Here is a 67,918-nt window from a genome sequence, read left to right on the forward strand (position 1 = left end):
CTGGAGATGCGCACCCGGCAATATAACCGCCAGGGGCACACGCCGCAGTATGCCATCCAAGGACTAAGTTCGGAGGACCTTCAAGAGACCATCAGGGCCATTGTGCGCGAAGAACTGCGCAAGGTCCTGCCTTCGTCGCAGCCTCAAGTAGCTTCGATCGCTGACATCGTGAAAGATGAGGTTCAGCGATCGCTTGGGGTTCCTGAGGTGCAACCTCAATTACTGCAGCCCCAGCCAGAAGCGATGACCTACGCCACCGTCGCACGCCGTCAAGGTCCCCCTCCGCGACCACGCCAGGGCCCTGCAACGACGCAATTCCGTCGTCCGCCGCCGCCGCCGCCAGCACGCCCACCCGTCGCCCAGCGCACCTACGCGAGGAAGACTGACATCTGGCGTGCTCCTGACCACCGCCCGCTCTGCTACCACTGCGGAGAAGCGGGTCACGTCTACCGACGATGTCCGTACCGGGAGATGGGACTGCGAGGGTTCGCCGTCAACGCACCGCGTCCACAGCTTGGCGAGCGCCCAGGTGACATCGCCGATTACCTCGCCGCTACTCAGTGGAGCCCTCGACGGCCGTCCCGTTCGCCATCACCAGGCCGCTACCTGTCGCCGCAGCGCCGACCATACACTGGCCCAGCCCGGGGCCGGTCAGCGAGCCCATATCCGGAAAACTAAAAGCAGCAACCGATGGAGGTGCGGTTGCTGTTCGTCGAACTGACGAAGATCCTCCGCCGCCGACGAAGACGACGACGAAACGATCTCGACGACATAACAACGACACGCCGCCGTCCCGACGAAGTCAGGAAGGCAAGACTACACCGACGAACGACGACTTGACGACGCGACGTTCCAACTTCAGTGCAACACGACGCAGCCGTGATCCGACGCCATGACCTAACTGCAACGCCAGACAAAGAACCACCGACCTCTACGTGCTTCTCGACGGCCACGCAGTCACTGCCTTAGTCGACACAGGGGCTGATTACTCCGTCATGAGTGGACACATGGCCGCCCAGTTGAAGAAAGTTAAGACTACGTGGGAAGGCCCTCAAATTCGAACCGCTGGAGGACACCTCATCACGCCGTCTGGAGTCTGCACGGCAAGAATTGCCGTTCATGACCGGACTTACCCTGCCACCTTCGTTATCCTCCAACAGTGTTCACGAGACGTCATTCTCGGCATGGACTTTCTGAACCAACACGGCCCAATCATCGACCTGAAGACGAAGTCAATAACGCTGTCGGAAGATCAAGCGATACCGCCGGAGAGCCCTCGTAGTCACCAAGCCTTGAGGGTGCTCGAAGATCAAGTGAGCATCCCGCCTCGCTCCAGCATTGTCATTTCGGTCGGCCCCGAATCACCCGTTGACGTAGAAGGCGTCATCGAAGGCGACCAACGTCTACTACTCGACCGTGAAATTTGCGTCGCAAGAGGGATCGCTCGACTGCACGGAGGAAACACGAAGGTGTTGCTGACAAACTTCAGCCAGGAGTTCAAGCACATCAACAAGGGCACGACGATCGCATACATCGAGGAATTTCAGGAAGCCAGCGATGCGTTTGTCCTCTCGGATTCTGTTGCATCTACCCCGACGACCGTAGTTCCCGAGCCAGACTTAGACATAAATCCAAGTCTCCCCGTGATTAAGAAGCAACAGCTCAGAAGTCTGCTTCGACGATACAAAGACTGCTTTTCGACGTCATCGAGGATTCGACAAACCCCAGTCGCAAAGCATCGCATAATAACCGAAGAGTGCGCTCGACCACTCCGCCAGAGCCCTTACCGAGTTTCGACGCGAGAACGCGAAGCTATAAGACACCAAGTCGATGAAATGCTGCGCGACGACATCATCCAGCCGTCGAAAAGCCCGTGGGCGTCTCCAGTTGTTTTAGTGAAGAAAAAGGACGGAACCCTACGTTTCTGCGTCGATTATCGTCGATTGAACAAAATCACGAAGAAAGACGTATACCCCCTCCCACGGATAGACGACGCATTGGATCGGCTCTGCAATGCTAAATACTTCTCATCGATGGACCTCAAGTCTGGCTACTGGCAAATAGAGGTCGACGAAACGGATCGCGAAAAGACCGCCTTCATCACGCCAGACGGCCTCTACGAGTTCAAGGTTATGCCATTCGGACTGTGTTCGGCGCCTGCAACGTTCCAGCGCGTCATGGACACAGTATTAGCAGGACTGAAGTGGCAGACCTGTCTCGTTTACTTGGATGACGTCGTCGTCTTCGCCGGGAATTTCGACGATCACCTCAAGCGGCTTGCGACAGTACTAGAAGCCATCAAGTCGTCAGGGCTTACTCTGAAGCCGGAAAAATGCCGCTTCGCTTACGATGAGCTTCTGTTCCTAGGCCACGTAATCAGCAAATCTGGTGTCCGTCCAGACCCGCAAAAGACAGCTGCAATCGCACAGTTCCCGCAACCCATCAACAAGAAGGCAGTGCGTAGGTTCCTTGGCATGTGTGCCTACTATAGGCGCTTTGTCAAGGACTTTTCACGCATCGCGGAGCCGCTAACACATCTAACGAAATGTGATGTCGAGTTCAAGTGGGAACCACCGCAGGCCGACGCATTTGAAGAACTCAAACGACGCATGCAGTCGCCGCCGGTACTTGCGCACTTCGACGAGTACGCCGATGCAGAAATCCATACTGACGCCAGTAGCCTAGGCCTCGGTGCCATTCTAGTCCAGAGGAGAAACGGAGTCGAACAGGTGATAGCTTACGCTAGCCGGTCGCTGTCAAAAGCGGAAGGCAACTATTCTACGACCGAAAAGGAATGCCTCGCCATCGTTTGGGCTACAGCTAAATTTCGCCCTTATCTTTATGGCAGGCCATTCAAAGTCGTCAGTGACCATCACGCGTTGTGTTGGCTAGCGAATATAAAGGATCCTTCAGGACGACTCGCGCGGTGGAGCCTCAGACTACAAGAATACGACATCACTGTCACCTACAAGTCCGGACGAAAACAGTCCGATGCCGATTGCCAATCACGCGCCCCCATTGACCCGCCGCCGCAAGACGACGAAAATGACGACGCCTTCCTCGGAATGATAAGCGCGGAAGACTTCGCTGCACAGCAACGGGCAGACGCGGAGCTAAAAGGCCTCGTCGAATATTTGGAAGGGCACACCGTCGTTGTCCCCAGGGCATTTAAGCGCGGATTATCTTCCTTCACGCTTCAAAACAATCTACTCGTGAAGAACTTCTCCCCAGTCCGCGCCAACTACCTTCTTGTTGTCCCGTCAGGACTTCATCCAGAAGTATTGCACGCCCTACATGACGCTCCGACCGCTGGACACCTAGGATTTTCCCGGACACTATCAAGGATACAAGAAAAGTATTATTGGCCGCACCTGACCGCCGACGTCGCCCGTTATGTCAGAACATGCCGAGACTGTCAGCGACGCAAGACACCGCCGACAAGGCCAGCCGGATTACTACAGCCAATCGAGCCTCCTTGCCGACCATTCCAGCAGATCGGGATGGACTTGTTGGGACCCTTTCCGACGTCAACAACCGGAAATAAGTGGATCGTCGTGGCGACGGACTACCTCACCCGCTTCGCTGAAACTAAAGCACTGCCGAAAGGTAGCGCAGCCGAAGTGGCGAAATTCTTTGTCGAAAACATCCTGCTGCGACATGGTGCCCCAGAAGTCCTCATCACCGACAGAGGAACCGCCTTTACAGCGGAGCTCACCCAAGCCATTCTGAACTACAGTCAGACAAGGCACAGGAGGACAACGGCCTACCACCCGCAGACGAATGGTCTTACGGAGCGGCTGAATAAGACCCTCGCCGACATGCTAGCGATGTACGTGGACGTCGAACAAAAGACGTGGGATGCCGTCCTGCCGTACGTAACATTCGCTTACAACACGGCGGTGCAAGAAACAACACAGATCACGCCGTTCAAGTTGCTTTACGGCAGGAACCCGACGACGACACTCGACGCCATGCTGACGAAGAGAATCTCACCGACGAAGAGAATCTTGACGTCGCGACCTATCTCCAGCGCGCCGAAGAAGCCCGACAGCTCGCCCGCCTGCGAATCAAGAACCAGCAGAGGACCGACAGCCGACACTACAACCTCCGACGACGCTTCGTCGAGTACCAGCCCGACGACCGTGTTTGGGTATGGACCCCGATACGCCGACGAGGACTGAGTGAGAAACTATTGCGACGCTATTTCGGACCCTACAAGGTCATCCGACGTATTGGCGCACTGGACTATGAGGTCATGCCAGACGGCATTTCGCATTTACAGCGACGTCGCGCACGACCTGAAGTGGTCCACGTGGTGCGTCTTAAACCATTTTACGGACGCTAACGAACTTTCCTTATTTTGCTTTTTTCTTTGCTATGAGTGCTTACTTATTACTTTCGTTTGTTTGCAGCATCGGGTCGATGCTTTTTAAGAGGGGGGTATTGACACGTGTACTTGTCTTTATCGGGCGACAAGTTTTGCAGCCGAACAAATGTTATCACACAGCGCGGGACGCGCCTGCATGTATCCGAAGTTTCTGGAAAGTTATCGATGCTTCTATCCGCTGTCTATTGTCGCCGAACGTTGTGTTATCTGATTTCATCGCTTGACACGAATGGTGTAGAACATTTTAGAAGGCATGCGGGTCCCAACGTTTAATCTGGAACATTCGATGATTGCTGTATAAAAGCCGACGGGCTTGACCCGCTGATCAGATTTTCGACGATCGCCGACCGTGTTCGCCGCTATCGTTGTGCTATAAGTGTAGCCTGTTTTGTGGGCACAGGTTCGCCCAATAAAAGTTAGTTTTGTCTATCACAGTATTGCTACTGTGTTCTTAACGTCACCACCACGTGACACTATAGTGATACATGTCATGGTCGCTTGCTCATTTGCAATCCCAAATTATTGCTATGCCATCTGTTAACTTTCCGGCGGCTCGACAGCATAAAAGTACATATGGTATTGATATTTCTTTGCACAACTACATGAAAAGCAACAACAAAAAACAGATACAATGGTGCAGACAGACAACAACATAGAAAGTGTTTGTCCTTGTCCCCATAACTGATGAACATATGGTAATCTGAATGAGCATACATGCAGTTGAACGCCTTTATACCTAAAGTGCTTGGGACCACCAAAATCATCCGTTTTACAGCTCACTTTGTAAACATTGTGCACAGCACGCCTCACACTAGGAACCGACCGAACATAATTACTCTTTCGTTATGCAGGTCACTTTGCTGTAGAGGTGCTTGACCGATTGTGCGGGAATGGATGCTGATGTAGTGATTGCTTTCTCGCTCCTTCGTGGTATCCGCCAGGGCGTAGACCGGCTGGCTGCAGCTACTGAGCGGCTCGTGGCTGCTGTGGAGCGGCAGGCTGACCAAGTAGCGGAGGCACTGCGGCCAGTGGGGCAGCTTTCGCAGCTCTTGGGCCAGCTAATGCAGGAGGCAGTGGCTGCAAGGAGGGAATAGACAATTTGAAGTTTTATTATTTATTACTTGAATTTTTTTGTATTATTCATTATTATTCGTTCATTATAACTTTGATCTTGTTTTGTACATTTAAATATTTTTTAGTGATCTCTAAACTTTGAGATGTTACTCGAAGGTAGCAGAAATTAAAGTTTTTTATTTACCTTATTTCCGTTATGTGCACAAGAAATTGCATACTATTTTTGTAACTTTATCGTTAGTATGTTTTAGTATTTTTAGCAAGTATCATTAATATGTTTAGGGTGTTTCAGTCATATGAGTTAGGTGGCAGTCATGCTAGCGTTGCTCTTACTGTACTCTGTGTTGTTGCACTGAGGTCCAATTTTTTTTCTTGCAAGGTTCCATATCCAGTGTCTACCTGAAATCACTAGATGGCTGCTTTAGAATTGTGTTACACATTACATATAGTGAAGCTAACTCTTTATTTGGCGCCTGACGGGGATTCTCCAGCTAACAGCTGATGCCTTGTACGCGGAGAAAAACAGTATTAGTCATATTGTTTTCAACTAGATCATGTTATTCCTGCCATTTATATCGAAGTACAGAATGCTAGTCAGGCTTGCATGATGCTTTTTATTTGTATGCTTACCACTTTTATAATGAGAGGGTAATAAGTGTTACATGAAGTACTTCTTGCTAGGCACATAGGCTCCTGCTGTGATATTTTTTTACTACTACTTCCATGTAACTTTATCTATGCTAAGCTACAGCTATGGAGTGCATTACTGTACCTGATACTGAAGAGTAGATCAAGGTGCTGTGATATGTGACATACACACGTCCTGCAGGCTTCCTGCTACAGCAGCACGTTAGTCCAGCTCATTCTGACATATTTCGTCACTGTTACTACTTCAGATATGTTGTATTATATGGGGTGTATTATATGGGGTGTAGCAGAACATGTAGCGGCTGACATTTATCTGTATTTTTTTGTGACACGAGGATGTTTAAAAAGTTGAAACCATTGAGTACACTAAAGTAATACCATTTCCTTGAGCTACACCATGTCTTGGCTTTACTCCATGCTAGCTGAATATACTACATGAACAATGTGCCCGTTGCAGTATGAAATGAAATGTTCTTGTGACGTTTCAATCTAACTACCCAGCTGGCTACAGGGGTGGACAAAAATGTCGAAATGGCACATGTCTTCGTGCAAAACCTACCTCTGTCGTTTTGTTTTCAAAATTCCCTGTTATAACAGAGTGTCATTTTGTATTTTGTGTTTCTAGTTATTTAAGAATAAAATTACAAAAGAAAAAAGAACCAGGAAAAGAGATGCAGCAGCACACCCGCTCAGGTGCTTGTGCTGTTTTTTGTATTCTCCTTGAATTTGCGTTACCGTCAGGAACTAAGTTGCCCAGCAACACTTTTTTAACGTCTCTCTTCCACTGTTTCTAAACCTTTAGTTACTGTGACACACCCTGTGAAAATCCGCAATGGAGATTTCAGTATTAATCAAAACAAATATTTTTTGAAAATTCCTTGCGTCCTTTTTATCAAGGGCGACCATTTCAATTTTTCAATGGCATTATGAGGTTTGCCTTTTCACGCCTATGTTGGAGAACTCACCTGGTTTTACGGTTGAGCCGTGCGACGAGCCTGCTGTTGTTGCCTCAGCCGACGATGCAGCACATGCAGGTGAGTGGTACGCCAACTAGGGGCCGCAGAGAACAGGTTGACAACCTGGCTCCTCATCTACTTTGCCCTCATCAGCAGCTCTCTGGGCGTTTCCTGCCGGCAGGTGTGGTGCCCATGAGACACAGGCAAGCCCTGATGCAGCGGTGGCTGGTTGTCATCGGCCTCCTCATCACTGTCCTGCAGCTCCGGCTCCCCTGCCTTCAAAGCAATGTTGTGGAGAGCGGCGCAGGCTGCCACGATTGTGGCTGCATCCTTGGGCTCATAAAGGAGTGTCCGGTACCTTTGAAGGCACCTGAACCTTGCCTTCAAGACGCCAATACCCCTCTCCACAAGGTTCCTCATGGAGGCATGGGCCTGGTTGTAGCGCCCATCCGGAGTGTCAATGCCTGGATGGCCCGGCACAGGTGTCAGCAGCCATGGCTCAAGAGGGTAGCCTGAGTCTCCTGCATGTTGGAAACATAACTGTGTAATATACTTCACTGATTGCAACATGTCTGCAGCACTCACCAAGCACCCATTCTCCACGTCGCAGGTTACGTGTGAGGCGGCCTAACAGTGGTGAGCGCCTCCACACGTAGGAGTCATGGCACGATCCGGGGAAACGGGGATCGATGTCCACGATGCGCATGTCGGCATCACACACCTGGAGGGCAGAACAAACGGGCGGAAAATGGTTCAGAATAAGCAATTTGAGCTGGAATATTTTCATATTTCACGTCATGCTGACAGATAAATAGTCTGAATGAAATGTTTTTGCACCAACATGATTTCATAATTCTTTCCCAGACACAGCTGCATTCCTTCTCACATTAGTAAAAAGCAATCTCCGAAATAGTCTTCTTTAATTATTGCAAGAAATGTGCAAAAAGCTACATTCACAAGACATTTGTGAATTAACGCTCATCATAGCCGCCTTGACTGTTCAATGCGTACTCTTATACCCGTACCGCAAGGGCACTATCGATCGATTTGATTCGGTTCGAAATTATCAACCGCGATTACCTGCCTCCCGCAGCTTCAGCAAATGAGTCAAGCTGGACCGAGAAATTAAATTCCGATCGGGCTCGATCACGATCGATATTGCTTTACGTGGTACCCGTATTGTACACACTACGACGGCATTACATAAAACCGATAACCTAATAAAAGATGACAGCGTGCAAAAAAATGTCAGATCGTGAGTACTTACGATCATGGTATTCAAGGCGTAGAAGCCTTTTCTTGACATAAAGCCCGCGGTCTCGCCCGGGCTGAGTCCTTCGGGCTGTTTGATCGCTATGAGTGTCCCGTCGACACAGGCCACTACACCGGGAATGCAGCCCCGATCCGCAAAGGCCGCCTTTGCAGTAGCCGAGCCGGCCGTTGTCAACGGGAAGCTCACCCAGCCCTGTTGCCGGCCCACCACGGTTATTGCTTCCGCAACTGCGTGAATGCTTTCGCTCACGGAAGCTTGCCCCATGGATACGAATTCTTCGCTGCCGATGGATCTTTGGAAGCTCTCCGTCGCGAAGAAACGGAGAGCACAAAGCACCCTGTCTTGCGTCGTGATGCGACCGGTCCGAAGGCCACCGATGGCGTCTTCCAGTTGCTCGCAGAGCCAGCGCACAGTGCTCTTGGAGAGCCTGAAGTGGTCGCGGAACTCTTCCTCGGTAAGCTCGTCAAATGCGCCCCGAAAGATGCGTTGCCAAGGCTGCCCAAGCGACTCCAAAAGCGCGACGATAGGAGCAGCCATCGCGACTCGTGAGCACCAAACAAACCGCCGAACAATGAACACGATTCTCTGAGCACAACGTGAAACGGCGAGCATTCTCGACAAATGCACTCGGATCAATCAAAATTAAAACAGCACTATTTATAATTATCACAGCGCAGGCGCAACATTTAATTTCACTGTGATCACAGTTGTTTTCAATAATTAACATCGCTAACGATCGGCGATGGCGGATCACGTTTTAATCTCGAAAAACTCGGCCCCCGCCTGGGCCAGCCTTGTTCGGCGAGCGACGACATTATGAGCAGACGACAGGCGCATCGTCTGCTACTAGCGCTGCTATGGCAACGGCCATTCATTCTTCGAAACGAATGCCCTTGTCGACCGTTCCACGAAAGCGGCCGTTTCCCCTCGCTTTTGGAATGATTGACAGGAGTGTGACGTAAGCGCATTTTGTGGTCCCGCCCCGGCGCAATAGCCACCGTGACGAAACGCGCGGGCGCCAACGAATAACGAGAGGGCAAGCGAGAGAACGGAACAGCGAGCTGTTTGCGCGCCCGCACCCCAGGGAAGCGGAAAGAAAGTGGCAGCCGCGACTGGCCACGTTACCGGGTACCAAGGCGAGGGAACCACAAAGAAAGTGACAGCAGTGAGTTGCCGCGTCACCGGGTACCAAGACGAGGGAAGAGGAAAGGAAGCGGCAGCAGTGAGTGGCCGCGTCACTGAGTACCAATGCGAGGGATACGGAGAGAAAGCGGCCGCAGCGAGTGGCCGCGTCACCGGGCACGAAGGCCATGGATGCTGAAAGTGCGCGGCAGCAGCGAGTGGCCGCCTCACCGGGCACTAAGGCCAGGGAAGTGAAAAGAAAGCGGCTGCAGCGTGTGGTCGCGTCATCGGGCAAAAGGCGATAGAAACGGAAAGAAAGTGGCAGCAGCGAGTTGCCGCGTCACCGGGCACTAGGCAAAAGAAGTGGAAAGAAACCGGCAGCAGCGAGTGGTCGCTTCACCGGGTCACCAAGGCCAGGGAACGCAAACAAAGTGGCAGCAGCGAGTTGCCAAGTCAGCGCATACCAAGTCGAGGGAAGCCGAACGAAAGCGGCAGCAGGGAGTGGCCTCGTCACCGGGTACCAAGTTGTGGGGCTCTTAAAGAGAGCGGCAGAAACGAGTGGCCGCACAACCGGGCACCAAGGCCAGGAAATCATAAAGCAAGTGGCAGCGGCGAGTGTCCGCGTCACCGGGTTCCAAGGTGAGGGAAGCCGAAATAAAGCGACTGCAGCGACTGGCCGCGTTACCGGGTACCAAGACGAGTGAAACAGAAAGAAAACGGCATCAGCGGGTTGCCGCGTCACTTGGTACTAAGGAGAGGGAAGCGGAAAGAAAGCAGCAGTAGCGAGTGGCCAAGTTACCGGCTACCACGGCAAGGGAAGCGAAAAGAAAGCTTCAGCAGCAAATGGCCGCGTCACCGGGCACCAAGGCGAGGGAAGCGGAGAGAAACGGCAGCAGCGAGTGGCCGCGTCACCAGGAACGATGGCCAGGGATGCGGAAGAAAGCGGCAGCAGCGAGCTGCCGCGTCACTGTGTACCAAGGAGAGGAAAGCGGAAAGAAAGCGGCAGCAGCAAATGGTCGCGTCACCAGGCACCAGGGACCCTGAAATAAAGTGGCAGCAGTGAGTCGCCGCGTCACCGGGTACCAAGGCCAGAGAAGCGAAAAGAAACTGGCGCCAGCGAGTGACCGCGTCACCGGGCACCAAGGCCAGAGAAGCGCAAAGAAAGCGGCAGCAGCGAGTGGCCGCGTTACTGGGTACCATGCCCAGGGAAATGGAAAGAATGCGGCACCAGCGAGTGGCCGCGTCGCCGGGTACCAAGGCGATGGAAGTGGAACGAAAGTGGCAGCAGCGAGTGGCCGCTTCACCCGGCACTAATTCCAGGGAAACGAAAAGAAAGCGGCAGCAGCGAGTTGGCACGTCACTGAGTACCAAGGTGAGGTAAGTTGAAAGAAACCGGCAGCAACAAATGGCCGCGTCACCGGGCACTAGGCCAGGGAAGCAAAAAGAAAGCGGCAGCAGCATGTGGTCGTGTCATCGCCGACAAGGCGATGGAACCGGAAAGAAAGTGGCAGCAGCGAGTTGTCGCGTCACCGGGTACCAAGACGAGGGAAACAAAAAAAAACGGCATCAGTGAGTTGCCGCGTCACTCGGTACCAAGACGAGGGAGGCGGAAACAATGCTGCAGCAGCTAGTGGCCGCATCACCGGGCACGAATGCTAGGGATGTGGAAAGAAAGCGGCAGCAGCAACTGGCCGCGTCACCAAGAACTAAGGCCAGGGAAGCGAAATGAAAGCGGCAGCAGCGAGTGGCGAGTTGGCAGCGAGTTGCCGCGTCACCGGGCACCAAGGCCAGGTAATCGGAAAGAAAGTGGCAGCAGAAAATGGCCGCGTCACTGGGCACAAGGTGATGGAAGCGGAAAGTAAGCGGCACCAGCGAGTGGCCGCGTCACCGGGTACCAAGGCGATGGAAGTGGAAACAAAGTGGCTGCAACGGGTGGTCGCGTCAACGGGCACCAAGGCGAAGGAAGCGCAAGGAAAGTGGCAGCAGTGATTTGCCGCGTCATCGCACACTAAGGCGAGTGAAGCACAAAGAAAGTGGCAGCAGTGAGTTGCCGCGTCACGGCGTACCAAGACGAAGGAAAAGGAAAGAAAGCGGCAGCAGCAAGTGGCCGCGTCACCAGGCACTATGGCCAGTGAAGCGAAAAGAAAGCGGCAGCAGCGAGCGGTCGCGTTATAGGGCACAAGGCGATGGAAGCAGAAAGAAAACGGCAGCAGCGAGTGGCCGCGTCACCGGGCACGAATTCCAGGGATGCGGAAAGAAAGCGGCAGCAGCGAGTGGCCGGGTCACCGGGCAGGAAGGCCAGGGAAGCGAAAAGAAAGCGGCAGCAGCGAGTGGTCGCTTCACCTGGTTCCTAGGCGATGGAACCGGAAAGAAAGTGGGAGCAGCGTGTGGCCGCGTCCCGGAGCACCAAGGCCAGGGAAACGGAAGGAAACTGGAAGCAGCGAGTTGCCACGTCAACGGATACCAAGGCGAGAGAAGCCGAAAGAAAGCGCCAGCAGGGAGTGGCCGCGTCGCCGGGTACCAAAGCGTCGGAATCGGAAAGAAAGTGGCAGCAGCGAGTGGCCGCGTCTCCGGGCACCAATGCCAGGTAATCGGAAAAATAGCGGCAACAGCGAGTTGCCGCCTCACTGAGTACCAAAGCGAGGGAAGCGGAGAGAAATCGGCAGCAGTGAGTTGCCGCGTCACCGCGTACCAAGACGAACGAAAAGGAAAGAAAGCGGCAGCAGCGAGTGGCCGCGTCATCCGGGGAACAAGACGAGAGGAACGGAAGGAAAGCGGCAGCAGCGAGTTGCCGCGTCACTGGGAACCAGGGCGACCGAAGCGGAAAGAAAGCGGCAGCAGCAAATGGCCGCGTCACCGGGCACCAAGGCGGGGGATGCTGAAAGGAAGCGGCAGCAGTGAGTGGTCGAGCCACCGGGTACCAAGACGAGGGAAGAGGAAAGGAAGCGGCAGCAGCGAGTGGTCGCGTCACCGGGCACAAGGCGATGGATGCGCAATGCGGCAGCAGGGAGTGGCCGCATCACCGGGCACCAACGCCAGGGAAACCGAAAGAAAGCGGCAGCAGCGAGTGGCCGCCTTATTGGATACCAAGGCGAGGGAAATGGAAAGAAAGCGGTACCAGCGAGTGGCCAAGTCACCGCGTACCAAGGCGATGGAATTCGAAACAATGTGGCAGCAACGAGTGGCCGCGTCACCGGGCACCATGACGAGAAAAGCGCAAGGAAAGTGGCAGCAGCGATTTGCCGCATCACCGCGTACCAAGACGAAGGAAAAGGAAAGAAAGCGGCAGCAGCGAGTGGCCGCGTCACCAGGCACCAAGGCCAGGGATGCGGAAAGAAAGCGGCAGCAGCGACTGGCCGCGTTACCGTGAACCAAGGCGAGGGAAGCACAAAGAAAGTGGCAGCAGTGAGTTGCCACGTCACCGGGTACCAAGACGAGGGAAGAGGAAAGAAAGCGGCAGCAGCAAGTGCTCGTGTCACCCGGCACCAAGGCCAGGAAATCGGAAAGAAAGCGGCAGCGGCGAGTTGCCGCGTCACCGGGTTCCAAGGTGAGGGAAGCGGAAAAGAAGCGGCAGCAGCGAGTTGCCGCGTCACCGCGTACCAAGACAAGGGAGGCGGAAAGAAAGCGGCAGGAGCGAGTTGCCGCCTCGCCCAGTGCCAATGCGAGGGAGGTGGAAACAAGGCTGCAGCAGCGAGTGCCCGCGTCAACGGGTAATAGGCGAGGGAAGCTCAAACGAAGCGGCTGCAGTGAGTGGCCGCATCACTGAGTACCAAGGCGAGGGAAGCCGAAAGAAAGCGGCAGCAGCGAGTGGCCGCATCAACGGGCACGAATGCTAGGGATGCGGAAAGAAAGCGGCAGCGGCGAGTGGCAGCGTCACCAGGCACCAAGGCCAGGAAATCATAAAGCGAGCGGCAGCGGCGAGTGTCCGCGTCACCGGGTTCCAAGGTGAGCGAAGCCGAAATAAAGCGACTGCAGCGACTGGCCGCGTTACCGGGTACCAAGACGAGTGAAGCAGAAAGAAAACGGCATCAGCGGGTTGCCGCGTCACTTGGTACTAAGGAGAGGGACGCGGAAAGAAAGCAGCAGTAGCGAGTGGCCAAGTTACCGGGTACCACGGCAAGGGAAGCGAAAAGAAAGCGGCAGCAGCAAATGGCCGCGTCACCGGGCACCAAGGCGAGGGAAGCGGAGAGAAACGGCAGCAGCGAGTGGCCGCGTCACCGGGCACGATGGCCATGGATGCGGAAGAAAGCGGCAGCAGCAAGCTGCCGCGTCACTGTGTACCAAGGAGAGGAAAGCGGAAAGAAAGCGGCAGCAGCAAATGGTCGCGTCACCAGGCACAAAGGCGAGGGACGCTGAAATGAAGTGGCAGCAGTGAGTCGCCGCGTCACCGGGTACCAAGGCCAGAGAAGCGAAAAGAAACTGGCACCAGCGAGTGGCCGCGTCACCGGGCACCAAGGCCAGAGAAGCGCAAAGAAAGCGGCAGCAGCGAGTGGCCGCGTTACTGGGTACCATGCCCAGGGAAATGGAAAGAAAGCGGCCCCAGCGAGTGGCCAAGTCACCGCGTACCAAGGCGATGGAATTGGAAACAATGTGGCAGCAACGAGTGGCCGCGTCACCGGGCACCATGACGAGAAAAGCGCAAGGAAAGTGGCAGCAGTGATTTGCCGCATCACCGCGTACCAAGACGAAGGAAAAGGAAAGAAAGCGGCAGCAGCGAGTGGCCGTGTCACCAGGCACCAAGGCCAGGGATGCGGAAAGAAAGCGGCAGCAGCGACTGGCCGCGTTACCGTGAACCAAGGCGAGGGAAGCACAAAGAAAGTGGCACCAGTGAGTTGCCACGTCACTGGGTACCAAGACGAGGGAAGAAGAAAGGAAGCGGCAGCAGTGAGTCACGACGTCTCTGAGTACCATGGCGAGGGAAACGGAGAGAAAGCAGCAGCAGCGGGTGGCCGCATCACCGGGCAGCAAGGCCAGGGAAGCGGAAAGAAAGTGGCAGCAGCGAGTGGCCGCGTCACTGGGTACCAAGGCGAGAGAAATGGAAAGAAACCGGCACCAGCGAGTGGCCTTTTACCGCGTACCAAGGCGATGGAAGTGCAAAGAAAGTGGCAGCAGTGATTTGCCGCGTCACCGCGTACCAAGACGAAGGAAAAGGAAAGAAAGCGGCAGCAGCGAGTGGCCGCGTCACCGGGCACAAGGCGAGGGAAACGGAGAGAATGTGGGAGCAGCGAATGGCCACGTCACAGGGCACGAAGGCCAGCGATGCGGAAGGATTGCGGCAGCAGCGAGTTGCCGTGTCACCAGGCACTAAGGCCAGGGAAGCGAAAAGAAAACGGCAGCAGCGTGTGGTCACGTCATCGGGCCCAAGGCGATGGAAGCGGAAAAAAAAGTGGCAGCAGCGAGTTGCCGCGTCACCGGGCACAAGGCGTTGGAAGCGGAAAGAAAGCGGCAGCTGCGAGTTGCCGCGTCACCGGGTACCAAGACGAGAAACCGGAAAGAAAGCGGCATCAGCGAGTTGCCGCGTTACCGGGCACCAAGGCAAGGGAAGCGCTATCGAAAGCATAAGTAAATATAAATATAAACCAGAAAGCGCCATCGAAATCCTAAGTAAATATAAATCTCTTGGCGTAATATTTAACGAACATCCTAAATGGGCTGACCACTTCCGTTATCTTTCTTTAGGCTTGTCGAAATCTGCAGGACCTCTCTCACGACGTCGCGACTTGTTTCCCGTGAAAGTTAAAAAAATAATATATCATTCATTGTTTCACTTTCAAATAAGCTACTGCCATCTTGTGTGGGGAACTGCTGCTCGCGTGCATCTAAACCACCTACTACTTATGCAAAAAAAAAACTATCCGCATAATGTCTGGCTTAGATTACCTAGCTCATACCAGACCACTGTTTACTAAACACGGAATATCTCCTATTCGTCATCTAGTGTCATTTACCATTCTTCGCGCCTTGAATAACTTCAGCTTGCCTCGGGCTAAGTTCATAATCCAACTCTCATCGGTGACACAAACGCAAACTCATACAAGAACGAGACGCAAAGCGAAATGGCATCTAACTCAATTTCGCACAACATACGGCTCCCAAATTTTGCATTTCATGCTTCCGAACACCCTTAACACAAAAAAATGGTGCACAGAATATATGAACCTAAACAGAAAAACAATTGTTCAGCAATTTTTTGAGCATGTGGTGTGTTCAAACCCAAATTAGGCTATTATCGTTTTTTTTCCATTGTATAAAAAGAAATGCTGCTATGTATTGTTTGAACTTGATATATTATATCGTAATGTTGAAATACAATTGCGTTTTACTCTTTCTGTTTCTGCTATACCGCTGTATAATGCTTTTTTGTTACTTCTCAGTGCATTGTACATTCGAATTTTTACTTTGTATTGCATTAAGCCTAATTGAAAGTCTGCATTGCGTATGGTACCTTGATTCATGATCCCCGCAGGGGCGTCTGCGTCAGCAGGCGTTTGGTGCGTTGCGACACCACGTACCCGAGCACACGAGGGTTGGACCCTCCCGCGTGTAGCCATGTGCGGCTTAACCGTGTCCGGGGAAAAGGGGATCCTGGAGGTTTATTTATTTATTTATTTATTTATTTATTTATTATACATACTTTCAAGGCCCTAAGGCACTACAGAAAGGAGTGGTACATACAAAGCAATGTAATATGCAGACAATGGTATGCAGGCAACGTTAAGCGATAGCGTGGTAGACTGCTGTTTTGAATGAAGTTGCATCTGTGATCTGAACGATGGAAGCAGGGAGGTGGTTCCAGTCGACACTTGTACGGGGTAAAAAAGAATCATGATACTTGTTCGTTAGGGAGGATGGGACGGCAACTTTATATCTGTGGTCCGATGCCGGGTGCCGATGCCGGGTGCTCGGACCTTTAAGGCCCCTCGGCGGAGGCAACACACCTCTTTGGCCTCTGCTTCACGTAGACGGCACCCCCGGACTGACCCACCCGGGGGAAATCGGCAGTCGCCTCTTCCTATCTCTTCCTCTCGAATCTTCGTCTTTATCTCTTACTTTTTGACCTTTCCTGTCTGCTCCTCTCTTCCATTTACTTCATTCTCCTCGGCGGCAATTGTTAACCTTGTGTGGGATAGCCAACCTTGATTATAACAGATTTGGTTATAGTAGTGTCGTACAGCTGGCGCATGCAGGCCGTCTTTTCACGGTCCGGCAGCGTTCCCTTGATGGGCTTCATGGTGGGTGGCTGGAGGCGCTGCCGAATTTTCACACATATCTATGGCAAGTTCTTTTCGAACACTTCCTGATCGCCCTCACAAACGAGGGCGCACCGAAGAAGTTTTCAAGTTTTTTGGCCGAAATAATGACAATTTTCCAAGATTTCATGTTATGCATTCAGAGAAAAAAAAATGCAGCGAGAATGATCTCACCTTTTCTTGTTGCATAGACACTTAGTGAAGCTTTTGGCCCAGGTTATAAAGTCTCTTATTTGGCAAGTGGCGACCTCCTCTTAGAACTGCGTCATAAGACACAGTACGAGAAACTCTCTAATCTAGTATCCTTTGGGAATCTTCCAGTGACGGTCACACCGCACCGCTCAATGAACACCACTCGCGGAGTCGTTTCCGATGCCGATCTCATGGAACTGATTGAACAAGTCGAACTACTGGAGGGCTGGAGCGATAAGAATGTGACCAATGTCAAGAGAATAAAGATCAGGCGCGATGGCAAGAAGATTGAGACAAAGCACCTAATTCTAACTTTTGCATCAAGTATGCTACCTGGGACCATTGAGGCCGGCTACATAAAGTACATACGAGTCAGACCGTACATCCCCAATCCTCTCCGATGCTTTAAGTGTCAAAGATTTGGCCACAGTTCACAGAACTGCCGAGGCCGCCAGACTTGCGCGAAATGTAGTGCCCAAGAACACCCATCTGACAATTGCGAGAATGCTCCACACTGCGTGAACTGTGATGGGGAACACGCCGCGTACTCGCGGTCCTGTCCATCATGGAAAAAAGAAAAAGAAATTGTTACAATTAAAGTTAAGGAAAATAAATCGTTCAAAGAGGCACGCAGGCGGGTAACATACCTGCCAAAGAAAAGCTTTGCAAAAGTGGCGCGCCAGGGGGCAGCGCCATAACGGTCTCCGGCGGCCTTCAGACCCACACGAAGTGAGTCGGCAGTTACGCCCCCACATTGGTTGCAGCTAGCGCTGCTCCGCCAACCGAGCAGAAGGGACCATCGACCCCGAAGGTCGGCGCAGCCGAGGCTGCCCCAACCTCCCCGGCCCCTTCCAGCGCTGGCAACAGCCTGCGCAGCCAAATCCCTCAGGGAGCCCCACCTACCTCCTGGGTGGTGGGCGCAGGGGTCTTGCCCTCCAAGGCGGAACTCCCTCTGAAAACTTCTCGCTCGCAAGAGCACGTGTCCGGAGCCTCACTAGAGGCAATGGACACAACACCTGTCCTCAAGGCGCAACTAGCGCCTAAGGAGCGGCGAGGCTCCCTCGAACGCTCCAGAAAGGGTAAAACTCCCGTTACAGGGCCTCGAAAGGGCTCTGTAATTTAATCTCTGTAAGTTTCATAATCACTAGTTCTGTTTCTGTACACACAGCACTTATTGACCTCCAATATGGATACGCAGATAATTCAGTGGAACGTCAGAGGTCTCCTTAGAAACCTTGATGATGTTCAAGAACTAATCCACAAACACAATCCCAAAGTGCTGTGTTTACAAGAAACAAACTTAAAACCCAAACACACAAACTTTCTCCGACAGTATATAACTTTTCGCAAAGATCGCGATGGTGCTGTCGCATCATCGGGCGGTGTTGGCATTGCTATCAATAAGAGCATTGCATGTCAACTTTTACAGCTACAAACGCCTCTCGAAGCAGTGGCGGTTCGAGCTGTACTCCTAAACAAACTCATCACCATTAGCTCTCTTTACATACCCCCACATTACAAATTAACGAAGCATGAATTCCAATCCTTTATTGATCAATTGCCAGAACCTTACGTTGTTCTTGGCGATTTCAATGCGCACAGCTCTCTGTGGGGCGACTCTCGTATAGATGCGCGACGTCGTCTTGTTGAACAGTTACTTTTCTCTTCTGGTGCGTGCCTTCTGAATAAGAAGAAACCCACATATTACTGTCTTGCAAACAATACCTTTTCTTCAATTGATCTGAGCATAGTTTCTCCGTCCATACTGCCTGAACCAGAATGGGAAGTTACGAACGATCCTTACGGAAGCGACCACTTCCCCGTACTATTAAGAACACTTAAGGAAGACGAATATCCACCACAGGCTCCTAGGTGAAAGACTGAGACAGCAGACTGGGAGAAATTCCGTAACTTAGCTAGTATATCATGGGATAGCATGTCCTCGTTAGGAATTGATGCTGCCGTGGAATATTTTACAGCCTTTATAATAGAAGCTGCAACTAAATGTATATCACAAGTAAATGGATTGGCATGCAAACGGCGCGTCCCGTGGTGGAACGACGATTGTAGGATCGCTCGTAAGAAACAAAACAAAGCGTGAGGGATGCTACGCGCCTCCCCCACTGCGGAGAATCTTATCAATTTTAAAAAAGCAAAACCGCAAGGCAGGCGAACCCGCCGACAAGCCAGAAGAGAGAGTTGGCAGAAGTTTTTATCTGGTATCAACTCCTATACAGATGAGACCAAAGTCTGGAACAGGGTTAATAGGATAAAAGGGCGAAAAACATATTCACTTCCTTTGGTGAACACACAAGGTGAAACACTGAAAGATCAGGCAGACACACTTGGAGAACACTTTGAGAGTGTGTCGAGTTCAAACCACTATTCGCAATCATTTTTGAAATACAAACAAATAGAAGAATGCAAGCCAATAATACAAAAATCCAGACAGAATGAACCTTATAACCGGCCGTTCAGTATTGCAGAGTTGAGAGCTGCTTTGACATCATGCAAAAGCTCTGCACCGGGACCTCATAGAGTCATGTACGAAATGATCAGAAACTTACACACTGACACCAAACTTACACTCACGCTTTTCAACGCTATTTGGGCTACGGGATACCTCCCATCCGCATGGAAAGAAGCGATTGTGGTCCCTGTTCTTAAGCAGGGTAATGACCCTTCCTTGGCGGTAAGCTACCGTCCGATAGCTCTTACAAACTGTCTTTGTAAGCTTTTTTAAAAAAATGGTTAACTGCAGACTTGTACATTTCCTTGAACTCAACAATATCCTCGATCCCTTTCAGTGTGGCTTCAGAGAAGGGCGGTCCACAACCGATCACCTTGTGCGCATTGAGGGAAACATTCGCGACGCCTTTCTACATAAACAATATTTCCTATCCGTATTCCTCGATATGGAGAAGGCGTACGACACTACGTGGGGCTATGGAATCTTGAGAGACTTGTCGGGAATTGGCATCCGTGGCAATATGCTCGTCCTAATAGAAAGCTATTTGTCCAACCGTACATTCCGCGTGAAAGTCGGCAATGTATTGTCGCGACCTTTTATACAGGAAACTGGTGTACCTCAAGGAGGTGTACTTAGCTGCACGCTCTTCATCGTGAAAATGAACGCCCTTCGTGCTTCATTACCGCCAGCCATTTTTTATTCTGTTTACGTAGACGACATACAGATGGGTTTCAAATCCTGCAACCTTACTGTATGTGAGAGGCAAGTTCAACAGGGCTTGAACAAAGTGTCCAGATGGGCAGAAGAAAACGGATTTAAAGTTAACCCCAACAAGAGTTCTTGTGTGCTTTTCACAAGAAAGAGAGGGCTCATTTCAGAACCCAGTATCGAAATGTATGGTCAGCGAATTCCTGTGAACAAAGAACACAAGTTCCTAGGCATCATACTTGATTCGAAATTAACGTTTATTCCACACATAAAGTACCTCAAGGTCAAATGCTTAAAAACAATGAACTTACTTAAAGTATTATCCCACACAACATGGGGCAGCGACAGGAAATGTTTAATGAATCTTTACAAGAGCCTCATCCGATCACGGTTGGACTATGGTGCCGTGATCTATCATTCTGCAGCCCCGAGCACGCTAAAGATGCTAGATCCGGTCCACCATCTAGGAATCCGACTAGCCACTGGAGCTTTCAGAACAAGTCCCATTGAAAGTTTATATGAAGAATAAAATGAGTGGTCACTTCATCTGCAGAGAACATACATCAGCCAAACATATTTTCTTAAAGTCCACTCTAATCCTCAACATCCGTGTTTTAATACCATTAACGACATGACATATGCTACACTCTTCCATAATCGTCCCTCCATTAGACAGCCTTTCTCGCTGCGTGTGAGGGAGCTTAGTGATCAAATGCATGTCCCACTCCTCGAGCTCCGCCTAATGCATCCAGCCAAGCTGCTACCTCCTTGGGAGTGGCAGCTCATACAATGCGATATATCATTCATGCAGGTTACAAAACCCGCTTCAGACATTGAAATCCAAATGCATTTCCGGGAACTCCAGCACAAACACTCCTGCACCGAGTTCTACACAGACGCATCGAAGTCACACGACGGGGTGTCCTATGCAGCCGTCGGTCCTACCTTCTCGGAATCCGACGTACTGCATCCGGAAACTAGTATCTTCACGGCTGAGGCCTACGCAATATTGTCGACCGTGAAGCATATAAGGAAATCTAAACTCAAAAAATCAGTGTTGTGAAGGCCTTGATATCGTTCTGTAAGCACAAAAATCCCGTTATAATTGAGTTCTATTCCGTCTTATGTAAAGCTTATGTATCTAACCATCATGTGATTATGTGCTGGGCGCCAGGTCATAGGGCCATCGAAGGTAATGTTCCGGCGGACGAGATGGCCACGTCAGTTGCATGGCATTCTGCTAATCCAACCGCTGCAGTTCCTGTCACAGATCTGAAGCCCTTCTTACGGAGGAAACTACGGAACCACTGGCAACGCCTGTGGGACGCGGAAACAAATAATAAGCTCCACGTGATAAAGCCACAGTTAGGATTCTGGCCCTCTGTAACAAAATCACGCCGAACAGATGTCCTATTCTGTCGTCTCAGAATAGGACACACATTTGGCACGCATAACTATTTACTCACTGAAAATGATCCTCCAGCCTGTGGTAGATGCGGGGAGAGCCTGACCATCCTCCACGTCCTCCTGGAGTGTCGGGAAGCCGAATATGAAACAAAGAAACATTTTCCTTTAGCATACCGGCAGCGCATCCCCCTTCATCCTGTTATGTTACTCGGCCCAGAACCTTTATTTGACACCAACGCAGTCCTATGTTTTCTGAGAGATGTTGTCTTGCATGTTTTTAGCCCTACATGTTCGTAGCGGGTCCTCTCTTCAGAGGATGCCGCTGCGATAGCTCTTTAGTATAGCACATGCCTCTAGGCCCCTTTTGTTTCAAGGGCTCTGGAGGGGCAGCAGTGCTCCAAGTAATTTTACCATCCTATATATTTTTATTCTGCATTATTCTTCTACGATGGATTTTAATGTTCATAGCATTCGTCATTAGTCATCGCCATATTTTTATAGTACATAGATTTTACGCACTCTACAGCGACTATTTTTTGGCCAATTTACAGCCAAGTTACATTTTCCACAATACATCGTCAACATCACCACTTGTCATGGCACTCTTTGGCCAAGCCTGGCCCTTGCACCCCAAAACACCACACATCATCATCATCATCATTGATTCATGATGTATGTCAAATTGTACTTTTTCCCTTCACTGCTGCCATTTGGTAAATGGGCACCGGACCCAGTCAAGCTGCTTCAAGGCAGCTTTTTTTCCCCGGCCTTTTTCTCTTGGAGAAATAAATGAATCTTGAATCTTGAACAAAAGTAAGCCGCAGCAGCGAGTGGCCGCGTTACCGGGTACCAAGACGAGGGATGCTGAAAGGAAGCGGCAGCAGTGAGTGGCGGCGTCACCGAATACCAAGGCGAGGAAAGCGGACAGAAAGCGGCAGCAGGGAGTGGCCGCGTAACCGCGCACCAGGGCCAGGGAATCGGAAAGAAAACGGCAGTACCGAGATGCCGCGTCAGCGGATACAAAGGCGAGGGAAGCCGAAAGAAAGTGGCAGCAGCGAGTGGCCGCGTCACCGCGCAGGGCCAGGGAATCGGAAAGAAAGCGGCAGCAGCGATTGGCCGCGTCAGCGGATACCAAGGCGAGGGAAGCCGAAAGAAAGTGGCAGCAGGGAGTGGCCGCCTCACCGCGCACCAAGGCCAGGTAATCGAAAAGAATGTGGCAGCAGCGAGTTCCCGCGTCACCAGGTACCAAGACGAGGGAAGCGGAAAGAAAGCGGCAGCAGCGAGTTGCCGCATCACCGGGCACGAATGCCAGGGATGTGGAAAGCAAGTGGCAGAAGCGAGCGGCTGCGTCAGCGGCACTAAGGTAAGGGAATCGCAAAGAAAGCCGCAGCAGCGAGTGGCCACGTCACCGGGCGCCAAGGCCAGGTAATCGGAAAGAAAGCGGCAGCAGCGAGTTGCCACGTCCCCGGGTATCAAGACGAGGGATGAGGAAAGGAAGTGGCAATGTTGGGTGGCCGCCTCACTGAGTACCAAGGCGAGGGAAACAGAGAGAAAGCGGCAGCACCGAGTGGCCGCGTCACCGGGCACGAAGGCCAGGGAAGAGGAAAAGAAGCGGCAGTAGTGAGTGGCTGCGTCACTGAGTACCAAGGCGAGGGAAACGGAGAGAAAGCGGCAGCAGCGAGTGGCCGCGTCACCGGGTCTCAAGGCGAGGGAAGGCTAAAGAAAGCGGCAGCAGCGAGTGGCCACCTCACCAGGCACCAAGGCCAGGCATGCGGAAAGAAACCGGCAGCAGCGAGTGCCTGCATCACCCGGCACTAAGGCCAGGGAAATGAAAACAAAGCGACAACAGCGAGTGGTCGCTTCACTGCGTTCCAAGGCGAGGAAAGCGGAAGAAATTGGGAGCAGCGTGTGGCCGCGTCCCCGGGCACCAAGGCCAGGTAATCGGAAAGATAGCGGCAGGAGCGAGTTGCCGCGTCACCGGGTACCAAGACGAGGGAAGCCGAAAGAAAGTGACAGCAGCGAGTTGCCGCGTCGCCGGGTAACAAGACGAGGAAGCGGAAAGAAATCTGCGGAAGCGAGTGGCAGCTTCACCAGGTACCGAGGCGAGGGAAGAGGAAAGGAAGCGGCAACAGTGAGTGGCCGCGTCCCTGAGTACCAAAACGAGGGATACGGAGAGAAAGCCGCAGCAGCGAGCGGTCGCGTCGCCGCGCACGAAGGCCAGGGATGCGGAAAGTAAGCGGCAGCAATGGGTGGCCGCGTCACCGGGCACTAAGGCCAGGGAAGCGAAAAGAAAGCGCCACCAGCGTGTGGTCGCGTCATCGGGCACAAGGTGATGGAAGCGGAAAGAAAGTGGCAGCTGCGAGTAGCCGCGTCACCGGGAAGAAGGCGATGGGAGCGGAAAGAAGCGGCAGCAGCTAGTTGCCGCGTCATCGGGAACCAAGACGAGGGAAAGGGAAAGCAAGCGGCATCAGCGAGTTGCCGCTTCACCCGGTACCAAGGCGAGGGATGCGGAAAGATAGCGGCAGCAGCGAGTGGCCGCATTACCGGGTACCAAGGCAAGGGAAACGAAAAATAAGCGGCAGCAGCGAGTGACCGCGCCACTGGGTACCAAGGCCAATGAAGTCAAAAGAATGCGGCTGCAGCGAGTGGCCGCGTTACTGGGTACCAAGGCGACGGAATTGGAAACAAAATGGCAGCAACACGTGGCTTTGTCACCGGGCACCATGGCGAGGGAAGCACAAAGAAAGTGGCAGCAGTGATTTGCCGCGCCACCGCGTACCAAGATGAAGGAAAAGGAAAGAAAGCGGCAGCAGCGAGTGGCTGCGTCACCCGGCACTAAGGCCAGGCAAGCGAAAAGAAAGCGCCAGCAGCGTGTGGTCGCGTCATCCGGCACAAGGCAAGGCGATGGAAGCGGAAAGAAAGTGGCAGCAGCGAGTTGCCGCGTCACCGGGAACAAGGCGATGGGAGCGGAAAGAAAGCGGCAGCAGCGAGTTGCCGCGTCACCGGGCACCAAGGCCAGGGAAGCCGAAAGAAAGCGGCAGCAGCGAGTTGCCGCATCACCGTGTACCAAGACGAGGGAAACACAAAGAAAGCGCCAGCAGCGAGTTGCCGCGTCACTGGGTACCAAAGCGAGAGAAACGCAGAGAAAAACGGCAGCAGCGAGTGGCCGCGTCACCGTCCACGAAGGCCAGCGAAGCGGAAAGAAAGCGGCAGCAGCGAGTGGTCGCTTCACCGGGTTTCAAGGAGAGGAAACCGGAAAGAAAGTGGGAGCGTGTGGCCGCGTCCATGGGCACAAAGTTCAGGTAATCGGAAAGATAGCGGCAGCAGCGAGTTGCCGCGTCACCGGGTACCAAGACAAGGGAGGCGGAAAAAAAGCGACAGCCGCGAGTTGCCGCGTCGGCGGGTACCAAGACGAGGGAGGCGGAAAGGAAGCTGCAGAAGCGAGTGGCCACTTCACCAAGTACCGAGGCGAGGGAAGCTGAAAGGAAGCGGCAGCAGTGAGTGGCCGCGTGACTGAGTACTAAGGCAAGGGAAGCGGAGAGAAAGAGGCAGCAGCAAGTGGGTGATTCACCGGGCACGAATGCCAGGGATACGGAAAGAAAGCGGCAGCGGCAAGTGGCCGCGTCACGTCACCAGTCACAAAGGCCAGGGAATCGCAAAGAAAGCGGCAGCAGCGAATGGCCGCGTCATCGGGCACCAAGGCCAGGTAATCGGAAAGAAAGCGGCAGCAGCGAATTGCCGCGTCTCCGGGTACAAAGACGACGGAAGAGGAAAGGAAGCCGCAGCAGTGAGTGGCCGCGTCACTGAGTACCCAGGCGAGGGAAATGGAGAGAAAGCGGCAGCAACGAGTGGCCGCGTCACCGGGCACCATGGCGAGGGAAGTGCAAGGAAAGTGGCAGCAGTGATTTGCCACATATCCGCCCACGAAGACGAAGGAAAAGGAAATAAAGCGGCAGCAGCGAGTGGCCGCGTCACCGGGCACTATGGCCAGGGAAGCGGAAAGGATGCGACAGCAGCGAGTTGCCGCGTCACCGCGTACCAAGACGAGCTAAAGGGAATGCAAGCGGCATCAGCGAGATGCCGCGTCACACGGTACCAAGGCGAGGGAAGCGGGAAAAAAGCGGCAGCAGCGAGTGACCGCGTCACCAGGTACCAAGGCCAGGGAAGCCGAAATAAAGCGGGAGCAGCGCGTGGCCGCCTCACGGGGCCCCAAGGCCAGAGAAACGGAAAGACATTGGCAGCAGCGAGTTGCCGCGTCAGCGGATACCAAGGCGAGGGAAGCCGAAAGAAAACGGCAGCAGGGAGTGGCCGTGTCACCGGGCACCAAGGCGTTGGAATCGTATAGAGAGTGGCAGCACTGAGTGGCCGCGTCACCGTTCACTAAGGCCAGGTAATCGGAAAGAGAGCGCCAGCAGAAAGTTGCTGCGTCACCGGGTACCAAGATGAGGGAGGCGGAAAGAAATGGGCAGCAGCGAGTGGCCGCGTCACCGGATGCCAAGGCCTCTTGAGAAGCTGAAAGGAAGCGGCAGCAGTGAGTGGCGTCGTCACTGAGTACCAAGGCGAGGGAAGCAGAGAGAAAGCGCCAGCAGCGAGTGGCCGCGTTACCGGGCATGAAGGCCAGGCATACGGAAAGAAAGCAGCAGCAGCGAGTGGCCGCTTCAACCGGAACCAAGGCCAGGAAATCGGAAAGAAACTGGCTGCGGCGAGTTGTCGCGTCATCGGGTTCCAAGGCGAGGGAAGCAGCTACTGGCTGCGTTACCGGGTACCTAGGCGAGGGAAGTGCAATGAAAGCGGCACCAGCGAGTTGGCGCCTCACTGGGAACCAAGGCGAGGAACGCGGAAAGAAATCGGCAGCAGTGAGTTGCCGCGTCACCGGGTACCAAGACGAGGGAAGAGGAAAGGAAGCGGTAGCAGTGAGTGGCCGCGTCACTGAGTACCAAGGCGAGGGAAGCGGAGAGAAAGCGGGGAGCAGCGAGTGGCCGTGTCACCGGGCACTAAGGCCTGGGAAGGGAAAAGAATGCGGTAGCAGTGAGTGGCGGCGCCACCGGGTTCTAAGGCGAGCGAAGCACAAAGAAAGTGGCAGCAGTGAGTTGCCGCGTCACTGGGTACCAAGGCGAGGGAATCGTAAAGAGAGTGTGAGCAGCGAGTGGGCGCGTCACTGGGCACCAAGGCCAGGTATTCGGAAAGAGAGCGCCAGCATAAAGTTGCGCGTCACCGGGTACCAAGACCAGGGAAGCGGAAAAAAAGCTGAAGCAGCAAGTGGCCGCGTCACCGGGTTCCAAGACGAGGGAAGCGGAGAGAAAGCGGCAGCAGCGAGTGGCCGCTTCACCCAGCACTAATTCCAGGGAAGCGAAAAGAAAGCGGCAGCAGCGAGTTGGCGCGTCAATGAGTACCAAGGCGAGGTAAGTTGAAAGAAACCGGCAGCAGCAAATGGCCGCGTCACCGGGCACTAAGGGCAGGGAAGCGAAACGAAAGCAGCAGCAGCATGTGGTCGCGTCATCGCCGACAAGGCGATGGAACCGGAAAGAAAGTGGCAGCAGCGAGTTGTCGCGTCACCGGGTACCAAGACGAGGGAAACAAAAAAAAACGGCATCAGTGAGTTGCCGCGTCACTCGGTACCAAGACGAGGGAGGCGGAAAGAATGCTGCAGCAGCGAGTGGCCGCATCACCGGGCACGAATGCTAGGGATGTGGAAAGAAAGCGGCAGCAGCAAGTTGCCGCCTCACCGGGCACCAAGGCCAGGTAATCGGAAAGAAAGTGGCAGCAGCAAATGGCCGCGTCACTTGGCACAAGGTGATGGAAGCGGAAAGGAAGCTGCAGCAGCGAGTGTCCACGTCACCGGGTACCAAGACGAAGGAAGCCGAAAGAAAGCGGCTGCAGCGTGTTGTCGCGTCATCGGGCAAAAGACGATGGAAACGGAAAGAAAGTGGCAGCAGCGAGTTGCCGCGTCACCGGGCACTAGGCGATGGAAGCTGAAAGAAAGCGGCAGCAGGGAGTGGCCTCGTCACCGGGCACCAAGTCGTGGGACTCGTAAAGAGAGCGGCACCAACGAGTGGCCGCGCAACCGGGCACCAAGGCCAGGTTATCGGAAAGAGAGCGGCAGCAGCAAGTATCCGCGTCAGCTGGTATCAAGACGAGGGAGGCGGAAAGAATGCTGCAGCAGTGAGTGGAGGCGTCACCGGGTGCCAAGGCTAGGGATTCTGAAATGAAGTGGCAGCAGTGAGTCGCCGCCTCACCGGGCACCAAGGCCAGAGAAGCGAAAAGAAACTGGCACCAGCGAGTGGCCGCATCGCCTCGTACCAAGGCGATGGAAGCGGAAAGAAAGTGGCAGCAGCCAGTGGTCGCGTCACGGGTACCAAGGCGAGGCAAGCGCAAAGTGGCAGCGGCGATTTGCCGTCTCACCAGGTACCAAGACGAGGGAAGAGGACAGGAAACGGCAGCAGTGAGTGGCCGTGTAGCTGAGTACCAAGGCGAGGCAAACGGAGAGAAAGCGGCAGCAGCGCGTTGCCGCGTCACCGGGTACCAAGACGAGGGAAGAGGAAAGGAAGCGGCAGTAGTGAATGGCCGTGTCACTGAGTACCAAGGCGAGGGAAGCAGAGAGAAATTGGCAGCAGCCAGTGGCCACGTCACCGGGCACCAAGGAGAGAGAAGCGCAATGAAAGTTGCAGCAGCGATTTGCCGCGTCACTGGGTGCCAAGATGACAGAAGAGGAAAGGAAGCGTCAGCAGTGAGTGGCCGCGTCACTGAGTAAGAATGCCAGGCAATCGGAAAAAGAGCTGCAGCAGCGAGCTGCCGCCTCACCGGGTACCAAGGCGAGGGAAACGGAGAGAAGCGGCAACAGCGAGTGGCCGCGTCACTGGGCACCAAGGCCAGGAAATCGGGAAGAAAGCAGCAGCGGCGAGTGGTCGCGTCACCGGGTTCCAAGGCGAGGGAACCCTAAAGAAATGGAAATACCGAATGGCCGTATCACCGGGCACCAAGGCCAGGAAAGCGGACAGAAAGCGGCAAGAGCGACTGGCGGGGTTACCGGGAACCAAGGCGAGGCAAATGGAAAGAAACGGCACCAGCGAGTTGGCGCGTCGCGCAGTACCAAGGCGAGGGAAGCCGAAAGAAAGCGTCAGCAGTAAATGGTCGCGTCACCGGGCCCAGAGGCGAGGGAAGCATTGAGGATGTGGCAGAAGTTAGTTGCCGCGTCACCGGGTACCAAGGCGAAGGAACTCTAAAGAAAGCGGCAGCAGCGAGTGGCCGCGTCACCGGGCACGAAGGCCAGGGAAGCGGAAAGAAAGCGGCAGCAGCGACTGGCCGCGTCCCCGGGCACGAATGCCATGGATGCTGAAAGTAAGCGGCAGCAGCGAGTGGCCGTGTCACCGGGCACTAAGGCCAGGGAAGCGAAAAGAAAGCGGCCGCAGCCTGTGGTCGCGTCTTCGAGCAAAAGCCAATGGAAACGGAAAGAAAGTGGCAGCAACGAGTTGCCGCGTCACCGGGCACTAGGCGATGGAAGCGTAAAGAAAGCGGCAGCAGCGAGTGGTCGCTTCACCGGGTCACCAAGGCCAGGGGACGGAAACAAAGTGGCAGCAATGAGTTGCCACGCCAGCGGATACCAAGTCGAGGGAAAGCCGAAAGAAAGCGGCAGCAGGGAGTGGCCTCGTCACCGGGCACCAAGTCGTGGGACTCGTAAAGAGAGCGGCAGCAACGAGTGGCCGCGCAACCGGGCACCAAGGCCAGGTTATCGGAAAGAGAGCGGCAGCAGGAAGTTGCCGCGTCAGCGGCACCAAGACGAGGGAGGCGGAAAGAATGCTGCAGCAGTGAGTGGCGGCGTCACCGGGTGCCAAGGCGAGGGACGCGGAAAGAAAGCGGCAGCAGCGAGTTGCCGCGTCAGCGCACAAAAGGCGAGGGAAGCCGAAAGAAAGCGGCAGCAGCGAGTGGTCGCATCCCCTGGCCTGAAGGCCAGGGATGCGGAAAGAAAGCGGTAGCAGCTAGTGGACGCCTCACCCAGCACTAAGGCCAGGGAAGCGAAAAGAAAGCGGCAGCAGCGTGTTGCCGCGTCACCGGGCACCAAGGCCAGTTAATCGGAAAGAAAGCGGCAGCAGCAAATGGCCGCGTCACTTGGCACAAGGTGATGGAAGCGGAAAGAAAGCTGCAGCAGTGAGTGTCCGCGTCACCGGGTACCAAGACGATGCAACCGGAAAGAAAGCGGCAGTAGCGAGTGTCTGCGTCACTCGGCACCAAGGCCAGGAAATCGGAAAGAAAGCGGCAGCGGCGAGTTGCCGCGTCACCGGGTTCCACGGCGAGGGAAGCGGAAAGGAAGCGGCAGCAGCGAGTTGCCGCGTCACCGCGTACCAAGACAAGGGAGGCGGAAAGAAAGCGGCAGGAGCGAGTGCCCGCGTCAACGGGTAATAGGCGAGGGAAGCTCAAAGGAAGCGGCTGGAGTGAGTGGCCGCATCACTGAGTACCAAGGCGAGGGAAGCCGAGAGAAAGCGGCAGCAGCGAGTGGCCGCATCACCGGGCACGAATGCTAGGGATGCCGAAAGAAAGCGGCAGCGGCGAGTTGCCGTGTCACCGGGTTCCAAGGTGAGGGAAGCCGAAAGAAAGCGACTGCAGTGAGTTGCCGCGTCACCGCGTACCACGACGAGTGAAACGGAAAGAAAGCGGCATCAGCGGGTTGCCGCGTCACTCGGTACTAAGGAGAGGGAAGCGGAAAGAAAGCAGCAGTAGCGAGTCGCCAAGTTACCGGGTACCACGGCAAGGGAAGCGAAAAGAAAGCGGCAGCAGCAAACGGCTGTGTCACCGGGCACCAAGGCGAGGGAAGCGGAGAGAAAGCGGCAGCAGCGAGTGGCCGCGTCACCGGGCACGATGGCCAGGGATGCGGAAGAAAGCGGCAGCAGCGAGCTGCCGCGTCACTGTGTACCAAGGTGAGGGAAGCGCAAAGAACGCGGCAGCCGCGAATGGCCGCGAATGGCCGCGTCATTAGGCACCAAGACGAGGCATGCTAAAATGAAGTGGCAGCAGTGAGTCGCCGCGTCTCCGGGCAAGAAGGACAGAGAAGCGAAAAGAAAGTGGCAGCAGCGAGTGGCCGCGTTACAGGATACCATGCCCAGGGAAAAGGAACGAAAGCGGCACCAGCGAGTGGCCGTGCCGCCTAGTACCAAGGCGATGGAAGTGGAAAGAAAGTGGCAGCAGCGAGTGGCCGCGTCACGGGCACCAAGGTGAAGGAAAGCGCAAAGTGGCAGCAGCGATTTGCCGCCTCGCCGGGTACCAAGACGAGCGAAGAGGAAAGGAAGCAGGAGCAGTGAGTGGCCGTGTCACTGAGTACCAGGGCGAGGGCAACGGAGAGAAAGCGGCAGCAGCGCGTTGCCGCGTCACCGGGTACCAAGACGAGGGAAGAGGAAAGGAAGCGGCCGTAGTGAGTGGCCGCGTCACTGAGTACCAAAGCGAGGGAAACAGAGAGAAAGCGGCAGCAGCGAGTGACCGCGTCACTGGGTACCAAGGCGATGGAAGTGGAAAGAAAGTGGCAGCAGCGAATGGCCACGGCACCGGGCACCAAGGCGAGAGAAGCGCAATGAAAGTGGCTGCAGCCATTTGCCGCGTCACCGTGTACCAAGATGAGAGAAGAGTAAAGGAAGCGTCCGCAGTGAGTGGCCGCGTCACTGAGTACCAATGCCAGGCAATAGGAAAGAAAGCGGCAGCAGCGAGTTGCCGCCTCACCGGGTACCAAGACGAGGGAAGAGGAAAGGAAGCGGCAGTTGTGAGTGGCCGTGTCACTGAGTACTAAGGCGAGGGAAAAGGAGAGAAAGTGGCAGCAGCGAGTGGCCGCTTCACCGGGCACGAAGGCATGGGATGCGGAACGAAAGCGGCAACAGCGAGTGGCCGCGTCACTGGGCACCAAGGCCAGGAAATCGGGAAGAAAGCAGCAGCGGCGAGTTGTCGTGTCACCGGGTTCCAAGGCGAGGGAACCCTAAAGAAACGGAAATGCCGAGTGGCCGCGTCACCGGGCACCAAGGCCAGGAAAGCGGACAGAAAGCGGCAAGAGCGACTGGCCGGACTACCGGGTACCAAGGCGAGGCAAATGGAAAGAATGCGGCACCAGCGAGTTGGCGCGTCAGCCAATACCAAGGCGAGGGATGCGTAAAGAAAGCGGCAGCAGGAAATGCTCGCGTCACCGGGCCCCAAGGCGAGGGAAGCATTTAGGAAGTGGCAGAAGTTAGTTGCCGCGTCACCGGGTACGAAGGCGAGGGAACCCTAAAGAAAGCGGTAGCAGCGAGTGGCCGCGTCACCGGGCACCATGGCCAGGGGTGCGATCGCGCAAACAGCTTGCTTTTCCGTTCGTTCGGTCTGGCTGCGACGTCACAAATTAGGCCGTCCGCAAGATTTGTGAGAACAGGAGGTAGAGCACAGCTAATAAACGAGCGAGCCCAGCCCCGGAAGTTTGCGTCACCAGTTTGAGCTACGATCGGGGACGATACATTATTTGCAGAATGTTTGTGATGCTTTAATATTTAAACACGTAATATAAGAAAAAAATTCTTACTGTTGCAGCATATAATCTGCCTCGGAAATCTCATGCGCGAGCAGAAAACTAATTTAAGCGGCATATATTTTGGTTTAGTCCGCTAGGTGGTATCGCACACGCCAAAACAAATTGGCGGGAGCGCACAGTTCAATTGCAAAATCGCTGTTCGTCGGTCCTCACGTGTCCTCACGTGTCGCCACACCAACGTGAACTGTTGGTGGCGTTCATGGAGGGCCATCCGTACATTGTGCGGACATCGTGCGCACTCACACAGGAGTGCACGGTGGAGCGGAGGCGGCAGCTTTGGAGTGAGCTCGCCGCACTGCTGAACACAGAGGGCCTGGCCGCCAAGACAGCCCAACAGTGGCAGGTCTTTTGGCGGAAGGATGTATTTCTTTCCCGCCGAGATGCCGCCACAGCTTCCGCAAGTCAAAGGTGAGTGCGAGGAGCGGTTCTGTTGCTCGCGATATTTACAATGCTGTCCGTAATTGCAGCGGCACGGGTGGAGGCCGTCTGCCCGGCCTTCATGGCCGTGTCATCGCCTTAATGGGCACCTCCATGGTGACCGGAGTGTGCGAGCCCTTCTACCAACCGCTCGACGAGGTAAGCCATTGACAAATGCACCAAAAAACGGGAGGACGCGGCAGTAATTTACAGTAGTTGCGCCGTGTATACTGCATCGCGTAAGCAGTGTTATACCCCAGTCACGCAGGCCGCTTCATTCGCGATCGCGCCCAGTTTAGATAGAATTTCTCGACAGCCACTGACTCCTTTCTTCATTCCGCGAAGGGAGGCAATAGAAATAGAGAAATTTTGCCCCGATCGGGATCGATTCAGATCAAAAGTGCCTGAGTGACACTGGTATAACAGATATAGTTTTTCTTCCTTCATGTGCATGTGTTTGCTGCTGGCATGCACAAGATGGTTTACTACTGGGATTTCAAGAGATTTTTTTCTGCTGTCGTATCTCTACGTTAGTTGCATATTGGGAGGAGCAGATTACGCAAACTTGACAAAACTGCTTCTTCGCATCTTATACATAATGCAGCCCGCCATGGAGGTGACCGTGCAAATGCAATCTGTGGGCACCACCGCTGGAACAAGCGGCCTTTCACGTGAAGGTAAGCTTCTGCTCTTCCCTGTTGCCTTCCTCTTTGTGGAATCTGTTTCGTATATAAGGAACGCAAACTACTTCTACTCTAACCGTTGAGTGAATGTACCGTCTATAACCAATATAGGAGCACAGCAGCAGCCAGGAGTGGTCCCTGTTGAGCCACTGCCCCGAAGCGCTCCAGCCACTGCACAGCCTGCAGCTGGCCCTGGCGGAGTGAGAACCAGTAAGTGAAAAGGAAATATCCTGCAATGTCACAGCTTGAATGCACTGGACGTAATGTAGGTGTGCTTTTAGTTCATTAAAAAGTGGTACTTTTTCCAGGCTACCAACCCCGGGTGCAGCGCTGGTCTCGAGGCCCTCGTCGGGTATCCCACCGGGACGCCTTGGTTCAACGGCTCGCGGACGACTACGCCAGAACCGTCGTACAGAACGACGAGACAAACGAAGTGCGTGTGCCCTTGCCAGCTTTATATGGTGGAGCGTAATAGAATGACAGTAGACAGATGTAACAATTTTTTAGCAATTTGATGAGCTGCACAGGTCACTAACTCACATACATGGCTAACACGTGTTTCAATAGCTGAACTGAAAAAAAAAGACTAAGGGAGACGGACGAACTAAGGGAGACGGACGAGAACACCATCATACATTACGTTCATGGTCATAAACACGGTCACTTGCAATCATTAACACAATGTAACAGCTTCAAACACAGTAATCACTGCCATTAGCATTTCTGCAACAGGCAATAACTGGGTGGACTAGACAACAGGGACACTTGCAATCAATCACACAATAACAGCTTCATACCTTCCTATTTCCACTAAAGCTCTTTCTTTTGAGCAGTTTCATAAACATGGCAAGTTGCCTGTAATTAAATCACTCGTTTTAAAACACTGCCTCATATGACTTACTCGTTTCAAACCTTGGCCGCCCACTTTCAAGTATTAGCTAATGAATTTTTCCGCATATATATGCTGTAATTGCACCACACACATCGGATTGCGCATGCTGATTGTGATAGTTCTCCCCCATCACACAAAAATATTCATGTCTGAAACATTTTTCCTAAGGCAGCGGGGTAAATTGAGTGGCACATGTAAAACAGCTAAAATGCTCTGGGCCCTTCATCTTCATAATTATTTGCAAAGGCGGTAGCTAACTCACAGTTCAAATTTAGCCTGCACATCGCCGTAAAGTTTCCTTTATTTTGATGCACTTAGAAACACTATAGCTTGCATAGTTCATTGAGGACGATGGAGAACACAAACCTCAATAAACTATTGAAACATAAAAAAGGAGAACACTGTTGATTAATGAGTTGCAATGGTTGTAATTAAGGCAGTAAGAGGAAAACTTTGCCACACAATACACTCAGGACTGTGGCTATTTCCACAAAGTTTGAAGTTGCTAACTTGTTCTGGAAGGCTGGGAAACATCACATATAATGGCAGTGCGACAGCTTGCAATGCTTGAATAACAATTTATATACAGGGTCATATACATGCTTTTGCAACAGAATGCAACATATGCCTAGCATTCTTTCCTATAGTGATACATGTCATGGTCGCTTGCTCATTTGAAATCCCAAACTTATTGCTATGCCATCTGTTAACTTTCCGGCGGCTCGACAGCATAAAAGTACATATGGTATTGATATTTCTTTGCACAGCTACATGCAAAGCAACAACAAAAAACAGGTACAATGGTGCAGAGAGACAACAACATAGAAAGTGTTTGTCCTTGTCCTCATAACTGATGAACATATGGTAATCTGAATGAGCATACATGCAGTTGAACGCCTTTATACCTAAAGTGCTTGGGACCACCAAAATCATCCGTTTTACAGCTCAGTTTGTAAACATTGTGCACAGCACACCTCACAATAGGAACCGACCGAACATAATTACTCTTTCGTTATGCAGGTCACTTTGCTGTAGAGGTGCTTGACCGATTTTGCGGGAATGGATGCTGATGTAGTGATTTCTTTCTCGCTCCTTCGTGGTATCCGCCAGGGCGTAGATCGGCTGGCTGCAGCTACTGAGCGGGTCGTGGCTGCTGTGGAGCGGCAGGCTGACCAAGTAGCGGAGGCACTGCGGCCAGTGGGGCAGCTTTCGCAGCTCTTGGGCCAGCTAATGCAGGAGGCAGTGGCTGCAAGGAGGGAATAGACAATTTGAAGTTTTATTATTTATTACTTGTATTTTTTGTATTATTCATTATTATTCGTTCATTATAACTTTGACCTTGTTTTGTACATTTATATATTTTTTAGTCCTCTCTAAACTTTGAGATGTTACTCGAAGGTAGCAGAAATTAAAGTTTTTTATTTACCTTATTTCCGTTATGTGCACAAGAAATTGTATACTATTTTTGTAACTTTATCGTTAGTATGTTTTAGTATTTTTTAGCAAGTATCATTAATATGTTTAGGGTGTTTCAGTCATATGAGTTAGGTGGCAGTCATGCTAGCGTTGCTCTTTCTGTACTCTGTGTTGTTGCACTGAGGTCCAATTTTTTTTCTTGCAATGTTCCATATCCAGTGTCTACCTGAAATCACTAGATGGCTGCTTTAGAATTGTGTTACACATAACATATACTGAAGCTAACTCTTGATTTGGCGCCTGACGGGGATTCTCCAGCTAACAGCTGATGCCTTGTACGCGGAGAAAAACAGTATTAGTGATATTGTTTTCAACTAGGTCATGTTATTCCTGCCATTTATATCGAAGTACAGAATGCTAGTCAGGCTTGCATGATGCTTTTTATTTGTATGCTTACCACTTTTATAATGAGAGGGTAATAAGTGTTACATGAAGTACTTCTTGCTAGGCACATAGGCTCCTGCTGTGATATTTTTTTACTACTACTTCCATGTAACTTTATCTATGCTAAGCTACAGCTATGGAGTGCATTACTGTACCTGATACTGAAGAGTAGATCAAGGTGCTGTGATATGTGACATACACACGTCCTGCAGGCTTCCTGCTACAGCAGCACGTTAGTCCAGCTCATTTTAACATATTTCCTCACTGTTACTACTGCAGATATGTTGTATTATATGGGGTGTACCAGAACATGTAGCGGCTGACATTTATCTGTATTTTTTTGTGACACGAGGATGTTTACAAAGTTAAAACCATGGAGTACATTAAAGAATTACCATTTCCTTGAGCTACACCATGTCTTGGCTTTACTCCATGCTGGCTGAATATACTACATGAACAATGTGCCCGTTGTAGTGTGAAATGAAATGTTCTTGTGACATTTCAATCTAGCTACCCAGCTGGCTACAGGGGTGGACAAAAATGTCGAAATGGCACGACATGTCTTCGTGCAAAACCTACCTCTGTCGTTTTGTTTTCAAAATTCCCTGTTATAACAGAGTGTCATTTTGTATTTTGTGTTTCTAGTTATTTAAGAATAAAATTACAAAAGAAAAAAGAACCCGAGAAAGAGATGCAGCAGCACACCCGCTCAGGTGCTTGTGCTGTTTTTTGTATTCTCCTTGAATTTGCGTTCCCATCAGGAACTAAGTTCCCCAGCAACACTTTTTTAACGTCTCTCTTCCACTGTTTCTAAACCTTTTGTTACTGTGACACACCCTGTGAAAATCCGCAATGGAGATTTCAGTATTAATCAAAACAAATATTTTTGAAAATGCCTTGCATCCTTTTTATCAAGGGCGACCATTTCAATTTTTCAATGGCATTATGAGGTTTGCCTTTTCACGCCTATGTTGGAGAACTCACCTGGCTTTACGGTTGAGCCGCGCGACGAGCCTGCTGTTGTTGCCTCAGCCGACGATGCAGCATATGCAGGTGAGTGGTACGCCAGCTAGGGGCCGCAGAGAACAGGTTGACAACCTGGCTCCTCATCTGCTTTGCCCTCATCAGCAGCTCTCTGGGCGTTCCTTGCCGGCAGGTGTGGTACCCTTGAGACACAGGCAAGCCCTGATGCAGCGGTGGCTGGTTGTCATCGGCCTCCTCATCACTGTCCTGCAGCTCCGGCTCCCCTGCCTTCAAAGCAATGTTGTGGAGAGCGGCGCAGGCTGCCACGATTGTGGCTGCATCCTTGGGCTCATAAAGGAGTGTCCGGTACCTTTGAAGGCACCGGAACCTTGCCTTCAAGACGCCAATACCCCTCTCCACAACGTTACCCCTCTCCACAACCAGGCCCATGCCTCTCCACAAGGCATGGGCCTGGTTGTAGCGCCCATCCGAAGTGTCAATGCCTGGATGTCCTGGCACAGGTGTCAGCAGCCATGGCTCAAGAGGGTAGCCTGAGTCTCCTGCATGTTGGAAACATAACTGTGTAATATACTTCACTGATTGTAACATGTGTGCAACACTCACCAAGCACCCATTCTCCACGTCGCAGGTTACGTGTGAGGCGGCCTAACAGTGGTGAGCGCCTCCACACGTAGGAGTCATGGCACGATCCGGGGAAACGGGGATCGATGTCCACGATGCGCATGTGGGCATCACACACCTGGAGGGCAGAACAAACGGGCGGAAAATGGTTCAGAATAAGCAATTTGAGCTGGAATATTTTCATGTTTCACGTAATGCTGACAGATAAATAGTCTGAGTGAAATGTTTTTGCACCAACATGACTTCATAATTCTTTCCCAGACACAGCTGCATTCTTTCTCACATTAGTAAAAAGCAATCTCCGAAATAGTCTTCTTTATAAATTGCAAGAAATGAGCAAAAAGCTACATTCACGAGACATTTGTGAATTAACGCTCATCATAGCCGCCTTGGTTGTTCAATGCGTACTCTTATACCCGTACCGCAAGGGCACTATCGATCGATTTGATTCGGTTCGAAATTATCAACTGCGATTACCTGCCTCCTGCAGCTTCAGCAAATGAGTCAATCTGGACCGAAAAATAAATTCTGAACGGGCTCGATCACGATCGATATTGCTTTACGTGATACCCGCATTGTACACACTACGACGGCTATACATAAAACCGATAACCTAATAAATGATGACAGCGTGCAAAACAAATGTCAGATCGTGAGTACTTACGATCATGGTATTCAAGGCGTAGAAGCCTTTTGTTGACATGAAGCCCGCGGTCTCGCCCGGGCTGAGTCCTTCGGGCTGTTTGATCGCTATGAGTGTCCTGTCGACACAGGCCACTACACCGGGAATGCGGCCCCGATCCGCAAAGGCCGCCTTTGCAGTAGCCTTTCCGGCCGTTGTCAACGGGAAGCTCACCCAGCCCTGTTGCCGGCCCACAAACGGTTATTGCTTCCGCAACTGCGTGAATGCTTTCGCTCACGGAAGCTTGCTCCATGGATACGAATTCTTCGCTGCCGATGGATCTTTGGAAGCTCCCCGTCGCGAAGAAACGGAGAGCACAAAGCACCCTGTCTTGCGTCGTGATGCCACCGGTCCGAAGGCCACCCATGGCGTCTTCCAGTTGCTCGCAGAGCCAGCGCACAGTGCTCTTCGAGAGCCTGAAGTGGTCGCGGAACTCTTCCTCGGTAAGCTCGTCAAATGCGTCCCGAAAGGTGCGTTGCCAAGGCTGCCCGAGCGACTCCAAAGGCGCGACGATAGGAGCAGCCATCGCGACTCGTGAGCACCAAACAAACCGCCAAACAATGAACGCTATTCTCTGAGCACAACAAGAAACGGCGAGCATTCTCGACAAATGCACTCGGATCAATCAAAATTGAAACAGCACTATTTATATTTATCACAGCGCAGGCGCAACATTTAATTTCACGGTGATCACAGTTGTTTTCAATAATTAACATCGCTAACGATCGGCGATGGCGGATCGCGTTTTAATCTCGAAAAACTCGACCCCCGCCAGGGCCAGCCATGTTCGGCGAGCGACGACATTATGAGCAGACGACAGACGCATCGTCTGCTACTAGCGCTGCTATGGCAACGGCCATTCATTCTTCGAAACGAATGCCATTGTCGAGCCTTCCACGAAAGCGGCCGTTTCCCCTCGCTTTTGGAATGATTGACAGGAGTGTGACGTAAGCGCATTTTGTGGTCCCGCCCCGGCGCAATAGCCACCGTGACGAAACGCGCGGGCGGCAACGAATAACGAGAGGGCAAGCGAGAGAACGGAAAAGCGAGCTGTTTGCGCGCCCGCACCCCAGGGAAGCGGAAAGAATGCGGCAGCCGCGACTGGCCGCGTTACCGGGTACCAAGGCGAGGGAACCACAAAGAAAGTGACAGCAGTGAGTTGCCGCGTCACCGGGTACCAAGACGAGGGTAGAGGAAAGGAAGCGGCCGCAGCGAGTGGCCGCGTCACCGGGCACGAAGGCCATGGATGCTGAAAGTAAGCGGCAGCAGCGAGTGGCCGCGTCACCGGGCACTAAGGCCAGGGAAGCGAAAAGAAAGCGGCTGCAGCGTGTGGTCGTGTCATCGGGCAAAAGGCGATGGAAACGGAAAGAAAGTGGCAGCACCGAGTTGCCGCGTCACCGGGAACTAGGCGATGGAAGCGGAAAGAAAGCGGCAGCAGCGAGTGGTTGCTTCACCGGGTCACCAAGGCCAGGGAACGCAAACAATGTGGCAGCAGCGAGTTGCCACGTCAGCGCATACCAAGTCGAGGGAAGCCGAACGAAAGCGGCAGCAGGGAGTGGCCTCGTCACCGGGCACCAAGTCGTGATACTCGTAGAGAGAGCGGCAGCAACCAGTGGCCGCGCAACCAGGCACCAAGGCCAGGTTATCGGAAAGAGAGCTGGAGCAGCAAGTTGCCGCGTCAGCGGGTACCAAGACGAGGGAGGCGGATAGAATGCTGCAGCAGTGAGTGGCGGCGTCACCGGGTGCCAAGGCGAGGGAAGCGGAAAGAAAGCGGCAGCAGCGAGTTGCCGCGTCGGCGCACAAAAGGCGAGGAAAGACGAAAGAAAGCGGCAGCAGCGAGTGGCCGCTTCACCCAGCACTAAGGCGAGGGAAGCGAAAAGAAAGAGGCAGCAGCGAGTTGCCACGTCACCGGGCACCAAGGCCAGGTAATCCGAAAGAAAGCGGCCGCAGCAAATGGCCGCGTCACTTGGAACAAGGTGATGGAAGCGGAAAGAAAGCGGCAGCAGCGAGTGTCCGCTTCACCGGGTACGAAGACGAAGGAGGCCGAAAGAAAGCGGCAGCAGCAAGTGTCCGCGTCACCCTGCACCAAGGCCAGGAAATCGGAAAGAAAGCGGCAGCAGCGAGTTGCCGCGTCACCGCGTACCAAGACAAGGGAGGCGGAAAGAAAGCGGCAGGTGCGAGTTGCCGCGTCGCCCAGTGCCAATACGAGGGAGTTGGAAACAAGGCTGCAGCAGCGAGTGCCCGCGTCAACGGGTAATAGGCGAGGGAAGCTCAAACGAAGCGGCTGCAGTGAATGGCCGCGTCACTGAGTACCAAGCCGAGGGAAGCCGAGAGAAAGCGGCAGCAGCGAGTGGCCGCATCAGCGGGCACGAATGCTAGGGATGCGGAAAGAAAGCGGCAGCAGTGAGTGGCCGCGTCACCGGGCACCAAGGCCAGGAAATCAGAAAGGAAGCGGCAGCGGCGAGTGTCCGCGTCACCGGGTTCCAAGGTGAGGGAAGCCGAAATAAAGCGACTGCAGCGACTGGCCGCGTTACCGGGTACCAAGACGAGTGAAACAGAAAGAAAGCGGCCTCAGCTGGTTGCCGCGTCACTTGGTACTAAGGAGAGGGAAGCCGAAAGAAAGCTGCAGTAGCGAGTGGCCAAGTTACCGGGTACCACGGCAAGGGAAGCGAGAAGAAAGCGGCAGCAGCAAACGGCCGCGTCACCGGGCACCAAGGCGAGGGAAGCGGAGAGAAAGCGGCAGCAGCGAGTGGCCGCGTCACCGGGCACGATGGCCAAGGATGCGGAAGAAAGCGGCAGCACCGAGCTGCCGCGTCACTGTGTACCAAGGAGAGGAAAGCGGAAAGAAAGCGGCAGCAGCAAATGGCCGCGTCACCATGCACCAAGGCGAGGGATGCTGAAATGAAGTCGCAGCAGTGAGTCGCCTCGTCACCGGGTACCAAGGCCAGAGAAGCGAAAAGAAACTGGCACCAGCGAGTGGCCGCGTCACCGGGCACCAAAGCGATAGAAGCGGAAAGAAAGCAGCAGCAGTGAGCTACCGCGTCACCAGGTTCCAAGGCGAGGGAACCGGAAAGAAAGCGGCAGCAGCGAGTGGCCGCATCACCGGGCACCAAGACGAAGGAAGCCGAAAGAAAGCGGCAGCGGCGAGTGGCCGCGTCACCGGGTTCCAAGGCGAGGGAACCGGAAAGGAAGCGGCAGCAGCGAGTTGCCGCGTCACCGCGTACCAAGACAAGGGAGGCGGAAAGAAAGCGGCAGGTGCGAGTTGCCGCGTCGCCCAGTGCCAATACGAGGGAGGTGGAAACAAGGCTGCAGCAGCGAGTGCCCGCGTCAACGGGTAATAGGCGAGGGAAGCTCAAACGAAGCGGCTGCAGTGAATGGCCGCATCACTGAGTACCAAGCCGAGGGAAGCCGAGAGAAAGCGGCAGCAGCGAGTGGCCGCATCACCGGGCACGAATGCTAGGGATGCGGAAAGAAAGCGGCAGCAGCGAGTGGCCGCGTCACCGGGCACCAAGGCCAGGAAATCAGAAAGGAAGCGGCAGCAGCGAGTGGCCGCATCCCCTGGCACGAAGGCCAGGGATGCGGAAAGAAAGTGGCAGCAGCTAGTGGCCGCTTCACTCAGCACTAAGGGTAGGGAAGCGAAAAGAAAGAGGCAGCAGCGAGTTGCCACGTCACCGGGCACCAAGGCCAGGTAATCCGAAAGAAAGCGGCCGCAGCAAATGGCAGCGTCACTTGGAACAAGGTGATGGAAGCGGAAAGAAAGCGGCAGCAGCGAGTGTCCGCTTCACCGGGAACCAAGACGAAGGAAGCCGAAAGAAAGCGGCAGCAGCAAGTGTCCGCGTCACCCTGCACCAAGGCCAGGAAATCGGAAAGAAAGCGGCAGCGGCGAGTGGCCGCGTCGCCGGGTTCCAAGGCGCGGGAACCGGAAAGGAAGCGGCAGCAGCGAGTTGCCGTGTCACCGCGTACCAAGACAAGGGAGGCGGAAAGAAAGCGGCAGGTGCGAGTTGCCGCGTCGCCCAGTGCCAATACGAGGGAGTTGGAAACAAAGCTGCAGCAGCGAGTGCCCGCGTCAACGGGTAATAGGCGAGGGAAGCTCAAACGAAGCGGCTGCAGTGAATGGCCGCGTCACTGAGTACCAAGCCGAGGGAAGCCGAGAGAAAGCGGCAGCAGCGAGTGGCCGCATCACCGGGCACGAATGCTAGGGATGCGGAAAGAAAGCGGCAGCAGCGAGTGGCCGCGTCACCGGGCACAAAGGCCAGGAAATCAGAAAGGAAGCGGCAGCGGCGAGTGTCCGCGTCACCGGGTTCCAAGGTGAGGGAAGCCGAAATAAAGCGACTGCAGCGACTGGCCGCGTTACCGGGTACCAAGACGAGTGAAACAGAAAGAAAGCGGCCTTAGCTGGTTCCCGCGTCACTTGGTACTAAGGAGAGGGAAGCCGAAAGAAAGCTGCAGTAGCGAGTGGCGAAGTTACCGGGTACCACGGCAAGGGAAGCGAAAAGAAAGCGGCAGCAGCAAACGGCCGCGTCACCGGGCACCAAGGCGAGGGAAGCGGAGAGAAAGTGGCAGCAGCGAGTGGCCGCGTCACCGGGCACGTTGGCCAGGGATGCGGAAGAAAGCGGCAGCAGCGAGCTGCCGCGTCACTGTGTACCAAGGAGAGGAAAGCGGAAAGAAAGCGGCAGCAGCAAATGGCCGCGTCACCAGGCACCAAGGCGAGGGATGCTGAAATGAAGTCGCAGCAGTGAGTCGCCTCGTCACCGGGTACCAAGGCCAGAGAAGCGAAAAGAAACTGGCACCAGCGAGTGGCCGCGTCACCGGGCACCAAAGCGATGGAAGCGGAAAGAAAGCAGCAGCATTGAGCTACCGCGTCACCAGGTTCCAAGGCGAGGGAACCGGAAAGAAAGCGGAAGCAGCGAGTGGCCGCATCACCGGGCACCAAGGCCTGGGAAGCGCAAGGAAAGCGGCAGCAGCGAGTGGCCGCGTTGCTGGGTACCATGCCCAGGGAAATGGAAAGAAAGTGGCAGCAGCGAGTGGCCGCGTCACGGGCACCTAGGCGAGGGAAGCGCAAAGTGGCAGCAGCGATTTGCCGCCTCACCGGGTACCAAGACGAGGGAAGAGGAAAGGAAGCGGCAGCAGCGAGTGGCCGCGTCACTGGGTACCAAGGCGATGGAAGTGGAAAGAAAGTGGCAGCAACGAGTGGCCACGTCACCGGGCACCAAGGCGAGGAAATCGGGAAGAAAGCAGCAGCGGCGAGTTGTCGCGTCACCGGGCTCCAAGGCGAGGGAACCCTAAAGAAACGGAAGTGCCGAGTGGCCGCGTCACCGGGCACCAAGGCCAGGAAAGCGGACAGAAAGCGGCAAGAGCGACTGACCGGGTTACCGGGTACCAAGGCGAGGCAAATGGAACGAAAGCGGCACCAGCGAGTTGGCGCGTGACGCAGTACCAAGGCGAGGGAAACGGAAAGAAAGCGGCAGCAGCAAATGGTCGCGTCACCGGGCCCCAAGGCGAGGGAAGCATTTAGGAAGTGGCAGAAGTTAGTTGCCGCGTCACCGGGTACCAAGACGTGGGAAGAGGAAAGGAAGCGGCAGCAGTTAGTGGCCGCGTCACTGAGTACCAACACGAGGGAAACGGAGAGAAAGCGGCAGAAACGAGTGGCCGCGTCACCGGGCACGAAGGCCAGGGATGAGGAAAGAAAGCGGCAGCAGCGAGTGGCCCCGTCACCGAGCTTACTAAGGCCAGGGAAGCGAAAAGAAAGCGGCAGCACAGTGTGGGCGCTTCATCGCGCACAATGCGATGGAAGCGGAAAGAATGTGGCAGCAGCGAGTTGTCGCATCACCGGGCACAAGACGATGGAAGCGGAAAGAAAGCGGCAGCAGTGAGTTGCCGCGTCACTGGGTACCAAGACGAGGAAAAGGAAAAGAAAGCGGCAGCAGCGAGTGGCCGCGTTACCGGTTGCCAAGGCAAGGGAAAAAAAAAGTAAGCGGCAGCAGCGAGCGACCGCTTTGCCAGGTACCAAGGCCAGCGAACGGAAAGAAAGCGGGAGCATCGTGTGGCCGCGTCACGGGGCACGAAGGCCACGGAAGCCAAAAGAATGTCGCAGGAGCGAGTTGCCGCGTCGGCGGATACCAAGGCGAGGGAAGCCGAAAGAAAGCAGCAGCAGCGAGTGGCCACGTCACCTGGTACCAAGGTGAGGGAAGCGCGAAGTGGCAGCTTTGGCTGGCCGCGTGACCGGGCTCCAAGGCCAGGAAATCGAAAAGAAAGCGGAAGCGATGAGTTGCCGCATCACCGGGTTCCAAGGCGAGGGAAGCGAAAAGGAAGCGGCAGCAGCGACTGGCCGCGTTACCCTGTACCAAGGCGAGCGAAATGGAAAGAAAGCGGCAGCAGGGAGTGCCCGCGTCACGGGCATCAAGGCGTGGGAATCGTAAAAAGAGTGGCAGCAGCGAGGGGCCGCGTCACCGGGCATCAAGGCCAGGTAATCAGAAAGAGGGCGGCAGCAGCAAGTTGCCGCGTTACCGGGTACCAAGACGAGGGAAACGGAAAGAATGCTGCAGAAGCGAGTGGCCGCGTCACCGGGTACGAAGGCGAGGGAAGCTGAATGGAAGCTGCAGTAGTGAGTGGTCGCGTCACTGAGTACCATGGCGAGGGAAGCGGAGAGAAAGCGGCAGCACCGAGTGGCCCCGTAACCGGGCACCATGGCCAGGGAATCGGAAATAGAGCGGCAGCAACGAGTTGCCGCGTCAGCGGATACCAAGGCGAGCGAAGCCGAAAGAAAGAGGGAGCAGCGAGTGGCCGCATCACAGGGCACCAAGGCCAGGTAGTCACAAAGAAAGCGGCAGCAGTGAGTTGCCACGTCACCGGGTACCAAGACGAGGGAGGCGAAAATAAAGGGAAAGCAGCGAGTTGCCGCATCGCCGGGTACCAAGACGATGGAGGCGGAAAGAAAACTGCAGCAGCGAATGGCCGCGTCACCGGGTAATAGGCGAGGGAAGCTCAAAGGAAGCGGCAGCACTGAGTGACCGCATCACTGAGTAGCAAGGCAAGGGAAGCGGAGAGAAAGCGGTAGCACCGAGTGGCCGCATGACCGGGCACTAAGGCCAGGGAAGTGAAAAGAAAGCGGCAGTAGCGACTGGCCGCGTCACCGGGCTCCAAGGCCAGGAAATGAATAAGAAAGTAGCAGCGGCGTGTTGCTGGGTCACCGGGTTCCAAGGCGAGGGAAGCGAAAAGAAAGCGGCAGCAGCGACTGGCTGCGTTACCGGGTACCAAGGCGAGGGAAATGGAAAGAAAGTGGCAGCAGTGAGTTGCTGTGCCACCGGGTACCAAGACGAGGGAAGAGGAAAGGAAAGGGTAGAAATGAGCGGCCGCGTCACTGAGTACGAAGGCGAGGGATACGGATAGAAAGCGGCAGCAGCGAGTGGCCGCGTCACCGGGCACTAACGCCAGGGATGCGAAAAGAAAGTGGCAGCAGCGAGTGGCCGTGTCACCGGGCACTAAGGCCAGGGAAGCGAAAGGAAAGTGGCAGCAGTGTGTGGTTGCGTCGTCGGGCAAAAGGCGATGGAACCAGAAATAAAGTGGCAGCAGCGTGTTGCCGCGTCACCGGGCACAAGGCGTTGAAAGCGGAAAAAAGCGGCAGCAGCGAGTTGCCGCGTCACTGGTTACCAAGAGGAGGGAAACGGAGAGAAAGCGGCATCAGCGTGTTGCCGCTTCACTCGGTACCAAGGAGAGGGAAGCGAAAAGAAAGCGGCAGCAGCGAGTGGCCGCATTACCGGGTACCAAGACGATAGAAACGGAAAGAAAGCGGCTGCGGCGAGCTGCCGCGTCATTGGGTACCAAGGCGAGGGAAGCGCAAAGAAAGCGGCAGCAGCATGTTGCCGCGTCGCTGGGTTCCAAGACGAGGCAGGTGGAAAGAAAGATGCAGCAACGAGTGGCCGCGTCACCGGGTACCAAGACGAGGGAAGAGGAATAGAAGCGGCAGGCAGTGGATGGGCGCGTCACTGGGCACAATGCGATGGAAGCGGAACGAAAGCGGCAGCAGCGAGTTGCCGCGTCAGCGGGTACCAAGACGAGGGAAACGGAAAGAAAGCGACATCAGCGAGTTGCCGCGTCACTCGGTACCAAGGAGAGGGAAGCGGAAAGAAAGCGGCAGCAGCGAGTGGCCGCGTTACCGGGTATCAAGACGAGGGAAACGGAAAGAAAGGGGCAGCAGCAACTTGCCACGTCACCGGGTACCAGACGAGGGAAATGGAAAAAAAAAGCGGCAGCAGCGATCCGCCGCGTCACTGGGTACCAAGGCGAGGGATGCTGAAACGAAGCGGAAGCAGTGAGTGGCCGCTTCACCCGGCACTAAGACCAGGGAAGCGAAAAGAAAATGGCTGCTGTGAGTGGCGACATCACAGGGTACCAAGGCTCGGGAAGCTCAAAGAAAGCGGCAGCAGCGAGTGGTCGCGTAACCGGGCACCATGGCCAGGGATTAGGAAAGAAAGTGGCAGCAGCGAGTGGCCGCGTCACTGGGCACCAAGGCCAGGTAATCGGAAAAACAGCGGCAGCAGTGACTTGCTGCATCACGGGGTACCAAGACAAGGGAGGAGGAAAGAAACGGCAGGAGCGAGTTGCCACGTCGCTGGTACCAAGACGAGGGAGCGGAAAGAATGCGGCAGCAGCGAGTGTCGGCGTCACTGGGTACCAAGGCGAGGGAAGCGCAAAGTGGCAGCAGTGACTGGCCGCGTCACCGGGCACCAAGGCCTGGGAAGCGCAACGAAAGCGGCAGCAGCGAGTGGCCGCGTTGCCGGGTACCAAGGCGATGGAAGTGGAAAGAAAGTGGCAGCAGCGAGTGGCCGCGTCACGGGCACCTAGGCGAGGGAAGCGCAAAGTGGCAGCAGCGATTTGCCGCCTCACCGGGTACCAAGACGAGGGAAGAGGAAAGGAAGCGGCAGCAGTTAGTGGCCGCGTCACTGAGTACCAACACGAGGGAAACGGAGAGAAAGCGGCAGAAACGAGTGGCCGCGTCACCGGGCACGAAGGCCAGGGATGAGGAAAGAAAGCGGCAGCAGCGAGTGGCCCCGTCACCGAGCTTACTAAGGCCAGGGAAGCGAAAAGAAAGCGGCAGCACAGTGTGGGCGCTTCATCGCGCACAATGCGATGGAAGCGGAAAGAATGTGGCAGCTGCGAGTTGTCGCATCACCGGGCACAAGACGATGGAAGCGGAAAGAAAGCGGCAGCAGTGAGTTGCCGCGTCCCTGGGTACCAAGACGAGGGAAAGGAAAAGAAAGCGGCAGCAGCGAGTGGCCGCGTTACCGGTTGCCAAGGCAAGGGAAGCAAAAAGTAAGCGGCAGCAGCGAGCGACCGCTTTGCCAGGTACCAAGGCCAGCGAACGGAAAGAAAGCGGGAGCATCGTGTGGCCGCGTCACGGGGCACGAAGGCCACGGAAGCCAAAAGAATGTCGCAGGAGCGAGTTGCCGCGTCGGCGGATACCAAGGCGAGGGAAGCCGAAAGAAAGCAGCAGCAGCGAGTGGCCACGTCACCTGGTACCAAGGTGAGGGAAGCGCGAAGTGGCAGCTTTGGCTGGCCGCGTGACCGGGCTCCAAGGCCAGGAAATCGAAAAGAAAGCGGAAGCGATGAGTTGCCGCATCACCGGGTTCCAAGGCGAGGGAAGCGAAAAGGAAGCGGCAGCAGCGACTGGCCGCGTTACCCTGTACCAAGGCGAGCGAAATGGAAAGAAAGCGGCAGCAGGGAGTGCCCGCGTCACGGGCATCAAGGCGTGGGAATCGTAAAAAGAGTGGCAGCAGCGAGGGGCCGCGTCACCGGGCACCAAGGCCAGGTAATCAGAAAGAGGGCGGCAGCAGCAAGTTGCCGCGTTACCGGGTACCAAGATGAGGGAAACGGAAAGAATGCTGCAGAAGCGAGTGGCCGCGTCACCGGGTACGAAGGCGAGGGAAGCTGAATGGAAGCGGCAGTAGTGAGTGGTCGCGTCACTGAGTACCATGGCGAGGGAAGCAGAGAGAAAGCGGCAGCACCGAGTGGCCGCGTAACCGGGCACCATGGCCAGGGAATCGGAAATAGAGCGGCAGCAACGAGTTGCCGCGTCAGCGGATACCAAGGCGAGCGAAGCCGAAAAAAAAGGGAGCAGCGAGTGGCCGCATCACAGGGCACCAAGGCCAGGTAGTCAGAAAGAAAGCGGCAGCAGCGAGTTGCCGCGTCGCCGGGTACCAAGACGATGGAGGCGGAAAGAAAACTGCAGCAGCGAATGGCCGCGTCACCGGGCAATAGGCGAGGGAAGCTCAAAGGAAGCGGCAGCAGTGAGTGACCGCATCACTGAGTAGCAAGGCAAGGGAAGCGGAGAGAAAGCGGTAGCACCGAGTGGTCGCATGACCGGGCACGAATGCCAGCGATGCGGAAAGAAGGCGGCCGCAGCGAGTGGCCGCGTCACCGGGCTCCAAGGCCAGGAAATGAATAAGAAAGTAGCAGCGGCGTGTTGCTGGTTCACCGGGTTCCAAGTCGAGGGAAGCGAAAAGAAAGCGGCAGCAGCGACTGGCTGCGTTACCGGGTACCAAGGCGAGGGAAATGGAAAGAAAGTGGCAGCAGTGAGTTGCTGTGCCACCGGGTACCAAGACGAGGGAAGAGGAAAGGAAAGGGTAGAAATGAGCGGCCGCGTCACTGAGTACGAAGGCGAGGGATACGGAGAGAAAGCGGCAGCAGCGAGTGGCCGCGTCACCGGGCACTAACGCCAGGGATGCGAAAAGAAAGTGGCAGCAGCGAGTGGCCGTGTCACCGGGCACTAAGGCCAGGGAAGCGAAAGGAAAGTGGCAGCAGTGTGTGGTTGCGTCATCGGGCAAAAGGCGATGGAACCAGAAATAAAGCGGCAGCAGCGAGTTGCCGCGTCACTGGTTACCAAGAGGAGGGAAACGGAGAGAAAGCGGCATCAGCGTGTTGCCGCTTCACTCGGTACCAAGGAGAGGGAAGCGAAAAGAAAGCGGCAGCAGCGAGTGGCCGCATTACCGGGTACCAAGACGATAGAAACGGAAAGAAAGCGGCTGCGGCGAGCTGCCGCGTCATTGGGTACCAAGGCGAGGGAAGCGCAAAGAAAGCGGCAGCAGCATGTTGCCGCGTCGCTGGGTTCCAAGACGAGGCAGGTGGAAAGAAAGATGCAGCAACGAGTGGCCGCGTCACCGGGTACCAAGACGAGGGAAGAGGAATAGAAGCGGCAGGCAGTGGATGGGCGCGTCACTGGGCACAATGCGATGGAAGCGGAACGAAAGCGGCAGCAGCGAGTTGCCGCGTCAGCGGGTACCAAGACGAGGGAAACGGAAAGAAAGCGACATCAGCGAGTTGCCGCGTCACTCGGTACCAAGGAGAGGGAAGCGGAAAGAAAGCGGCAGCAGCGAGTGGCCGCGTTACCGGGTATCAAGACGAGGGAAACGGAAAGAAAGGGGCAGCAGCAACTTGCCACGTCACCGGGTACCAGACGAGGGAAATGGAAAAAAAAAGCGGCAGCAGCGATCCGCCGCGTCACTGGGTACCAAGGCGAGGGATGCTGAAACGAAGCGGAAGCAGTGAGTGGCCGCTTCACCCGGCACTAAGACCAGGGAAGCGAAAAGAAAATGGCTGCTGTGAGTGGCGACATCACAGGGTACCAAGGCTCGGGAAGCTCAAAGAAAGCGGCAGCAGCGAGTGGTCGCGTAACCGGGCACCATGGCCAGGGATTAGGAAAGAAAGTGGCAGCAGCGAGTGGCCGCGTCACTGGGCACCAAGGCCAGGTAATCGGAAAAACAGCGGCAGCAGTGACTTGCTGCATCACGGGGTACCAAGACAAGGGAGGAGGAAAGAATGCGGCAGGAGCGAGTTGCCACGTCGCTGGTACCAAGACGAGGGAGCGGAAAGAATGCGGCAGCAGCGAGTGTCGGCGTCACTGGGTACCAAGGCGAGGGAAGCGCAAAGTGGCAGCAGTGACTGGCCGCGTGACCGGGCACCAAGGCCAGGAAATCGGAAAGAAAGTGGCAGCGAAATGTTGCCGCGTCACCGGATTCCAAAGCGAGGGAAGGTGAAAGAAATCGGCAGCAGCGACTGGCCGCGTTACCGGGTACCAAGGCGAGGGAAGCACAAAGAAAGTGGCAGCAGTGAGTTGCCGTGTCACCGGGTACGAAGACGAAGGAAGAGCAAAGGCAGCGGCAGCAGTGAGTGGCCGCGTCACTGAGTACCAAGGCGAGGGAAACGGAGAGAAAGGGGCAGTCGCGAGTCGCGGCGTCACCGGGCACGAAGGCCAGGGATGCGGAAAGAAAGCGGCAGCAGTGAGTGGCCGTGTGACCGGGCACTAAGGCCAGGGAAGTGAAGAGAAAGCGGCAGCAGCGTGTGGTGGCGTCATCGGACACAAGGCCGTGGAAGTGGAAAGAAATTGGCATTAGCGAGTTGCCGCGTCACCGGGCACAGTGCGATGGAAGCGAAAAGAAAACGGCATCAGCGAGTTGCCGCGTCACTCAGTACCAAGGATAGGGAACCGGAAAAAAGCGGCAGCAGCGAGTTACTGCGTTACCGTGTACCAAGGCAAGGGACGCGAAAAGTCAGCGCCAGCAGCTACTGGCCGCGTTATTGGGTACCAAGACGAGGGAAATGGAAAGAAAGCGGCAGCAGCGAGTTGCTGCGTCAGCGGATACCAAGGCGAGGGAAGCCGAAAGAAAGTGGCAGCAGCGAGTGGCCGCGTCACCGGACACCAAGGCCAGGTAATCGGAAAGAAAGCGGCAGCAGCGAGTTGCCGTGTCGCCGGGTACCAAGACGAGGGAGGCGGAAAGATAGCGGCTGTAGCGACTGGCCGCGTTACCGGTTACCAAGGCGAGCGAAATGGAAAGAAAGCGGCACCAGCGAGTTGGCGCGTAAGTGGGTACCAAGGCGAGAGACGCGGAAAATAAGCGGCAGCAGCAAATGGCCTCGTCACCAGGCACCAATGCGAGGGAAGCACAAAGAAAGTGGCAGCAGTGACTTGCCGCGTCACCGGGTAACAAGACGAGGGAAGAGGAAAGGAAGCCGTAGTAGTTAGCGGCCGCCTCACTGAGTACCAAGGCGAGGGAAACGGAGAGAAAGCGGCACCAGCGAGTGGCCGTGTCATCGGGCACTAAGGCCAGGGAAGCGAAAAGAAAGCGGCAGCAGCGTGTGGTCGCGTCATCGGGCACAAGGCGATGGAACCAGAAAGAAAGTGGCAGCAGCGAGTTGCCGCGTCACCGGGCATAAGGCGATGGTGCTGCGGCGAAAATTTGCGCCTCGCCAGTCAGTGTTTTTTGATTTCACTGTAATTCTTCAGGCGATCCTTCTACTCCCACCCGTTGCCCATCATCATGGCTGAAGCGGTGGCGTTCCAGTAGTGACGGTGGCGGCTCGGTCCGCACGCTCTCGAGCTGCCCCGTGCGCCACCTTGTTGCCGGCGAGCAAAGTGGTGTGGCCGGGCGCGCATACAATGTAAACTTTCTTATTCTCGGTTGCTCCCGCCAGTGGTTCTCATAACGACTCAGGGGAGATGCGGCCGTTGGCGCTGTTGCGAATAACGTCTCGGAGTCGCTGAATACCATCTCGGTGTCGGTGGCGGAGACCAATATGGTGTCGACCACCGCCGAGACCTCCTCTGCCGTCTTACGTGCACTGTGCATGCCTTGCCGCTAGTCTTTGAAGCGTTCTCGTGATCGGCCACCGCTGCCGCGAAGCTGCGCCTGCACGCGTCAAAACCGCACACTGGAAATATTTTCTAAAACAGATTCATTTAAAGTTCACTATGGCAGATGAAAAATTGGCTGCAGGCACTATTGCATGCGGGAGCGAACTCCACAGTGCAAGTGTACGCGGAAAGAACGAAAACATAAATACATTAATACGACTTGGTAGGCCCCTATTTTCTTGGAATTGTCGCGTCTCTTAGACTGATAATGAGGTGGTTTTAAATATCTTCTTATCGATTCCTGTGTTACTGCTGTTAATGTTGTGTAAAAAGTTTAATATGATTATTTTTCTTCGTGTGGACAGCAACTTCCACGCTAGATTTTACCTGGTTTAGAACCTCTAATTTTGTAGTCGCAGATGCCCGTGACGAATCTTGCAGCCCTTTTCTGAACCCGCTCTAACTTATCTTCAAGAACTTTTGTGAAGGGGTCCCATGCTGCGCAAGTGTATCCTAACACCGGCCTAATATTTGTAACATACAAAGCTTCCTCCAATGGTTTGGACGCAGACTTGAAATATGCGCTATATTTACATAACATTTGACATAACAAGCTTTAGCGCTTGTTATGTCGATGTGGAATGTCCAGTCTAATGCCGCAGTTAAAGTGACGCCCAGGTATTTGACGTCGTCAACGTATTGTACTAAAACATCATTTCGGGAGTATGAACTGGGCACCTTCTTCTTCTTGTTCGTAAATTTAACTTGATAACACTTTGCTACGTTCAAATCCATTTTTCATTTAGCACACCAGGAACTAATTTTTTCAAGATCAAGCTGCAACATACTCGTGTGTTCGGCACATGACACAGGGTGCTACACAACGCAATCATCCGCATACAGTCTGATATTTGAAACACAGCCTTCACTTAAATCATTGATAAATATGAGGAACAGCAACGGCCCAAGGACCGACCCTTGAGGCATACCTGATAAAACACTAACCATTCTCGACGTCGCACCATTCTGAACCACGTTTTGCTGCCGTTCATACAAATAATCTTTAAGCCAACCGTAAAGTGAATCGGGGAGGCCAAGAAATGACAGCTTGTGCAAAAGTAAGTCATGCGGAACTACATCAAACGCCTTTCGAAAATTTGCAAAAATAGCATCTATCTCTTTACTATTGTTAAAGCCGAGTGCAACGTCATATATGAATTCAGTAAGTTGAATGGTAGAGGATAATCCCATGCAAAATCCATGCTGGGTCGGGATGAAAAAAATATGTTCACGAAGATGCTTAATAAGACCAGAGTAAACAACATGTTCTAGTGTTTTGCAACAAACAGATGTCAAAGACACCGGTCTGTAATTGCTTGCCATATCACGACAACCACTTTGAAATGTAGGAGTTACATTGGCTATTTTCCAGTCACTAAGTAATTTATCAGGATTTATTGACTTGGTAAATAACTCAACAAAGATAGGAGCAATACTGTGGGAACAGCACTTCAAGACGTGATTTGATATACCATGCGGACCATGAGCAGAATGAGGAATAATGTGACACAACAGAGCCATAATTCCAGCCTCATTTAAAACGATGCCATGCATTTGAGGTAATTGTTCCTGTAGTTCAGGTATCGAAGCATGACGACACGCGGTGGAGATGGAGTGAAAATATTCGTTAAAGCAATCAGCTTTTCTTTGTCTCATCATCACACATATCACTTTCATGCAGGAGAGCCGGAACGCCAATACTGTCTTTTCTGTTACTTTTGACATATCGCCATACCGTCTTAGGATTAGATCATATTTTATCAGCTAGCAACGACAAGTACGTTCTTTTTGCTGCCTTTAATTCTTGTTTCAAGTTTTTCGTTAGAGTTCTAAGCTTGTCATATAAGTCCTGACTTGGTGCTATCTGAATGCCTTGTATTCTCCGGCCTTTTTTCTTATTGACAAACGCTGTTCTTTGTTAATCTAAGGTTTATCCATTCTACGTCTAGATGATATCACTATTGAGGGAATGTATTTAGCGACCAAAGACAGGATTTTCCCTCTGAACATAGCCCATAATTTTTCTATGCTGTACTGACTGCTGTATTCCAGCAATACTGGCAGGAATAAGTGTAACTCTTCATCTATGGCATTATAATTCCCCTGTTCACACATAAAAACATTTGTCGGGCAATTCTTACTAACCTGTAACTTCTTGCACACTATTGTTGCATTTACGACCTCATGATCACGGATTCCTGGTGCTGCCGTAACTGCTTCAACTAAATCATTGTTGCTAATCAACAAGTCCAACGTACTGTCTTTAGCTGAACCGTAACGCGTTGGAAAATTTACAATCTGAGCAAGTTCATTGTTCCGCATTAGTTCAATGAAGGCCAAGTGAAGTGCCGAGGCCCTCGTCGCTACAGGATAGCGGTCACGCCATACAAGTTCAGGCATGTTAGAATTGCCCCCAAGTAGAATAGTTTCCGATGATAAGACCGACACTGATCGTGCAAGGCTGTGAAATGGTTCTACGCTTGTGGCCGTTAAAGCGATTCTATGATGGTGGCCTTTAAAGCGATCCCACCACAAGGCTGTTATCACCAGAAACCAATATTCTGCACCAAATACATTCTGAAGAAACATCACTGTATAACGGTACACTTCTGATTCGGTCATGTACAAGAATGAAGACACCTCCTCCCTGGTGATTACGGTCTCTTCGATAAGTTATGTATTCGGATGGAAACACTTCACAATCCGATATGCCATGGTCGAGCCACGATTCTGTCCTGATGGAAATATACTCTTGTGAAATGTGCAGAAGGCTAGAGAATACGTCTGTTTTATTCTTCAGGCTCCTGCAATTGATAACGATGACGGACAGGTGATCCACCGTGTCTATTCTGAGCCGCGGCGGCTGATGCTTTGTTTGCTATTGAATGTACTCCCGTGCGGACTCTGTTGTACCATCGTAAATATGTCTTGCTCTCATAAGTCATCTTATTGCACTTCAGCATATATCTAGCTCCAGAGTTCTGTTCTCGCGCATAAGCAATCAGTTTGCCTCTACATCGCCGAACCTGCTGGGATTAGTCTTCACTTAGCGATATTCTGCTGCCTTTCAGTTTCGAAGCCGCAGAAAGACGCTGTTTGTCCTTGAATAGTCCAGACTTCGCAATAATGGGCCTTGGATTATCGTTAATATGCCTCCCCATCCTGTGAGCTCTCTCAGTTGTTGACGGTTCAGCAGTATTACCCAGTTTGACCGAGCAGACAGATACAATCTTCCCTTCTGATTCATCCCATGTTTGCCTCTCGTTCTCATCGTCTATGCCAGAAAACAGTAAATTATTCCTACGTGAACGATTTCGAGTTCGTCCTGATTGATCAATACGTTTGTCATGGCTTTTGAGAGCTCGTTATTTTGCGCCTGCACTTCTTCTCTGTCCCCAAGCACAGACAAAATAGATAAATACTCAGCTAAATTGGCAACTTTAAGACGTTAGATTCCCAATTTTGTCTTCGATTTGGTTGTGCTCAGTTCGCAGTGTTTCTAACTCTTTAATTATTTTGTCTTGACCTGCCAATATCTTTGGTAACGAACGTAATGCTTCCATTAGTTCACGCTCTTGCTTTTCCGACAGAGGGCCAGGGTTCTCTTCGACGTCACCAGCTAATAGTAATCTTATTCTGCACAAAAAATCTTTTCCACTAGCACAGAGACAGATACAGGCACGAACAAGCCCAAACCGCAGTATCGAGCATGTGGGCTTTGGTACCGAGTTTTCATGCGTGCTAGTTGGCTTATAACGGTAAAAGAGACCCACCTGCAGAAAGAGCAGATGTGTGTTTCGACCGCATCTCGGCACAGGAACCCAAAGTCCTGGTCTGTAGCAGGCGTTTAAGTAGTCTTTCCTCCAACAGCGAGCTCCCTCCGTGATCAGTAGCGACAACTACTATCACACTGGGTACTGAAGATGCATCCAGATATGGCCATAACCAACAGTCAGTGAATACAGCCGAGCACTGTCCTCCGGGGGAGTCGCTGCTCTCGGTAGTTGTGCACGTGTGTGCAAGCCCGAGTTGTTGCTGTTGACGCTCCGTCAGTTCATGCAGAGGAGGCCACGCAGTCGCTATGTTTTAATTTGGGCATGCGTTGTAGACCTCTCCACGTCTTCACAGCTGTCTTGAAACGAAACCAGTGCCGGACGCTGCTACAACGACCTGAAACAACTGAAGGAAGAGCAGATGTGAGTGTTTCGACCACATCTCGGCACCAGAACGCATCGGCACCAGAACACATCGCTGTAATGGCTGTTGGCGGCGATGTGTAATCCCTCAACAGGCATGCTTCGTACCCTGGGAATGGGTCCTCCTTAGGACGTCGTTAGTCGTATGTCCCTATACCGGGATCCTCGTCGTTCGTCTCCCCGTTGGACTTGCGCCCTCTTCGCATGGGTTTCATCATTATCAACATCATCCGGTTTTATGTCCGCTGCAGAACGAAGGCCACTCCTTGCGATCGCCAATTAACCCTGTCCTGCCCCAACCCATTCCAACTAGCGCACGCGAATTTCCTAATTTCATCTCTCGATCGAGTCTTCTGCCGTCCTCGACGGCGTTTCCCTTCTCTTGGTACCATTTCTGTAGCCCGAATGGTCCAATGGTTGTCTAACCAGCGCATTACATGACCTGCCCAGCTTCATTGTTTTCTCTTGATGTCAATTACAATATCGTGAATACCTATTAGCTCACTGATTCAAACCGCTCTCTTTCTCTCTCTTAACGTTATGCCTAGCAATTTTCGTTACATTACTCTTTGCGCGGTCTTTAACTTGTTCTCAAGCTTATTTATCAATCTCCAAGTCTCTGCCGTACATGTTAGAACTGCTAAAATGCATTGGTCGCACATCTTCCTTGTTGATATAATGGTAAGCTTCCAGGCAGGAGCTGAGAATGTATGCCGTATGCGATCCAACCAAGTTTTATTATATGAATTTCCTTCTCATGATCAGGGTTCCCTGTGGTTGATTGAAATAGGTAAAGTGTAGAGGCAGACTGGTGATCCTGAACTTTTGTTTCTTTCTCGGGCTATTTATAATTATCTTTGTCTTCTGCATATTGACACGTGTACTTATCTTTATCGGGCAACCACGTTTCGCCGCTTAACAACTGTAATCGCGCGGCGAGGGACGCGCCTGCATGTATCCGACGTTTCTGGAAAGTTATCGACGCTTCTATCCGCGTGTCTGTTGTCGCCGAACCTTGTGTTATCAGATTTCATCGCGTGACACGAATGGTGTAGAACTTTGTGGAAGACACGCGGGTTCCATCAGTTAATCTGGAACATTCGACGACTGATCTATAAAAGGCGACGCGCTTGAGCCGCTGATCAGATTTACGACGATCGCCGACTGTGTTCGCCGCTCTCGTTGTGCTTTAAGTGTAGCCTGTTTTGTGGGCACAGGTTCGCCCAATAAAAGCTAGTTTTTGCCTTTCACAGTATTGCTACTGTGTTCTTCACGTCACCACCACGTGACATCTGGTGGAGGTGCTAGTGCGTTCATGTACCGAACGCCCCCGCAAAGCCGCGATCCAAGCCCGAAGCCCGAGGACCAAACCGACACCGCCCAAGACCAGCGTGCTAGCCGCAGACTGCAAGGACTGCCCCCAGAGCACGGCCTTCTACCTGAGGCGACAAAGAAGATCGCGGTCAAGACAACCTCAATGGCTGCCCCAGCGTCCCCCGTTATCCTACAACAACCCCGGGACCCACCGACCTTCCATGGAGCAGCGACTGAAGACCCGGAATCCTGGCTGGAGACATACGAGCGAATCGCGACATTCAACAACTGGGACTCCGACGACAAGCTGCGGCATGTCTACTTCGCCTTAGAAGACACCGCCAGAACGTGGTTTGAGAACAGGGAGTCGACCTTGACTACGTGGGACCTGTTCCGTAGCGGCTTCCTGCGCACCTTTAGAAGTGTCGTGCGCAAGGAGAGAGCCGAAGCTATGCTGGACGCCCGAGTGCAGCTACCAAACGAGAACGTTGCCATCTTTACGGAAGAAATGACCCGTCTGTTCCGCCACGCTGACCCGGATATGGCCGAGGAAAAGAAAGTTCGCCTACTCATGCGTGGTGTGAAGGAGGAACTTTTTGCCGGGATGGTACGAAGCCCACCGAAGACCGTCGACGAGTTTCTTAGCGAGGCCACCAGCATCGAGAAGACACTCGAGATGCGAAACCGGCAACTCGACCGCCGCACGAACGCGACAAACTACGCCGGACTTCAGTCACTGACCACCGACGACCTACGCGAGACTATCCGAGCTGTCGTGCGGGAGGAGCTACAAAAGCTGTTCCCATCATCACAGCCTCAAGTGGCTTCGATTGCCGATGCCGTGCGTGAGGAACTCCAACAACAACTTGGAGTAGCCCCTGAATCGCCGCGGCCCGAGCCGCAAGCAATGACCTACGCCGCCGTCGCACGCCGTCAAGGCCCCCCTCCGCGACCGCGCCAGGGCCCTGTCACGCCGCAGTTTCGTCGTCCGCCGCCGCCGCCAGCACGACCACCCGTCGCCCAGCGCACCTACCCGAGGAAGACAGACGTTTGGCACGCTCCTGACCACCGCCCGCTCTGCTACCACTGCGGGGAAGCCGGCCATGTGTACCGCCGATGCCCATACCGGGAGATGGGACTGCGAGGTTTCGCCGTTAACGCGCCGCGGCCACAGATTGGCGAACGACCTCGCGATATCGCCGACTACCTCGCCGCCACTCAGTGGAGCCATCGACGAGCTTCCCGTTCGCCGTCACCAGGCCGCTACCTGTCGCCGCAGCGCCGACCATACACTGGCCCAGCCCGCGGCCGGTCCGTCAGCCCATATCCGGAAAACTAAAAGCAGCAACCGATGGAGGTGCGGTTGCTGTTCGTCGAACTGACGAAGATCCTCCGCCGCCGACGAAGACGGCGAAGCAACCATCTCGACGACCTAATGACGACACGCCGCCGTCCCGACGAAGTCAGGAAGCCAAGACTACAGCGACGAAAGACGACTTGACGACGCGACGTTCAAGCTTCAGTTTAACACGACGCAGCCGTGATCCGACGCCAAGACCCAACTGCAACGCCAGACAAAGAACCACCGACCTCGACGTGCTTCTCGACGGACACGCGGTTACCGCCTTAGTGGACACAGGGGCTGATTACTCCGTCATGAGTGGACACATCGCCGCCCAGTTGAAGAAGGTTAAGACTGCATGGGAAGGCCCTCAAATTCGCACCGCAGGAGGACACCTCAACACGCCAACTGGAATCTGCACGGCAAGAATAACCATTCATGACCGAACTTACCCTGCCACTTTCGTTATCCTCCAACAGTGTTCACGAGACGTCATTCTCGGTATGGACTTCCTGAACCAACACGGCGCAATCATCGACCTGAAGTCACAGTCAATAACACTGTCGGAAGATAAAGCGATACCGCCGGAGAGCCCTCGTAGTCACCATGCCTTGAGTGTGCTCGAAGATCAAGTGAGCATCCCACCTCACTCCAGCATTGTTATTTTGGTCGGCACCGAAACACCCGCTGACATAGAAGGCGTCATCGAAGGCGACCAACGTCTTCTGCTCGACCGTGAAATTTGCGTCGCAAGAGGGATCGCTCGACTGCTCGGAGGAAACACGAAAGTGTTGCTGACAAACTTCAGCAAGGAGTTCAAGCACATCAACAAGGGCACGACCATCGCATACATCGAGGAAATTGTGGAAGCCAGCGATGCCTTTGTCCTCTCGGATTCTGTCGCATCTACCCCGACGACTGTAGTTCCCGAGCCAGACTTCGACATAAGTCCAAGTCTCCCCGTGATTAAGCAGCAACAGCTCAGAAGTCTGCTTCGACGATACAAAGGCTGCTTCTCGACGTCATCGAGGATTCGACAAACACCAGTCGCAAAGCATCGCATAATAACCGAAGAATGCGCTCGACCACTACACCAGAGCCCTTACCGAGTTTCGACGCGGGAACCTGAAGCTATAAGAGAACAAGTCGACGAAATGCTGCGCGACGACATCATCCAGCCGTCGAAAAGCCCGTGGGCATCCCCTGTTGTCCTGGTAAAGAAAAAGGACGGAACCCTACGTTTCTGTGTCGATTATCGTCGACTGAACAAGATCACGAAGAAGGATGTATACCCCCTCCCACGGATAGACGACGCATTGGATCGGCTCTGCAACGCTAAATACTTCTCGTCGATGGACCTCAAGTCTGGCTATTGGCAAATAGAAGTCGACGAAAGAGATCGCGAAAAGACCGCCTTCATCACCCCAGACGGCCTCTACGAGTTCAAGGTTATGCCATTTGGACTGTGCTCGGCGCCTGCAACGTTCCAGCGCGTCATGGACACGGTTTTAGCAGGATTGAAGTGGCAGACCTGTCTCGTTTACTTGGATGACGTCGTTGTCTTCGCCGAAAATTTCAACGATCACCTTAGGCGGCTTGCAACAGTACTCGAGGCCATCAAGTCATCAGGGCTCACTCTGAAGCCAGAAAAGTGCCGCTTCGCCTACGATGAGCTTCTGTTCCTAGGCCACGTCATCAGCAAGTCTGGAGTCCCCCCCGACCCGCAGAAGACAGCTGCCATCGCAAAGTTCCCGCAGCCCACCGACAAGAAGGCAGTGCGTAGATTTCTTGGCATGTGTGCCTACTACAGGCGATTTGTCAAGGACTTTTCATGCATCGCTGAGCCGCTGACACAGCTAACTAAATGTGACATTGAGTTCAAGTGGGAAACGCCGCAGGCCGACGCATTTGAAGAACTCAAACGACGCATGCAGTCGCCGCCCGTACTTGCGCACTTCGACGAGCACGCCGATACCGAAATTCACACTGACGCCAGTAGCCTAGGCCTCGGTGCCCTCCTAGTCCAGAGAAAAGACGGACATGAACACGTGATAGCTTACGCTAGCCGGTCGTTGTCAAAAGCGGAAGGCAATTATTCCACAACGGAAAAGGAATGCCTCGCCATCGTTTGGGCTACAGCGAAATTTCGCCCCTACCTATATGGCAGGCCATTCAGAGTGGTCAGCGACCACCACGCGTTGTGTTGGCTAGCTAACTTAAAGGACCCTTCAGGACGGCTGGCACGGTGGAGCCTCAGACTACAAGAATACGACATTACTGTAACATACAAGTCCGGACAAAAACACTCAGATGCCGATTGCCTATCACGCGCCCCCATTGACCCGCCGCCGCAAGACGAGGATGACGACGCCTTCCTTGGAATAATAAGCGCGGAAGACTTCGCTGATCAACAACGAGGGGACCCGGAGCTAAAAGCCCTTGTCGAGTATTTAGAAGGGCACACCGACGTTGTCCCTAGGGCATTTAAGCGTGGACTATCTTCGTTCGCGCTTCAAAACAACCTACTCGTGAAGAAAAACTTTTCACCAGTCCGCGCCAACTACCTTCTTGTTGTTCCGTCGGCGCTGCGTCCAGAAGTACTGCACGCCTTGCACGACGATCCAACTGCTGGGCACCTCGGATTCTCCCGGACGCTGTCGAGAATACAGGAAAGGTATTACTGGCCGCGTCTGACCGCCGACGTCGCCCGTTACGTCAAGACATGCCGAGACTGTCAACGACGCAAGACACCACCGACAAGGCCAGCAGGGTTACTACAACCGATCGAACCTCCTCGTCGACCATTCGAGCAGATTGGGATGGATTTGTTGGGGCCGTTTCCGACGTCAACATCCGGGAATAAGTGGATCGTCGTGGCGACGGACTATCTCACCCGCTTCGCTGAAACAAAAGCTCTACCGAAAGGCAGCGCAGCCGAGGTGGCGAAATTTTTCGTCGAGAACATCCTGCTGCGACATGGCGCCCCAAAAGTCCTCATCACCGACAGAGGAACGGCTTTTACAGCAGAGCTCACCCAAGCCATTCTGCAATATAGCCAGACAAGCCACAGGAAGACAACTGCCTACCATCCGCAAACGAATGGTCTCACGGAGCGCCTGAATAAGACCCTCGCCGACATGCTAGCGATGTACGTCCACGTTGAGCACAAGACGTGGGACGCGGTCCTGCCGTATGTAACCTTCGCTTACAACACGGCGGTGCAAGAAACAACACAGATCGCGCCGTTTAAGCTGGTTTACGGCAGGAACCCGACGACGACGCTCGACGCCATGCTACCCCACGTCACTGACGAAGAGAATGTTGATGTCGCTAGCTATCTCCAGCGCGCCGAAGAAGCCCGACAGCTCGCCCGCCTGCGGATCAAGGAACAACAGAGGACCGACAGCCGATACTACAACCTCCGACGACGCTTCGTCGAGTACCAGCCCGGCGACCGTGTTTGGGTATGGACCCCGATACGCCGGCGAGGACTCAGTGAGAAGCTGCTGCGACGCTATTTCGGACCCTACAAGGTCATCCGACGTATTGGCGCACTAGACTATGAGGTCGTGCCAGACGGCATTTCGCACTCACAGCGGCGCCGCGCACGATCTGAAGTGGTCCACGTGGTGCGCCTTAAACCATTTTACGGACGCTGATGAACTTCCTTAGTTTGTTGTTTTCTTTGCTACGAGTGCTTTTCTTTGTTACTTTCGTTTGTTTGCAGCATCGGGTCGATGCTATTTAAGAGGGGGGTAATGACACGTGTACTTATCTTTATCGGGCAACCACGTTTCGCCGCTTAACAACTGTAATCGCGCGGCGAGGGACGCGCCTGCATGTATCCGACGTTTCTGGAAAGTTATCGACGCTTCTATCCGCGTGTCTGTTGTCGCCGAACCTTGTGTTATCAGATTTCATCGCGTGACACGAATGGTGTAGAACTTTGTGGAAGACACGCGGGTTCCATCAGTTAATCTGGAACATTCGACGACTGATCTATAAAAGGCGACGCGCTTGAGCCGCTGATCAGATTTACGACGATCGCCGACTGTGTTCGCCGCTCTCGTTGTGCTTTAAGTGTAGCCTGTTTTGTGGGCACAGGTTCGCCCAATAAAAGCTAGTTTTTGCCTTTCACAGTATTGCTACTGTGTTCTTCACGTCACCACCACGTGACAATATTATACTTCAACCACACTCTTACACTCTATCTGTTAAAGCGCTCAATCATTTATTGTAACTCACCTGCATTGTTGGTGAATGGAACAATGTCATCGGCAAATTGAAGGTTGCTGACATATTTGCCGTCGAACCTTACTCCTAAGCTTTCCCAGTTTAAACACGTCTTCCAAGTGCACAGTGAATGGCATTGGAGAGATTGTGTCTCCCTGTCTGACCCCTTTCTAGATTATGAGGTTTTACGTGCCAAAACCACTTTCTGATTATCAGGCATGCCGTAGTGGAAGACTCCGGAAATTTCGACCACCCGGGGTTGTTTAACGTGCACCTAAATCTAAGTACACGAGTGTATTCGCATATCGCCCCCATCGAAATACGGCCGCCGTGGCCGGGATTCGATCCCGCGACCTTGTGCTCAGCAGCCTAACACCATAGCCACTGAGCAACCACGGCGGGTACTGACCCCTTTCTATAAAGTCATCTTCCTGATTTTCTTGTGTAGAATGAAGGTAGCTGTGGAATCTCTGTAGATATCATCCAAAGTAATTATGTAAGCGTCTGTACTCCTTGATTACGTAATACCTCGATGACTGCTGTTATCTCTAGTGAATCAAATGCCTTTTCGTAATCTATGAAAGCCATATATAGAGGCCTATTGTACTCTGCGGATTTCTCTATAACCTGATTAATGACATAGATGTCATCCATTTTAGAATAGCTCTGCCTGAAGCCGGCCTGTTCCCTTGGCCGACTAAAGTTCAGCTTTGCCCTTATTTTATTGGAGATTAATTTTGTAAATATTTTATATATTACTTGGAGTAAATAATGGGCCTATAATTTTTCAATTCTTCAACGTATCCCCCATTGTGGATTAGCATAATGTGCATTCTTCCAGTTTTCTGGGACCCTTGAAGTTGATAGACACTTCGTATAAAGAGCCGCCAGTTTTCCAAGCATTATGTCTTCTCTATCTTTGATTAAACGGACTATTATTCCACCTTCCCCTGCCGCGGTCTTCTTCGTTTCCTGTCTTGCAAGGCCCTTCTGAACCCATCGCTAGCTATAGGAGGAGGTTCCGTATCCTGTTCAATACTGTTTCTAATGGAGATATCCTGACTCCTCTGGGCAGTTTACAGGTCAGTATAGAACTCTTCCGCTTCTTTGACTACATCTTCGAGATTGCTGGGGATACTACCCTGCTTATCTTTCAGTGCATACATCTTGGTTTGTCCTATGCGACGTTTCCTTCTCAGTGATTTCAGCCTGCGTCCATTTTTTACGGCTTTTTTACGGCTTTTTCTCATGTTATAGGTATTGTTATCTTACCTCTTGAGTTGGACACTTTCATTCGTCATTTCTTTATTAGGTCCTTTGTTACTTGGGAGAGCATGCCTACTGGTTGCCTTTGTGCCTTGCGTTCCACTTCAATTGCTGCCTCTGAAGCCACCCTAGTTACGGCTTCATTCATTAGCTTTATGTCATCATCATCTCTCTCTTCTAAGGCTGTATATTTGTTTGAAAGTGCCAGCCTGAATTTGTCTGCTTGTACACTTACTGCCTCTAGGTTGACCTGTTTCTTCTTGATCAATATTTCTTCTTCTCTCTTCAAATTTGGTGAATCCTAGCCCTCACTAACCTATGATAACTGCACTTTACCCTACCTATCACTATTATGTCCTGCACTATGCTGCACTATGCTGGAAACTATCAATGAAGTGATAGAGAAATGTGCGGAATATAACCAACCCTTGTATGATATTGCCTTTCATTAATTATGAGAAAGCGTTTGGTTCAGTCGAAACCTCAGCAGTCATGGACAAATTACGGAAACAGGGTGTAGACGAGCCGTATGTAAAAATACTGAAAGATATATATAACGGCTCCACAGCCACCGTAGTCCTCCATAAAGAAAGTAACAAAATCCCAATAACGAAAGGCGTCAGGCAGGGAGATACGATCTCTCCAATGCGATTCACAGCGTGTTTACGAGAGGTATTCAGAGACCTGGATTGGGAAGAATTGGGGATAAGTGTTAATGGAGAATACCTTAGTAACTTGCGATTCACGGATGATATTGCCTTGCTTAGTAATTCAGGGGACCAATTGCGATGTATGCTCACTGACCTGGAAAGGCAAAGCAGAAGGGTGGGTCTAAAATTAATCTGCAGAAAACTAAACTAATTTTTAACAGTCTCGGAAGAGAACAGCAGCTTATTATAGGTAGCGAGGCACTGGAAGTGGTAAGGGAATACACCTACAATCTGACATAGAAGGCGATCCAGTGGTTAACGACCTTTTATGTTCCATTAGCCTCTGATTGATAGACCGTCCCGTTTGTCCTAAGTAGAACTGGCCACAGCTAAGGGGAATTTTATAAACCCCACCCATACGACAATCAGCAAAACTGTTGTTCTTTTTGTGCTTCACAGGACAAATATCTGTTCTTTTCTTCCCTTTTACCTGCTCTTTTTCCTCTGTACGGCAGCGCATATCTTACCTAGCTTGTTTGGAGCAGTGAAAGCAACATTAACGTCATACCTAAATGCAACTTTTTTAAGCCTGTGCGACACTGAAAGAATGTGCGAACTAGCCCCTACTCTTTTTTTCTTACTATTACTGCTTTCTGTAATCACGTCCGTCCCTCTCGAAACCGACTTCTTTAGGCGCTCAGCCACAGTGGCCACTGCTACACTAGGATGACCTGCTTCTAATAGGCGCCGGACCTGCGCATTAAAACTGGCGATCATTTTGTGCATGCAGGATCTGGTGAGAAAAGACTTAAGGCACGACATGGCAACTCCGTTTTTACTACTTTGGAATGCTTGGATTGAAAGTTTAGCAGCGGTGTCGAAGATCTTGGGGAGTACTGCCAACAAACCTGATTTTGTTCGAATACCAAGGAACTGTCAAGAAACTGAATTACGCGTCGCTGAGGAAATTATTTGGTAAACTTTAATCCTCCTCCATAAAATTTAAACTGCTCACTTACTGAGGTAGCAGCATAATCGAATTCTTCCCTATTGCAGAAAATCAGCTACTCATCAACGTAACGAAATATTTTGATACCGCTATCATCTAAGGCTTTCTCTAAGCAGCTGTCAACCTTACTCAGGTAAAAATTGCTAAGAATAGGGGGCAACCCTTGAGCCAATACAAATGCCTGATTTCTGCAGAAAAACGCCATCTCTCCACCGATTCAGCGTCGACTTCAAGTACATTAAAATAATTTCTAGAAAAGCTCCAGTGAAATACCGCATCTGTCAATGAAAGCAGACTCTTGCACTTGTTCTTTACAGCACTCATTTACGGAATTTAGCAAACCGCCATGAGGCAAGGAATAATATAGGTCTTCGATATCAATACTATCAATAATATCGATACTAAAAGCTGTACAATCCCCAGGATTTTCCTCTCTAAAATACTGAACTAGTGCCTGAGAACTACGGAAGCAAAGGGGGTCTGAAAAAACTAGTGAAGCTAAGCAGTTCTGTAGGTAACTAGCGACACAGACTTGCCACGTCCCTTTCTCTGACACTATAGCACGAAAAGGAATTTCTCGCTTATGGGTCTTCGCCGAGAAAAACAATTCTAAGGTGAGGAATTTTGCTTTCATGATAATAGAGACAACCCTATCAAGATTATGTATTGACAGGAGGTCAACCGCACGTTGCTTAACTGCCGCACGCTTGCGTTTTACTCGCTGTAAATTCTTTTCTTACCCGACTGACAAGTGGTGATACCATTCCTGAGCTTGCGCAGATGCGTTTTGCGTCATTGTCCTTTTATCGCGTCAGTGCTTCCCTTCAGTTGATAGTCGGCGTTGTTGTTGTCCCTTGTCTACTCTTGTGTCCTGTCGGCATCCCTCACCTCTTTTTTTTTGCCTAATGAAGTCTCATCATTGGTGGAGATTTCAACATCGATATGGGTCTGAAAACGGCTATGAAAATGAGTTTTGAAATAGTATTTACTTGTAGTGGGAGTGCTAATACTATATAATAAGTGACCAGAAATACATCACCATACGAAACTATTCTTGACCTTTCTCTGACGGATTATGACCTGTCGCGCACTACAAGTTGTGTTTTAAATAGTTCATTAGGTGATCATATGCCCATTTGTTGGTTTGTTTGTTAACATTGGGTGCCTTGATCATAATTCAAAAAGAACAGGTGTCACTTTGCAATCAATAACTCAACGTTCTTTAGAAATGTTCCATTCGGAACTTAAGCAGGTGTGCTGGAACGAAATTTTTGTTGAAGCTGATGCTGAGGTAGCTTATAACAGCTTATGAGAGATCTTTGTCGCAATATGCAGAAATCACTTCGTTTCTTAGGAAACGACGTGCCACAAGAGCATTAGAAAGCCGTGCCTAACTAACCAATTATTTTTAAAAAATTAGAAAGCAAGAGAGGCTCTTTTCCAGGTTAACCAAGACAGGCGAACCAGTACGCTTGAAAGAATTTAAAGTTTTTCCGTTATAAAGTCGCCCGCCTGTTGCTACACCAGCACCACCACCTGCGCCATTCGTAGTAAACTATCTAAAGAATTCTTACTCTTTGAAATAAGTTGTATCTTGTGCAGAAAACAGTGATAAACTCTGAAAGAAGGTAAATGCTATTGCTGGGCGGAAAACAACCGCTGAGAAAATAGAAAAAAATTCTATAGATGGACATGTAATTAATGGGCTGGACATTGCAAATGCGTTTAATAATAATTTTGTGGACAGGGACCTCGTGGGGGCAACAGAGCCGCTGTAAAGTCGTTTGCCTTTCAACCGAAACATAACTTTCTTACAGCCATGCAACACTGCAAACGTTTGTTCAATATAACAATACCTTCGTAAGACCTCCAACTGTGATGCCGATGCCTTAAAGATACGACCAATCAAACATGTAATTCATAACATAGCTCACATTCAAGCGAAGCTTTATTGCCTGAGTATTTTCGACGTCGCAATTCGGACGACTGACCTCCGGGTTGCGAGACCACCACGCTAACCGTTTCAGCCAATGTCGGTTCATCGTACGCGACCTTTAA

At 53.0% G+C, this 67,918-nt stretch overlaps 3 protein-coding genes and 1 pseudogene across 3 annotated transcripts; 2 read left to right on the forward strand and 2 right to left on the reverse strand.

The window, feature by feature from the left end:
• Positions 1-7,200: 7,200 nt before the first annotated feature.
• LOC135914159 (putative nuclease HARBI1) lies at positions 7,201-8,875 on the reverse strand. Its single transcript, XM_065446901.1, has 3 exons — positions 8,333-8,875; positions 7,651-7,786; positions 7,201-7,586 (listed from the first exon to the last, which is right to left on the reverse strand). Exons 1-3 carry the CDS (start codon positions 8,873-8,875, stop codon positions 7,201-7,203), a joined length of 1,065 nt encoding a protein of 354 aa, XP_065302973.1.
• Positions 8,876-14,369: 5,494 nt separating this feature from the next.
• On the forward strand, positions 14,370-35,279 carry LOC139051547 (serine/threonine-protein kinase pkn6-like; annotated as a pseudogene).
• Positions 35,280-36,866: 1,587 nt separating this feature from the next.
• LOC135914158 (putative nuclease HARBI1) lies at positions 36,867-38,689 on the reverse strand. The gene is made up of 4 exons (XM_065446900.1): positions 38,402-38,689; positions 38,146-38,343; positions 37,464-37,599; positions 36,867-37,399 (listed from the first exon to the last, which is right to left on the reverse strand). The coding sequence occupies exons 1-4, from the start codon at positions 38,687-38,689 to the stop codon at positions 36,867-36,869; spliced, it is 1,155 nt and encodes a 384-aa protein (XP_065302972.1).
• A 3,216-nt stretch (positions 38,690-41,905) lies between these two features.
• LOC139051548 (uncharacterized) lies at positions 41,906-43,449 on the forward strand. The gene is made up of 2 exons (XM_070528517.1): positions 41,906-42,236; positions 43,160-43,449. Exons 1-2 carry the CDS (start codon positions 41,906-41,908, stop codon positions 43,447-43,449), a joined length of 621 nt encoding a protein of 206 aa, XP_070384618.1.
• Positions 43,450-67,918: the final 24,469 nt, after the last annotated feature.

Source organism: Dermacentor albipictus, unplaced genomic scaffold (genome assembly GCF_038994185.2).
Source record: "Dermacentor albipictus isolate Rhodes 1998 colony unplaced genomic scaffold, USDA_Dalb.pri_finalv2 scaffold_12, whole genome shotgun sequence".
Lineage (NCBI taxonomy): Eukaryota > Metazoa > Arthropoda > Arachnida > Ixodida > Ixodidae > Dermacentor > Dermacentor albipictus.

Excerpts from the sequence above, each read along its gene's own strand:
- LOC135914159 (XM_065446901.1), bottom strand. The coding sequence starts at position 8,875 with ATGGCTGCTCCTATCGTCGCGCTTTTGGAGTCGCTTGGGCAGCCTTGG. Across the intron at positions 7,787-8,332 it reads ACGCCTTGAATACCATGATC|GTGTGTGATGCCGACATGCG; the intron begins GTAAGTACTCAC and ends TCTGCCCTCCAG. Across the intron at positions 7,587-7,650 it reads ACGTGGAGAATGGGTGCTTG|GAGACTCAGGCTACCCTCTT; the intron begins GTGAGTGCTGCA and ends TCCAACATGCAG.
- LOC135914158 (XM_065446900.1), bottom strand. The coding sequence starts at position 38,689 with ATGGCTGCTCCTATCGTCGCGCCTTTGGAGTCGCTCGGGCAGCCTTGG. Across the intron at positions 38,344-38,401 it reads TATCCATGGAGCAAGCTTCC|GGCTGGGTGAGCTTCCCGTT; the intron begins GTGAGCGAAAGC and ends GGCCGGCAACAG. Across the intron at positions 37,400-37,463 it reads ACGTGGAGAATGGGTGCTTG|GAGACTCAGGCTACCCTCTT; the intron begins GTGAGTGTTGCA and ends TCCAACATGCAG.
- LOC139051548 (XM_070528517.1), top strand. The coding sequence starts at position 41,906 with ATGGAAGCGGAAAGAAAGCGGCAGCAGCGAGTGTCCGCTTCACCGGGA. Across the intron at positions 42,237-43,159 it reads GCGAGTGCCCGCGTCAACGG|GGAAATGGAAAGAAAGTGGC; the intron begins GTAATAGGCGAG and ends TACCATGCCCAG.